The sequence below is a fragment of the Cygnus olor genome, chromosome 16 (genome assembly GCF_009769625.2).
Source record: "Cygnus olor isolate bCygOlo1 chromosome 16, bCygOlo1.pri.v2, whole genome shotgun sequence".
NCBI lineage: Eukaryota > Metazoa > Chordata > Aves > Anseriformes > Anatidae > Cygnus > Cygnus olor.
The window spans coordinates 9,934,571-10,006,438 of record NC_049184.1 but is presented as its reverse complement, the minus strand read 5'-3'; the positions used below and the strand labels follow the sequence as shown (position 1 = coordinate 10,006,438).

General features: G+C 45.0%; 1 protein-coding gene and 2 long non-coding RNA genes across 3 annotated transcripts in view; 1 reads left to right on the top strand and 2 right to left on the bottom strand.

The window, feature by feature from the left end:
* The window catches only part of LOC121078937, a 9,112-nt gene extending 5,966 nt beyond the window's left edge, over positions 1–3,146 (top strand). Inside the window, exons 2-3 of the long non-coding RNA XR_005824801.1 lie at positions 1,488–1,629; positions 2,083–3,146. This is a non-coding gene — a long non-coding RNA (uncharacterized LOC121078937). The remainder of the gene's footprint in view (positions 1–1,487; positions 1,630–2,082) is intronic.
* Positions 3,147–50,752: 47,606 nt separating this feature from the next.
* TFAP2C (transcription factor AP-2 gamma) lies at positions 50,753–60,411 on the bottom strand. The gene is made up of 7 exons (XM_040576038.1): positions 60,138–60,411; positions 58,537–59,013; positions 58,283–58,334; positions 56,890–57,112; positions 56,079–56,197; positions 54,574–54,715; positions 50,753–52,696 (listed from the first exon to the last, which is right to left on the bottom strand). The coding sequence occupies exons 1-7, from the start codon at positions 60,183–60,185 to the stop codon at positions 52,411–52,413; spliced, it is 1,347 nt and encodes a 448-aa protein (XP_040431972.1). The 5' UTR covers positions 60,186–60,411; the 3' UTR covers positions 50,753–52,410.
* A 3,265-nt stretch (positions 60,412–63,676) lies between these two features.
* On the bottom strand, positions 63,677–71,306 carry LOC121079190. Its single transcript, XR_005824925.1, has 3 exons — positions 69,548–71,306; positions 65,688–65,782; positions 63,677–65,514 (listed from the first exon to the last, which is right to left on the bottom strand). It is a non-coding gene; the product is annotated as an uncharacterized LOC121079190 (long non-coding RNA).
* Positions 71,307–71,868: the final 562 nt, after the last annotated feature.

Sequence of the window (71,868 nt, the reverse complement as noted above, 5' to 3'; positions counted from 1 at the left end):
GAACGGGACTGTCTTTGAATGAGATTTCTTTGTACTTCTGAAGACAGCACACACCCTTTTCCTGCTGCTTGATTAAACAGCACTTACCCAATGAATAGATCTTGATCAGGAATAGAAAATGCATGGAGCTGTCCTGGGGAAAATGTGCTCTGTCCTTTCCCAGACTCACCTGTGGGAAGCCACGTACAGCTGTGGTGAATGCACTGACCTTTCAGACCAGGACTCCAACAAACAGACCTCTGCCCCATCAAATATCTGTACCTTTAAAGTATTTCTTTTAGGCATTTGAGCATAATAAACCATTAGTTGTAGCAGAAGCCTCTCGCAGCAAAGCTGTACTATTACACTTGTCTTTGCCCTGTGTCTGTTCTGGAGGGCAAGCACAAATGGAGACATGCAGTGGTTTATAAGATATTGCAGTCTAAGATCTACCATTATAATCACAGCAGAAGGCTTGAAGTGCCTACATCACTCCTCTGTCTTGCAGAAGTGGATCCTCACTTGCTAAAAATAACCCTGGTTTTGCTGTGCAAACAATCACCCTTGGTCATGTTCCCACTCACCCATAAGAGCCCAAGTGAAAGAGCAGCTGAGTGCTGAGGAGGAGCTGATTTTCATATGTGAGGTGAATATTAGAGGCTTTTACACTTTGTTCAACGTTCTCTTTATCAGGAACTTCAGAAATATTAACTTCTACATTGAACTCATTGCAAATGCACTAAATTCTTGTGCTGCAAGCATAAACTCAATAGTGTAAATAGATTCCCATTAGAACTTAAGGCTAGAACTTCTAAAATAACTAATGATAACAGAAAACTCAAGTTCATCAAAAGCAAAAAGCATTGCTGCCCAGGACACACATCTGGGATTAACTCTGTTCACTGTCCCCATTTTCTTCTATGAACTCAGGCAAAGCACCTAATTCCCCCAGAAATGAACAAGAGCAGGGTGTCTACGCTGGGTTTGGGTATCTCAGCTCCCACTGATTTAAACTTTTCACTTTTTAAACACATTTGAAAGTTTCAGACTGTGTAAGCCTCAACTCTGTTGCTACAAAATGGAGCCAAGAGCATTTCCCTACCTCACAGTGACGAGGCTAAATACGTCAGCTGCAGAGCACTGGGGCACAGGAGCCAAGCACGTCTCTACGTACTGCACGGACAGGAGCTTGGCCAGGCTGGCCCCCATCTGCAGGGTTGACTCACTTCCAGAAGGTGCTTGCATTCATTTGGAAGGACAACAAGGCATGAGTCAATGGATCAAAGCAATTTATCAGTATTGAAATCAGCACCTAGTGTTAAATTCTGAACGCCTTTCCGTCAGTTCATTTACATATTAGAGCTTTCCATGGCTAGTATTAGCTGAAACCAGGCCCACTTGACAGGCAGAATAGTTAATGATGTAATTATGAATTTTCTGCTGTTGCTTCTAAACATTCCACCAAGATGGAAGCCACTTTTACAAGTGATTTCTTTTTTACTTTGTAGTGCATTTGTATTCTCTATTTTTGGAGTGCTTAAGGAGGTGATCTGGGGAGGACAGGAAGCACTCGTCCTTCACTTTCTGTCCAGCCAGGCACTCAGTTCCCTAGGGTGTAGAGGAAGATGGAAAGGTTGACCATGTTGTAAGGTAAAGGATTTTAACTAGCCCTAAAAATTTATATCTTGCTATATAAGCATCTGTCTGCCTCTCTGGATGGCAAATGGGGATCATTCTGTGAAAAGAATTCTTTACAGCACTTTATCCAGCTAGGCCCTTGTTTCGCAGTGCTTAGACAAACACTTTTCGGTTTATGTAAATAGTTGGTGGATCAAATTTCCCTAGCTGCCACACCCAGCCAGCCTGAATCACCAAGAGAAACATAAGGAGAGTCAACTTTTTTATACATTACTTTTTACCAAAGTACACAAGAGTTGCTACGTTACCCTCTTCCCACCAGCAAACAGATTTTTCATTCTGAAAGAATTTTTCTATCAGCCCCCTGCATAAAGCTCGTTAAAGCTTGATCTGATTAAGAGGAAGAGCAAAATGAATGCTCAAAGTGTGCCTTTACTTCTGGACTTCACGGTGCTTTTCCAACAGGGCCAAGCGCCGGGGCACCTGCTTTCTGCAGCCACCAGATGTGGCCCTGAGCACAGATGAGAAGACTACGACAGCTATTTGCATGTGCAAAAATGAAAGTCGTTATGAAAAATCTGTATAAATCCCATGAGCTCATCTGCACATACTTGCTGGCTGTCATGAGTTGGGCTTGCTTTCCTAGGAAGATCAATGCAATGCAAGGCCAACTTGGATCAATTGTAATTATACCCCTACATTGAAAAATTATGGAAGAGAAAGCGGCCCTTCTCTATCTGTGCTATTGCTAGCCTGCACTGCAAGCCTCCACACACCACTGTTATGGGGACTACGCAGAGTAACTTGCCTGGTGTTTGGCCACAATTCTACCCTATTTGCTTCCCTCCACCAGAACCAGGAGACCTGTCTTTCTCCCTCTTTTAAGCGAGAGGAAAATCCTGCCTGAGGATAACGGTCACTGCTGTAGCCCTGGTGGTGCGATGATACAAACGCAGCAAGGCTCAGGAGGAGATGCAGATCTTCTGTATTGCCAGCTGATGCTACGGGAACTCCAGAAAACTTCAAAAGCAAACACTTGTTTTCAGGCTCAAAGCAGAAAGTGGGGGGAGAGCTGATTTTAGATGCTTCTTTTTAGCATTGTGATGTCTCAGAAAGCCTCAATTCTAGTGTTAATAATTGCTCATTAGCCTCTGCACAGACTGCCATACTACTACTACTTTTAGCTGCTGACAAGCAAATCCATACTGAGACTAGACCAGTGTTCCCAGAGATCACCATTCTCCTGCCCGGTTCATCTGGACCCTTGCCCGCACCCCAACCATACCCTTAATCCTACCCCCAGCCCAGCCTCTGCTCAGCAGCTGCTGTCGGAATTGAAAGGCAGCCTGCAAAAACAAAGCACCAAGGTCTGATTTCTCTATGGAAACCTGAATGTCCCCCCCATTATGTCCGCAACTTACCTAAAGTTTCCAACCATCACATACAAAACACAAACAGCCAAACCCGACTACCAGGTTCATTGATGAAACAGAGGGAAATTTGACCTGATAAAGTTATTTTCCTGCCTATTGGCCACCAGAAATAAACTATTGTACGTAAATTACTTTGTAAAGGTTTGATTTATTGCATGTGAACAACTCTATTGTTGAGTCAGCTTATTTCATACCATAGCGTATATACTGAAATCTTTCCTGTTTGTTTAAACTCTTTATAGAAATTCTTACATAGTTTCAAATAGTTGTGGTTAAACAGTTGTAAATACATGTGAATTTCCAACTGTGTTATCATCGCTTTTCTACTGCTCCTCTAATGTTTTGGGTGACCCTTATATGATTTTTATTTTTTTTTTTTTTACATAAATATAAGAACTTGCCTTAAGACCTCTCTGATTTTTTTGGTTCATCTCTTCTATTGTTATACTGCAGAGACTGATTTTGACCCTATCACACTGCTCATAAGCATTGTGGAATATAAAATGTGTTATGTGCATCAAATCACTGCAATACACATTTAGTTTACACTGAAGGTGTAAACTACAGTTCAACTTGGCTCTTTCCACATGATTTCTAGGAAAGATCTTAGCACTATTATGCTTTAAAACATTGTGATACACAGAACAGAAGGCTTCTAAATCTCAACAAATTATGGGGGGGGGGGAAGAAACAAGGTGTTCTGTCTTCATCTTTCATTAGTGTAAAGGACCACCATCATTAAAGTTCCTCGATTTGTTTCACAAAGCAACAGCCATGCATAAAACATCCAGGAAACTTCCTTTATTTTTTTCTTTTTAACCTCCTTTATTTTTTTTTCTTTTTGCACTTTTAAGACATTGCTGTTATCTTAAGCATGCTAATATGCTTCAAAGACTGCTACTGGTGGCACCTAAATGCACTTACCAAATGTTTTTGAAATGGTCAACATACCTAGGGAAACAGCAGCACCATGAAATATCACATACTTTTCGAAACCCAAAAGCCACTGCAAGATCCATACTTAGGACAGCCAAAAAGTTGTGTTAGGGGAAAAGCCTTCCAGTTCCTGCCCTTTTTAGAGAGAGGCATGGATTCCTTCATTAAAAAAAAAAAAAAAAAAAAAAGACAGCGAAGACAACATCTCCAGGTAGATATTAGCCATAAAGCCTCTGGTGATCCATGTCCAGAATCGCATGGGCTTTGGGGAATGCTCTGTAGCTTTTTGCATAGGGGAAGGCTGACCCTCTCAAGGGTCATTCCTCAGTGCATGTTGGGAGATCACAGAATCATAAAGATCAATTAGAGTAATCAGGGAAAATGGTGAAGAGAGGGAAGGGGACAGCGGGGCTGGAGAGAGAATAAGAAATGTGTACGGAGAGAAGGCAGCATAGGGTGGGCAGGAGCCTGGACGAGAGCACACGCCTGCTGGGCAGCTCTTGGCGGAGGCTGCCGGTGCGGGGCATGCTACAGGAGTTGGCACAGGCTGTAAATTAACCAGTGTGATACATAAATCCCCAGCAAAACTGATTGCACACACCCAGCTGAAAAATGTAAGTAAACAATAATTCCTGTCCTTTTTATATCTATTACCTCAAGCTCAAGCATGCCTTAATCCTTCATTTTATTTGATATCATTTACCTTATCCAACATATATAAAAGGATATGTTCTCCTTCTTAGACCGTCTTTAACTTTCTATGAAACCAGCTTTAAGGAGTAGGCCAATATTTGTATAGCAGATAATACCTAAAAAGAGGCTCCCCTGTTTAGATAGGCAAAGAAAATTCCCATTTTAGGCCTTCACTATAGAATAAAACATTGTATGCTTAGAGACGCGTAGTCTGGTTTCAGCAATGTATTTGATATTCCTTGCATGTGTCCCTTGTGTCTGAAAACTAAGGACTATATGCCAAAAGTCATTCACTTCTCAGATGTGACATGTCTAGAAACGCCCCCATCTTTGAATGAAAACAATCAGGAGTATTGCACTCTTGTACAGCTTTCAAACAGTTGCAAGAAATACAGGGTTATAAAGTCCCCTGTACTTCAAAGAAGAATAGAGGGACTGACAGGGAACAGAAAAGACGTGGAAAATAGGAAAATCAGTTAAACAAAGGAGCCTGGAGAACAGGGTTCTGTGCCTGACTCCACCTCAGGTGCTTTGTTTTGCCTTTGGCAAGTTACTTATCTTTTCTGTCTGAGTACTTAAACATTAAGGAAACAGATACAGTGATGAGACACTTTCAGAAGTTAAATAGGGACCAGCACTGAGCATAGTAAAAGCATCTCTGGTTTACAGTTTAGAATAAAGTAAATTGGGGAACGGAATGATAAAGCTTGGATTGGCATTAAATGAGTGAAGTATCAACTCTTGCTTCTAGCATTTGATTTTGCTCCTGTATCGCAAAGTCATCAGGAGGAGCCTGTATTGCTTTGCCTCTAAGGTCCATATTTTATCTTCTCACCTGCTCCTCTTCTACCAGCACGTCTTCTAGTCTCACGAGCTTGCTTAACTGTGCATAGTTGCAATCGAAGTGTGACACTGCTGAACTGGCACCTCTGCCTCTCTATCCAGTTATCACCGTGTTATCTCAACATGTCCTCAGCTTTCTTCTTTTGCTTCCTGCAGGCTGAAGTGGGAGCGTGGACTGGATGTGTTGTGTTTCTCTCAACTTACTAGCTGAATGCTGTTATTCTAGAGAGCTTCATGCTGCATTTCAAGGTTCATTGTTGATTGGAATCTTTGTTAGCAATAGAATTATATATATATATTCAAATAAAATTTGCTTGTATAGCCATATGATGCACAGCAGATGTTTTAAGTACTTTACTTAATCCCTTAAATAAATTCATACTTCATAAATATTTTCATGCCCTAGAACAGATCCATAATATCTGGTTTCTTTCATCACAGCAGTATTCAAGTTGCTAAGTCACCTTGTTTCTTCGGTTTTTCTCTCTTATAAAAACACTAATACCCGGATATACCAGAAGAAATGGCTGTCCGTGGGATGGAAGCAGATTGCAGCCTTCAACCAGTCTACTTTAAGATGATCTAAAAATCCCAATGCAAATGACATTACAAAAATTTCCATTTTAATGAAAAAAGCTCTCTATGAATTAGTGTTGTGTACAGCTCGAAAACTACCTTGCCTACTGAGCACATATACTGGAGAAATAACTTTTAAGGTTAAATATTCCTGCAAAGGATCCCTTTCTCCATTTGATTAGGTTTTGGAGGTATTACTCTAACTTCTCAGCATCTACTTGGCCAATAATCCTGATCCAGTGATCAAGCAGAATTGCTAATATCTTTGGAGCATTTCTGGTGGAAGTAGCAAAGGGTGATTTGGAGTAAAAGAGGTCCTAATTCATGTTAAAGTGACATTTTCCATGGAAGAGTCACTTCTTGTAGCACCTTCAATGTAAGAGGATTGAACACAACGATCCACGATGCCCTTCCTATCCAACATGCAGATCTGACACAAAAGATACTGACTCATTACTAATTGCTCTAACTTACAGGCAGCAAATCCCAACACCATAGAAAAACAGAACTGTACCATCAGAAACCTGAAGACATAGCCAAGTTCTGTCTCCGCCTAAGCTAAGCCTCTTACATCAGCCTTGGACTTCCCAGTAACATCTAACTCCTTTTTCTCCTATTTACCCCAAGCGGTGGAGCACAGCTGGCAGTACATGCAAGAAATGACAATTAATGAAAACCAGGAAAAAGTGTCTTTTTGATGCGTAAAGCTCAGATTCTCATCAAAACTGCCTTCAAATGATCTAAACCCAACATTTTCTGAGATATCCCAAATGACACTTGTCTGGCTATCAAAAGTATGGGAGGCAGAAAGCAAAAGAAATACCTTTCTGAAGATGGAAGGTAACCAACAACCAAAAATTAAGTTCTAATACTTGGACTGGGTAGAAGCACAGTTGTCCAAACCAGTACCACAGCCCTGCACTTTTATAGCTATATCCAGTGCAAAGAATACACTAGCTTTTACAGACGAACAGAAAATTGTATAACCCTGGTGCGTACATAGGCAATATGACCCTGTTTTACAGCTCGAGCCTTTTCTTCCATCACCTACAGTGGAGCTAGGCACAGGTCTCAAGGCAGTGGGTCCGTGTTTGTGTTTAAAGAATAGGGCAGCTCGTGCACATTAAGAGCTTTTTCCATACAGCTTCCTGTATGGAAATGTGCAAAAAAAAGGGTATTTTCCACACAAACTTCTGCAAGTATTATATTGACATGGGGTGAAAAGTCTATCAGGTAGGAAAAAAAAAAAAAAAAAAAAAACTATCATCCAACGTTGGGCAGGGGAACTAGAATCAAATTGTGTTCATCTAATCAGCAGGAAGAGCAAACAATTTGATAAGGGAACACTTAATGCTGTCTAACAGCATGTGTGTGTGTCTGTATAAATAAAAAACACTTCATATTGCTGCTGAATGACTTCTTCCCCCCATTTGGGATAGTTCCAAAGACAGGATGGTAACTGCTCTTTGCTAGGCAACAAATATTAACTATTGCTACTTCATTAAAATCCTGCACCAATACATTTAACCAGTTCATCAGCCAGAAAGATGATATTTTCATATTTGCTAGCCTGGAGCTTCACTAAAATTAAGATCAACTGAGTACAGCTATAACAATTATCAATTTTCATTCTTGGATAACAGCTTAAAATTGCCTTCAGGAAAAAGGAGGGTCCTTTGCTTTGGATGCTAAAAAAAATTAGATATAAAATTAACTACTTTTTCTTCCTCGTGCTAAACATGTGGTTAAGCTCACTAAAATTATTCAACAAGTTTACAGGTTGCATCCCTATTTGCTTTAGCTTTTAGGTTCATAAATAAGGAAAAAAAATCTGTCAGGTATATTAAATTGCATTCTCAGCCTGGACATCTACCTATCCAATACTAAGTTACCTTCTGCAGCCTGCTGAAACTGTACCAAGAGGAGAAAATTTGAAATGCCTCTTGAAAAAATGCCTTAAAAACCCAGTGAGGTTGGTACATTTTGAGTCCCACCTAAAGCACACCATTGGTCAGACTGGAAGATCCTGCTCGACAATGCAGTTTGATGTCAACTGGAGAGACAGTTTTGTTAAACCCCGTGGAAAACGTGGAAAAATTAATATCCATTGATGAATGCTTGGTTATCACAGAAATTAAAAGTTTTGATCAAATGAAATCAGATCCCTACAAACTGTTCCCTACGAGTTTCTGGGCTCTGTTTCTTTCCATGGGCTTGTCACGAATATCAGGAAGATCTGGTGGCTCTAATCCTCAGACTTCTGGCTGGGTGTTTTCCTGATTCCTCAAGCAAGCGGAACAAAGCTTTTATGTAGTCTTTAAAAGAAAGCTCCCAAAGGGGAAGAAAATTAGCTGTGCAAGCAGACAAAATAATTTATGTCAAAATAGACGAGTAAAAAAAATTAGAGTTGTCGTCTTCTGTTTTGTTGTTGTTCCCTCTTCTTTCCTTTACCTATTTTTCTATTGGAAAATGCTAAAGGATTTAACTGGATTTTAAAAAGGGGGGTTCTCATGTCGTTGGAGAAAACACTTTTCATTAAAAATGATTTTTCCATTTGAAGATTTTCCACTGAACATACTTACCATTTTTTAGTAGATCCTACCAACCACAGTGAAGCAAACACACGCAACACAGTGCTGAAGTAATGTAATCTCTGGATTGCTTAAAACTGTACAGAGATTAAAGCACCCCAATTCTACCTTGCTCAATCCACAAGTCTGCAAACTCCTACTTCAAGGCACGTGTGGTGCTGCACCGCATGGGACTGCGTATCCCAGGAAAAGGTCAAAGGGACTGACATCCTGTTGAGCAACATTTTCTATGACTGAGACAAATGAAGCATCAGATCAAAAGGGAGTAGGCTGAGTAAAGGATCAACTTGCTATCAATTTGAAGACACAAGACAGACAAAGCAATTTCATAAAGAAAAATTAACCCACATAGATAAGAGATAAATAGTGAAACTGTTTCAAGATATATTGATAATATTATTCCACCAGAGTGGTAAATTGCCTATAAAATGAAATCTCTGAATTTGGACAACATTTTTCCCCCGCCGTGAAAACATTTCCACATGAAAGTGTACCACTTGTGACTTCCAGATGAAAACTTTTACAGCTTTTTGTTTTGTAACAGATTCCTTCTGAAGGTTTTTTGTGCTTGAAACAGTTGAAATTGAAACAACTTAAAGCGTTTTAGTTCTGTCAAAATAACTGCTTTCAGGGATTTTGGTTTTTAACAAATAGCATTTCTATTATTTTCCTACTTCTCCCCCAATTAAAAAAAAAAGGAAAAAAAACCACAACCTAACTTGTCCTCCACGGTCTGCACTAACGCACAGACATCGTAAGCATAAGCATCACTCTTTCACACCTCTGTGCCTGTGGAAGAGAGCAACGTGTACCGAGGGTTAGTGTGCAACACCTCTGCAACCGCATGAGCCAGTGCCCTGAGTTTTCAGCCTACTTGGCTGAAAAATGGAACTCTACATTTTGGAGGTTGTAGAGGACAAAGTCAGAAAAAACTCCAATTTTTTTGGATGCTAATGCTGGATACAGACAGCAACCTGAGGAGATGTCTAGAGCTACAAACTTAACAGCTTATTTACCTTGGCAGCTACACCCCAGCTAGTCTCAATGGCAGAGAGTTTTCTTCCCTGCAAGATGCCAAATGCATTTCTTGCTGATTAACCTGCACGGGTGAGGATAATTTCACCATGCTCAAACCGAAGAATGAGCGGCACCTTCGGGAAGATTATTCATAAGGGGAGCTGTTAAGCTGTAGCCCAGCAGGGCCCTCTCCCCCCAGCTCTAATCAGGAGTACAGGGCAGCAATTAGAGCCACTGTCAACAGCTGCTCCCATACCATTGAGAAACTTCCATCCTGCTTTCCATCCTGCTGGGGCTCTGAAACATGGCTTTTGGATCGCAATTAACACACCACTAACAGCTCTCTTCCAGATCGACAAGCTATGACCGCACTCAGAAAACGACACTGAACAGGTTCATTTCCACAGTCACGAAGATAACTTGTGGCAAGCCAAAACAATAGTGTATTTCACAAAGAACCCCTCAGGAATCTTTTTAAGGACAAGGATGCTTCCTCGGCCTTTGTGCATGCACCATGATGGTTCATAAATATCTCCCAGTAGTGACAACATTAAGGACCTGTCTGGATACAACTCTAGAAGTCGTTATGCTGGTGGTGGTGGTATACCTGACATGATAATAAGATGCTCAGATACTAAATTATCCATGATTCATTCATGGTCTGGGGGCACAGTTAGCTTACTCCGTGTATGGCATAGCAGGAGGTCCTGCACCCCCACTCACCGACGCCTTTTCTCTCGTCTCCGCTTCAATCAGGAATCAGCCAGCTGAATGCTCAGCGTCAGCGGACACTTTGACCACAGGAGACCAGGGCATAGCTGCAGCACAGTCTACAAAGGAGACTATTGCTATGACAGCAATTTCCCAGGAACTTTCAAATATTTATTTTGTCCTCAAGTCTTCTGTGTCTGGAAACACAGACACGCACAAGCTTTTGTAGATTAATGTAAACAGTGTATGAAATTGAGCGCAGCATTAGGATTCAGGCCCCTCTAGCTACCTGCAAGTGTAGAGGAAATTCAGGATTACCAGCACATAATTGTGGAGTTGGGGGAGCCAGCCCAGCACTTGACTTTTCCCTCGGTTCAGATTTCCCTGCATATAGAAAGAGTGGGTGGATATGGCAAGACACACAGTATTTATATATCAGCTGATGTCACATCTGAATGCAATTCTAGATTTACTATTACAACTCTTCCTTCATCTAGGCAATAACTACCTGCCTGCTAAAAGGCATCAGATTCTTTTATTGTTAAAATGAAACCGGACCTGGTACCCTGGGGCAACTGATTTCAATCTCCAAGTTCATATGGTTTTTCTTGCTGACAAGACTGGTTTGAAGGACAGCCAAAATGCCAGAGGCAGTTGCCCTTGCTAAGAAAAACCTTGAAAGACATTATGATGATTGCTAATAAAGTACGCACACACATGCACACAATTTTCTACAATAAACTGACAGATTATAACTGGTTCCCCCAATACTGCACATGGGGTTGATGTGAGGAGGATACAGGAGGCAGTTTTGTGTCCTATCATGAAGGAGATGGAAAACTTGCGCGTGCAGAAGTCAGAGCAGCTCCCTGGTGCCATACCGCACTGCAAACTGGCCGTCCCTCATACGCAAGAGGCACTTGTGCTTATGACTGATCATCTACACATGCAAATACTGGATTTTGATGTGGTATCAGGACTCTCTTCCACAAAAGCAAGGTATCTCCTTGCATTTTGCATGTATACGTACCATTGCCTGCCCGGTCTTTTGAATATCAGGCTTCATGTTTCAGAGGTAGACAGAAAAGTCACCAAATGTAACATAACTGAAAAGTTGGAAACTATGTTATTCAAGGTTTTCAGGCAATTTCAGAATGGGGTATCACACATTTGGTGTTCCTGTAGCTGTTTCCATGTAATTGTGGTGCATTGCCCCAAGATGCACTATAAAAACACACCACCTAACTCTGCTTTCCAGGACACGATTATAATTCTTCCAAGACAATATATTTGATCTGGGGCAGCACCTTGCTTAGATTGTCGTCTTTGGTCGCTTTGCATTTGATAAAATGATGCTCTCTACAGGTCCCCACAGTCTTCATAAACCATGTAACCATGCTCACCGTAAATTGAGCCTATGTTTGAGCTCTGGCTTCTCTTTTGAGAGGATGATAGTTATTAAAAAGCTCAATTTCTCTTGCTGTTCAATTGAATTTGCAGTGCTTGCTAGACAAGACTCGAGTCTTAGTATGGTAGGTCTATCTGCGCAAGGCAGGTGTTCTGAATAATTGCACTGCACTGTTCCAGTTTTTCTGGACCTGCTGCATTTTTCCACATTTTGCAAACACTTTAGAAAAAAAAAGGCAGTGGCAGCTAGTGAAACCCTTATGCTGCTGGGCAGCTCAAGGAGCTCCTGGCCCATGGAGCTCACCAGGGGCCTATTTGCCCATATGACCATCTCCATCTGTCCTAAAATGCTCCACCTGGTGCCCCCCTCAGCTGGGGACTCTCAGGTGCAACTTCGTTGGCCACCCACAGGCATTGCCACAAGGAGCTGAAAGCGATTTCAACAAGTTGGACTCCCAAACTACCCTCATGGAAACCTAAGCTAGGACAGCTCTGGTGGTTTTCACTCGCAGCTTCCGCTGCTTGGGCACACGCGTGCGGGTGCAGACTAGCTCTCCACCAGGCAGGGGACTCTGCCCGGACTAGCAGCAAGAGGCCAGCGCACCGCACACTGCCTGCGGCTCTCGTTGGCCCCCGGCCAGCACCGCAGGCCCGCAGCCCAGTGGGAACAGCAGGGTGAGCCACACAGGCTGAGCTCTACACCCTAGCTCCTGCTCGTAGGGTTGGGAACCCACAAGGACGGCGTCATGGTTGGGACTGGAATCGGCGTTCGGTGCATCTCCAGGATCTGCTTTTCCTCTGGGAGCAGAAGGCTGCAGGGACCTTCCTGGTGAAACAGTCCTGAGAGTTGTCTAGCGACTGAATGCAGTGAGAAGTTACCGTGCCTCATCCAGCTAACTGAACAGAAATCATGGCCCAAAGACTGTCATATATCCCATGGCATGCAAGCATATGCCTTGGAAGTCTTCATACCCACTTCCAGAACTTCAGTTCAAGACCCTATTTATTATTTTCACCTTTAATATACATGATCATTTTTGACACTGAAGATCTACAAGATCCCATCATTTGAACAACATACTAAACTAGCTGCTTAGGAGGGATGCAAAAGCAGAGACCAGATCAAAAGGCAGATCACCCTTAGCCCCAGCGTACCATGTCTGGGAAAAGACTTTATACATGATCGTTCCAGATTTTTTTTTTTGTTTTCGATTTTAACTTGTGACTGAGTAAATTTAGTTTCCCCAGCATTATTAAGCCATTAAACCACCACATAGGAGACATCTGACATTTGTTAGCAGTGCAGTTGAGATGGAGTGCATCTCACTTCTGACTTCTTTTGTTTTACTCTATTTTATTCGAGCACTTCCTAGGCAGGAAAATCAAGAGCCTTCCAGAAATTCTGTGCCAAGACAGACCCCAGACACGAAACAACATAACTACTGACAGTGGGCAGTAAGAGAGAAAGGCAGTGTTCACACACATGCCCTGCTCTTCGGGGTTTTTATGCATTTCTGGGTGATCAGGTTAAACATTTTGGTTGAATGCTGTTTCTTAGGCAGCCTTAATTTGTTAAGCAATCTTACAAGAACAAATATAGCTCTGGTGCTTATTCTTACTAGAATTCATACATCTTTTCACTCCATTGTTCTGTAAACAAAACAAAAAAGCAATTTGTTAGCTTCAGAGATTTAATGCGATCTACTCCAGCCCAGCACATGGTTCTCACCCTGGTAACCACATTTTCATAACAAACTCCCTCAGAGCTCCCAACCTCTGGAACATTTACCACCAAGTCAATACAAACCAGGGGTTTAGCCCTCCTAGCTCACCACAGAACCTCTTTTTACCTTTCACTGTGCAGATCTGGGAGGTGGAAAGAGCTGCTGAACAATGTGGGATTCTGATAGAAAAGACAATTGCTGTTACCAGAGTATTTTGTATCCGTATATATGTAAATAGCTGTTAATAGATCGCAGCAGATGGCTCTTAACTCAGCAACAGCATAAATATAACAAGTTTCATTTGATCTGATCTGAGGTGGTTGATGAAGCCATTTGTCTACTGGAGTATTTTTTTTAAAAGTAAGATCATCCACAGTGCCCAGAGTGTTGTCTGGGTGTTCTGTTATTATAGTTCATAAAACTCCAAATAAAAATAGGAGGCAAGCTGATCATTCTTTGGAGATTTGCCTGTGCAACAATACAGTTCGGGTTGCACCACTAAGTATTCAAAACAAAGTAAAAGAAATCAAAACATCAAGTTTTCACAGCTATGAGTTTGCAGTTGTGCACATACACACAGGAAGATTACACAGCTTGCACACGTTCTTACTTGTGCTGTTTGCAGAGTGTAGCTGAGGGTACGGTGACAAGCAGCCAGCTAGGAGGATCCACTGGGGACAAGCATTCTGCCTCTCAAGTATACTAAGAGTGTGTCCAAGTCAGTTTTGTACGGGCTGGCACCCTAGATGGCCTTACCTAGTCCATTCCTCTCAGCAGAACAGGATCGATAGTAAATAAGCAGTGAATTTGTAATAGAACATTTTTTAAAAAGAGGTGGATTAGCATGAGTTGATATCAAGGTCCCTTTCCTACAGTAATCCAAAACCATGCTGAATTTACTTGCAATTCTGACCTGCGTATTTCTCCCTCATTTCTCTGACCACTTGCTGCCTTTGTGGGAGTCATGCAGGAGCTCAGCCTCCCACGCTGTCACACACCAGCCCCATGTGCACAGGCGCAGTTGTTCTTCCACCAACAGTTGTCACTACCACCACACTGAGACGCTGCCCCAGGGCACAGTGTAACCTTCTTACCTCTAACAGATGCAGAGAGGGAACAACTCACGTACCCCCAGTACAAATGTGGTAAACGCAACACCCACAACAGGGTTTGTGGAGCAAAGGAAGAGGATGGAGAGTTAGTCTGGACTGCACTGGCATTCAGGTATTGGTATATTTGCTTATTGAGGAAAAATAAAACTGATGAAATGCAGCTACAGCAAAGGCAGACTTGTAAAAAAAAAAGCATTTCTTCCCTCCCATCTGCAATTTCTTAGGCAAGACGCTACTAATAGCATATACGTGCAGACAGCACAGGCACCCGACTCATAACAGCCAGTACTGAAGCCATCCTATGCGGTTAGCTTTGCAAGATAGGACTTTGCATGCACTAAAGACAATTGTGCAAGCAAATGAGGCCATCGAGTCACAGCAGCCGCAGACTGGGGAGTCTGGCTCCTTGGCCCTGCTGGTGTCCCGGGCAGGTGCGGCAGCACGGCTTCCCTCCCTCCATCGGTGGCACTGTGGGTGCAAAGCAGCCAGCAAGGCTCCCTCCCTTCCTCTACGCGCACATACTCCGAGAAACCAACTTGCTCATAATTTGTTAGTTTAGCATGTTGAAGGAACCAGGAACGACAATACTTTATAAGCACCCTTACATTTGAACAGTTTAGCAGCTGTCATGAAGATGCACCAGCCAAGAGGATCCCATCACTTTTCAAGTGATATCTGCTTCAAAACATTTCTGTAACCCATTTTTAGAGTTTGTTTCGACCTAAAACTCCACTTAACAAAGATTGCAGAGAGAAAAGATAAACCTGTAACTTTCCAATATGGGCAAGAACCAAATCCAAATATTCTCATTCTTCTGAGGAAGAGATTGCAGCAGGAATGCATTTGTGCTGCAGCATGGTCAGCTGATGGAGGCAGCTCTGCCAGGCTCCAGCAGCACATTTAGAAGACAAAAGCTTGCTGAAACAAATTCACTCCTTCCTTCAATTCTCTCTCAGCATCTTTAAAACTGTCATTTCAAGCATACAGGGTAGGTTGGTTAGTTGATAAGCCATATATACATTTGGGTTTTGGTCAAAGTGTTGAGTCTTGGTCTTTAAGTTACTGACTAGAATTTTTCAAAGAAGTTTTCTTTTGGAATAGTTTATTTTGAAAGGGGAAAACTCTTTCTGCTTCCTTTATTTCCTTTAAGGAAAAGATGATAAAGAGATAAACAAACAAAAAACACTTTCCACACGTTTCCCTCTATTTTCTTTTAGTTTTTTTTTTTTTTTTAAACCAAGCCAGAAAGTGGCATAAGAAGTTCTAAAGCAAACTGAAATGGCAATTTACTCTGTATCTTCAAAAACAAGATGACATTTATTTACATTTTTCCCCACAGAAAATGTTGTCTAGTGAAGTTCTGAAAACATTGTTCCTCATCAGTCTTCTTTACCACACCTGGGTGGGTGAGGGCAGGACAGGAGGGGCGTGCATCTGCCAGCTCACCTCTGGACGTACACCTGCTTTGCTTTCAGTTTGACTTCACACTGAAGCCAGGTTTGTAATTGCCTGAGGTGCGTGCAAACTGCCCTTGCTGTCTCAACAGAGTTTGAGTCTCTTGACCAAATTAAATTAACTCAGAGAAAAACGAAGTAAAATTTTACACTTCACAAGCTACCTGAAAATCAGTGAGGGAGAGAGACACCTGATAAGCGTGCAGCCACAAAATATCATCAACAGCAGCTTTCGCTTTCTCCAGCAACAAAGCTCATCAGCCACAGGACCAGCCCCTGCAGAGCCAGATGTTATTGCTGTCAAGGAGGTACTTGCTTTTAAAAAGAAAAAGTTCCTATCTGGCTCAAATACAGACTTACAGGAAAACATGAAGATTGAAGAAGGAAAACACTGAGCCTTCACGCCACACCCCTCCACAGTTTCAAAAAAGCATAGCAAAATATTTAACCTCTTAAGAAATTATTTTAAAAATTATTTTAAAAATTTTAATTAATTTAGTAGGAAATATTCATCCTCTTAAAGTTGGAAGCCACACACAAACCTAATCAACAATCATGCAGCATGCCATCTATCACAGTGATGAACTCAGGCCCATATACAGATGTCTCACCCTCAGTGCTGCAACCTTTTTTTCCCCCACCCACTTTTAAGTAAGTCCAGGCCACAGCTCCAGCTGCTCTCCCATCCACTGCTCTGCCCCTCAGTCCACATCTCTGCAGATTTCTCTTGGGAGCAGAGAACATCTTGGAGCCACCTTTCCCCTATTTCAGCCTTGCACTTTCCACAGGCAACACCAAAACAACTGCGTGCACCAGCATGCACTCTGCTCTGTTGGTGCTGTCTGTCCTTGGCTCGGTGACATTGAGAACTGCATTCAGATGCCAACAGGGACAGGTATCCTCCTACAGCTAGAGGAATTGGAAGTGGCACGCGGAGGATGATTGACACCGCATGTAAGTTCTTGTTCTGTCAAAGCTTTACAGCGTTGTTAGTTGTCTAACCCAACCACTCTGCCATTGCTTTGCCACAATCCTACATGATGCCCAGCGTCTATCAGACTTTTCATCCGATTGCCCCAATGTTCACCAATTCCATTCTGAGGGTTGTACAGATACCTTCTGCGTAGCCTGAAGTCAGGCAGTCTTGTACTAGTTCATTTGCTTTGTAGGGGATGCTGGAAAAATATTTTTGCTTGCAAGACTTGAGAGGAGGTTCTCTTAATTTGAGTGTTTAAAAAAAAGTTTGGACCAAAAGTGCTCATGCACTGCCAAACTGCATTTAACTAGTGAGACTGAAAAAAAAATCACTTAGTATTTGCTCCTTGACAAGATGCTCTAGGGAGGCATCTAGAAAGGGAACTTTCCTGCTCATTCATTTTTGTACCATGTTGTCAGGAAGCTATTTCAAACACTTTTAAGCAAGAGAGCTTTAAATTATCAGAAATTCATTTAGCTCAGTAAAAACATGGAGTGAGGCTCTTCAGAGCTTAGAATCTGCTCAGACAAATGCAGAACAACCAAAGAACCATATCCTTGTTACAAAAACCTCAGTAAGCCCCATACTGGAGTGGAAGAGCAGAGACAGCTCAGTGGAGCTTCAGTTCCTCCCTTGGAAGCAGCGTGCTTGCAGCTCCCACACCACGCACACTGTGCTGGGATGCTCCTCCCTGTTCTCACTCGGGCTCAGTTTCAGGGGGTTGATAGGCACAGAGTTTCTGAGCATTCCTCCAGCTCCAGCAGAGCATTCCATCAAAGAAGCAAGAATGATCTTTTTCTAGGAAAGTAAATGAAAGAAGCCAGGCCTTAAATGCTGTGCACTTGAGTTAGTGCCTCTTTTCATTACAATTTCAAAGCTGCTCTATGGTATATGTGAATCCATGGTTTTCCAACCAATTTCGCTGTAACTTTTAATACTTGTATAGTTATATACATGTGCAAACTACTGTATTGTTTAATTCTATATAAAGGGAAATCCAAAGAAAATAAAGCAAGACCCTCCCATGTTATTTCCCCTTAAGTACAACAAAGATCCTGAATGTTTTACTAAAAAAAAAAATAATTTCACCTTCAAGAAAAGAAGTCACCCTTAAAACATCTGTAGCTCCTTTATTTACCCTCAGACTTCTTTAGCAAGCTGAAAGTGCTTTGAATCTTGATGGATTCTTCTCAACAGAAGAGAAATATCAAGGCAATATACCCATAGTCAGACCTCACTTCAGCTCCCTGAAAGGGCCAATGGAAAGATTCACAGTCAAGAAGAGTCATCTGGATCCTCAACTGTTTTTCAGGTCTGCAAAGTTTAAAGAGTATTTCATACCCTAAGTGTCCTTTGCTCCTGCTTTTTTCCATGAAATTCATTTTAGTTTGGGGTAGGAGAAGGGAGGAAAAAGAGCCTTGGAGAGACAGTTGCCAATGGAGATCTCGTGTACTGAGTTTTGTCAGCTGGAATCAAATTGCACATCTAGCAAGGCTGTCACTCAAAGGTGACTCATTTGTATGACAGCACGAACTGAACCTATGCCTTTTCTGTGCTGCACAGTAAATGTTATGTAAACACTGAGGATGTCTTCATGCATGGATTAGGAGGAGGATTGCACAAGTTTTCAAGGTACTGCGTTGCTTAGTTTGGGAGAACTCATCAAGGCGCAGGGCAAGCTGCATGTGGTTACTGTCTTGCCAGTATGTGCTAAACTGCAAGTGGTATCACGGGGCTGTGGCACATATCCACACCCCCTTCACAACTGCACCCAACTGCTCCGAGTGGCAGCAAAGAAAAACAAACAAACCTGGGACATCCCATTATGTGGGCTGGAGAAGTGTGTTTCGACCAGTGAAGCAACTCCTAAAGGAGCACAAGGTATTTAGCAGATATTTCAAACTTGGGCAGCCTTTGCTGCCTTTGGAGAGGTTGATCACGAGACATTAACGCCGTAAAGCGCAGTGACATACCAGCTCAGGCAAGTACAAACAGTTCAGATACAGTCCGGCCACATTTTTCCCTGCAGAAAGGCTGGGCCGGACTGCTGCTGGGTCCAGTTAACGCAGCTGCACCTCTGCTGGGTGCTGCTTGCAGAAGGACAGGCAAACCTAGGGGTTTCCTGCCCCTGGGCTGGGAACCGCTCCATTGCAGCGGTTCAGCTCTACTTTTGCTTTTATTAATTATGGTAGTTATATTAAGAAGGATCAGAAGAACAAAAATAACCAAGTGAACACACAAGTCTTATCATTAAGAAAGTCTTTCATCAGAAAAAACACAAGTCAGGGCAGGAACTGCACCTTGCTTTGCGTTTGGAACACTCGTGCCTCCTCAGTACTACCACAGTGCAAATATTTAGTTACTCACCAGAAGAGGAAGAAAATTATGTTCTACAGTTGCATAATCAGGGCTCCAGAAGCTTGGGGATGCCTGAATTGACACGTTTTTTAATTTTAAGAAGCTTGAGTGAAGAAATTCATCCCACTACCACTTAAATATTGTTATTTTGTCCCCACAAGACCTCACTGCTCAGTTCAGGGGCAGACAGTGCTGGTGGAACAGGACCAGGACTCCTCTCCATGCCTGGGATGCCCCAAGCCTAATTTATTACCTGTCATCCAAAAAAAAAAAGGCAAAACAGAGCTGTTTTTTTCTAAGCTTTTAAATGGCCCTTATTGGTCCACCAGACTGTCTCCTAGACCTCAAGAATTTATCTTTACAAAACCTCAATAAGCTTTTGAAAGTATTTATATATTTATATATATGTATGTGGAAGAGGGTTGTTTTTGTTTGGTTGGTTGGTTTTTTAATAGCTGGAGTACAGAGAAAGACTAAAATCCTCAAGGATTAGCAGGTTTTGGATGCCCTTCTTGAAACATCCAAAACCTAGTTTAAGAGAATATTCAGTAATTTTATGGCATATAAAGTATCCAGTGAACAATCCTCCAAGCTTCACTCGGAGCTGTGGCTACACAATTCCCAAACGAGAAGCCAAGAGCTCCAAAGGAGGTGGTCAGAAGGTCAGAAACATGCTTACAGGTTGAACAAGGGCAGATACTTGTTATGGGAAATTCATCCTATTGGTTCACGCCTGCCAAAATTATGCACCATGGGATTTTCAGACAGCTTGCTTCTTAATTGTCACACAGCATCGCTAGAAACAGCGGATTAACTGCACCAAGGAAAGTATCTTAAAAACACGCCTCCCTAAAACACAAAGGAGGTACCACAAATCTATCAGTAGTGTCCAATTTATCACTTGCACTGATCTGCACCCATCTGCCTGCGGTGCTCTGTGCACCGAAGAACAACATCCAGATGATTTCCATGATACCCAGAACCATGCAAAAGGTAATCAGACTTTTCATCTAGCTGGTTCATTAGCAATGGCAAACAACATGATTCAGTCAAAGCTGTATTTCCCATGACCTGAGAATTTACTATTCCCAACACCTGTTAGCTGCAGCCCCAATTACTAAGCCTCTAAGCTAACAGGACCTGCATTTCTAATGAGGACAGATTCTCTCAAAGCAGCATTCTTCTCATTGTGCAATGAACACCAGTCACACAAACACCTGGATGCTGCCCACATCAATCGTAAGGACTTATAGCATCCCCAGTGGCTTTGTATACGTGATGTATTTAAACACCCCGAAAGTGAAGCACGAGAGCCTAAGGAGGAGAAAGGGGAAGGGAAGGAGCTATCTCCATCAACAGCTCCAGGCACCTAATTTCAGTGACATCAGAGTAACAGTTGGTGCAGAGAGGCTCCCCAGGAACGTAATTTATAGCCCCTAGCCCAGGTACCTAAGGGACATGACACGGGAGCCCCACCTGCAAGCAAAATGCCCCAGGTTACCCAGAGCGCGCGTGGCAGGGCAGGAAGCTGAACCCTGATTTCCCCACACTGTCAATTAGCATCCATCCTCCTCCTGGATGGGCCTTCCCTTACTGAACTATGTGTGGGGAATGCTTTTACAGACCAAGCAGGCATGGGTTTCAAGAACCCCACTTCACTGCAGTTCTCTCTTCCCTTCTTCTCCACCCAGCAATGCCATCCTGAACTAAAGTTAAAAGAAGATGTTGCAGGATTTGTTTAAGCAGGAAAATAATTCTCTTCAACGAGGGGGAGCAGGAGAGATTTTAAGAGTTCTATTTTGCTTTCAACTGAATTTTTTTTTGGGGGGGGGGGGAGGGGGGGGGGAAGCAGCTTTTTTTCCACTGCAGCTGTGTAGGCATCCTTTAGAATGTTTAAGAGGAAAAAAACGTGATGTTTTGTGCTTTAAAAAAATCAAGGAGAACTACAGAAGTTGCAGTTGGGCTGTGATATTGCATCAGTCAGTGACACAGAACATACTGAGATCCTCTTCGCTAATGTTTTCAGAAAAAGAAATCTGCATGTAGGGAAGCCTCCCTTGCAGTACCTGCCTGAAGTTGAAATCAGACAGTGCTCAGTCCTTCCTTGCCTCTCCAAAGAGAGGGCCAAATCCCAAACGTGCTGAACAATTAAAGACTCCACCAACGGCGGTGCAGGTGGAATCTCCCTTCAAGACACTAGCAGTTTGTTTGCTCTTGCTAAGAAGTACCACCGATATATCTTTTCCTGTTATCTGTGCATTTTCCCCTGGATCCTGACAGGTGAGCTACAGGAAATAGCACCTGCAAGGAAGGAAAATCCTAAAAAGCTCACTCCCATGTCACATCAGCATCTTTCTTCTCTTGGCCTGTTGGATAGCTTCAGGTTAAATTTCCTGCCAAAAGCAACAAGACCTAAAACTCAACGTTTTCCCTACGCTGTCCTCCATTTGTGGGAATTTTAACAATTTGCTGGTAAATCCAACTCTTTAGAGTTGTAGTGATGACTAATCACTAACAGACATGTAGTCACAGCTGCCTAGATATTTATTTCTTGTCTAAACCCAACTCTGAATAACTTAAGCACCTTAATAGAAGTGAAATAATAAATACAGTCCAAATATAGGCAGCAATCCAAGCCAACCATCACAGCTCTCTTAAATCCCCCATCTTTCAACAGCGCTCGCTGCAATACCTCTTACTATTGTATAACAAGAATGCAACAGGAGAGCAGATGAGGAGAGTGTGGCACAGTTACCGTATTTACCGCTTTCACTCAGTCCTTCATATATTTAAAAAAATGAGCACATTCAGGTTTGTCACAGATTCCTTCCCCATACAAAGCAATAACCTCGCTGTGTTTTAACAGACTTGGCAGTGATAAATCAAACCTGTGTCTGCTGGACAGGACAGGGGAAGGGAAATGCTGCTACTGATCTGGTCTTGGGTTTTTTTCTCACTTTGAACAGGAGGAGAATTCCAACCGTGGCTGCATTGCTCTGGGTAGAACATCCTCTCCACAGGTTTCCCAGGCAAGGCAGAGCTTAGCCAACACGCTCCCTGGGAGCAGGAGGCCTCTGCGTAAAGTCCTCACCCGAGGAACAGCCAGTACGAGCACCTGGGCTTCATCTCCCCAAGGGAATTGCAACAGAGCAAGTTTTAAGTAGTAGATATATCAGCAGTTACTCAGCTTTGGGTTAGCTGGCAGGGTGACTGCCTCATTAATGTCAACCCGTAGTGTCAAAAAAATAAATCTTGGTTGTGCACTCTGAGGATCCCATGGATATAGCCCATAGAAAAATGGAAAAAGGATATAATTTTAGCTACTTGTAGGGGGTTCTTCCAGGCGTTTTCTGCATACTTGGTCCATTTTTTTTCCCTGCACTTAGAATTTTTATTTACAACTTTTTTCCTTAGATAACCAAGTGATTCCAGCTTTCAAGATGAAAGTCTATAAAATATCAATCTCCCAGTAAAAGTCGAAGAAGTAGATACACTATTGATTTCATCTCACACATCACCAAGATTATTTTGTTTCAGTTGAGCACGCAAAGAAAGGACTCAACACAAACTACATTGTTTGGTCTCAATAGCAACACCTACGTAGCAACTTGAATGGCTATCACCACTCTCAAGTTTTCTTCCACAAGGTTACGGGTTCTCAAAATGCAGAGCAGCATTCAAGAGCTAAAAAGTTTATAAATGTCCATGTGTATAGTGATATGTGAGTATATTTTATATATGCGCACACACCATCTCAGTTCTGACTTCATTTAGAACTTAGGTATACGCTAAAAGTTTGTCTTTTAGGATTCTCCAACTCCCCAATTTACTCTAATAAATAAAATCCCTCATTCTTGACCTGGCCTCTGTCATAAAGGCTGGCTCTTTTCACTCAGACATACAGCGAAGGTAAATCCTGCTTCTACAGACCATCAAATAAGTTTCTGTCTCCTCTAACCTGTAATTGAGGTTGTAACAGATGGCTTTGCATTTTGCAAGACCAAAGGTTGTGCAACAGCAGCAGCTTCATTTAAAGGGAAAGATTTATCAGAGCCCAGAGCCAGGCAGGAATTGTTGGAAGATTAAAGAATTTCTCACTTTGAAGGAAGACTCAGTGGTACAGCATTTAAGAGCTCATCTGCCTGTCTTCTCCATTCTTGTCAGTGCTTTTAGGGGAAATAATAAAAACATCCGTGCATTCCTGTGTGAATAAGGACTTCCATCTTCTCCTGCAGCATTGCCAACATCTGTGTTGGCACTGCTATGGACTTTATCGTACTGAGGTCAGGTAGAAGAGCTACACAGCCACTCAAGGTGAGGGCTGCTCTGATACAGTCTCAAAATTTAGCCAGGAGCAGCAGCATTTTGTGGGTGACACTTCTGGCTTGTCTTACAAATTCTTTGTGCCCTCCCAAAGGTGGGGGCAGTATGCTCGGGGCAAGGTGACAAGGAGGCTCAGCAAGACCACCTCCAGCAAACACCACTCAGGCCCGTACGAAAACCCCTCTTTGGGATCAGAGCTCCTTCCAGCCAAAGGCAACCTGTGCTTCGCAAAGGGCTCACTGTTGTCAGTAGGCTCAAGGCCAACCACATCGGGATCACATCCAACAGTTTGTCTGGGGACAGCTTCCTGAACCTGTCACTTGCCAAGGCTTTGTTTGTAACAAGGACAGGAAGAGTCCCTTACAGGCCTAAGAGCAGTTATTTCAGGGCTGCACCTTGGCACATCTTGGAGCCGCTCTCCTGTATCGCTCACCCAGAGCGCTTCTCCCTGCTTTACATAGCGCCCGAGTTTTAAGCTTGTTAAGTGAGTCCAGCTCCCCAGGCACAAGGGTGGTACCTTCCAGCTTTCAGGCTTGCCATGGTCTGTTTATCAGATCTAATGAAGACATTTATGGGTTGATGGTCTGACAGATGCTCAATTTTCTGACTGGATGAGGAAGTCAAACTGTTATATAAGAAGCCAATAAGTACCATTCATTCCTAAAGCAATAAAACACTGCCACATTTCCAAGTTAATTGGCACAACCAAGCCAGTTTGCTGGGAGTGCATTTAATCAAACAATCTTCATTTAGGGGCTGCTGTAGCACCCTGCACTATGCTATCTCAGGATCTAGAACAATAATGATTACTATTACAATGCAGTTTCCCCTAGCTGTATCCAGGATCAAAATATTGCTAACGCAGCAAGACATTCCTGGAGACATTTATACCTTTCCCCATTTACATACATGTTGGGGGTTAGCACAGAGGTTTCCCGGCAAGCTAAAGTTCAGAAGGTTGTTCCTCTTTACCCAGAACACACTGGTATTCTTTCAAATTCTAAAGATATTTGAAGGTTTCCCTGTAAAAAAGAATTCATCCCCTAATAAAGTCTACACAGCACCGTCTGTCCCGGGTATTTACCTAGGCACCACTTTGCCATCCACCATACATTAAATCCAGGAGTGTTTTGTGCTGAAGCACTACAACTTGATGGGGCAGGTTTTATGGGTTTGTTACAGTGTGCCTCTGGAGTATTGCAAGGCATGAGACCAAAGGCTATGTCCCATTGGTTGCTTGAGTCATTTATTAATGGCCCCATTAAACACTCCCTCAAGCTTTCAACTGCTGTTATCCAACACCCCCCTACACACACACACTTCGGTTTCCACAGCTGAAGAGTGTCCTCGGGGAGTCCCAGCAGGGCACCCAGGTCAGGCATGTGAAAAGCCCCGAGCCCAGGGCCGTGTGGTGAGGTGCGACACCTCCGCTGTGGGGCTGGAGGCCTCCCGCCACGCGCTCTCCTGCCTTCCATCCCCAGGTGCGCTGCCACCAGAGGGGGGCAGAGGCTCACCCTGCCTTACGTAAAGGTGCTCTGTGGGTCAGGAGAGGGATGACTAGGCCAACGTCTTTCCACAACTCCAAACTCTCCTTCAAAAGCCACAGAGCCTCCTTTTCTCTTACTTTGCATCAACATTCACACTCCTGCACAGGAGGAATAAGGCATGGTTGTTGATTGTATGTATGGAAAATCCAGCTAAGGAGTAATTCACCTTTGTTACTGCCAGGAACCAGCGATGCTGTGAGATGCACAGCCAACAAGCCACGCAAAACCCAACACGTTGACCTTTGAGAGCACCATCCCCTTTGCCACTGGATTAAATGCATTCAGCATACAAGAATTAGTAGTAGCACTGAGCCTTGTGCTACCTCGGGATATAAACACCACTACTCAGAAGTGACAGAATCGGAGGGGAAGAGAGACCCCTGAATCATTCCCCCATCCTCGGCCCTGTTGCTGCTGCATTGGATGTTGCTGTATTAGATGTCAAGCTGCATCTTTGAGCAGACCCGTCTCTGGAGCAAGAGCACAGAAAGCTGGCAGTTGAGAAAGCAGAATGGATGACAGCTTTTGGCAGTGGTTTCAGCTGTCTTGTTGAGTTTTTCAGATTAATCAGCCCCTTTGGAACACTGAACAGATCATCAGGATGATCCCTCAGTCCAAGATCTTTTGCAGTGGAAAAAAAAGTCATCATAAACTGGGGCAGCACCAAAACAGAGACAGCCTTCTGAAAGGGACTCAGTTTTGGCTCTGAAAAAGGTCCCTTATCAAGACAGTGTCTAAAGCCAATGGCATGTCTGCACCGTCACCCTCCGCGTGTGCTCAAGCACTGCATTTTCAATGTGATTTTTCAGGAAGTCATGAACTGAAACAAAGCTTCTCTCCACGTTCCCCAAACCCACCGTCTCATGCCCTAGTAAATGCATCATGTTTCTGTCAGATGCCAAAAAAATGAGCGTTTTCTTTCAAGGAAAAGTCTTCCTTAATATTTAAGACTACATGCATATGCTCAACACATTGTTTGCAACATTCATTTTTACTTTATATAGAAAAAGAATCAACAACCCTGTATTCTTTTGGAAATCTCCCCACAATATCAAGTTTCCACAATCTTATTTTTCGCCCAAGAATTCTGAAGTCAAAGAAGATACTTACAGGGCTAAGCCTTCCCTCCCTCCTACCCCTCCCAAATCAACTGGTATTAGGAATTACTCTTCCTGTTTCACAGGAAATCTGTTTAAACACATTCCAGTTCTCCTCTCTCCTCAAAATGCAGTTTTATTTCAAACAACAAGGAATATGTTTTGGCCTTAGTCCTACTCTTCACTTGTGCAAGGAGCCCTTTGCACCTGGACGAGTACCTACCCAAGTCAGTGGGTGTTAAGGAGGGCTGCCTGTTCTAACCTGGATGCCAAACAAGGTCTACATTTTATGGATCAGAAAAAGTATGTGCAATTAATAACCACACAAGCTATTTATTAGGTCGTGCAACAGAATATTTTCTTATTGCCTGGCTGACAGGAAGAGACTTCTGTAGCATAAGAACAGTAGAATTTGTTACATGAATTTAACTGCTTGCTCATCTGGTATGGCTCTTTAGCACACTTCATAGTGTTGGAGTATTGGCCTACAATATTCAAAATTTAGGCAAAAATATAATAAAAGTATAATAGACAACTTTGCCACAGAGTTTCAGCCTTCCCCCATTACACAACAAGCTGACAATTAGCTGTTATGCAAGTTTCTGCTCACCATGAAGCGTGCACTGCTTTCAGTTTGCCTAAGATAGCAAGCACAGAGGATCCCAAACTGAAACGACATTAATTTCTTGTGCTCTTGACCTAAAGCTCCCAGTACTGATCAACATTGCTTTCGACAAGGATTTCATGTTAGCTGTGAAACTGCTGCATGTCCGAGGATAACGCTTCACTTTACCCCTGTGCTTGCATCCCACCAGCCTTCCCTTCTGCACAGCACCTGGGAAGCACCACACCACCCCGAGCAGGGATGGTCAGCGCTGAGCCATGACATCTCCAGCAGGCTCCATGGGCACCCTGGCCCATCCCGACCGCTCAGTGCGTCACCAGGATATGGGTGGTCGGGGCCATTCTCAAACCACACCAGCATGCCTCCTCTAGAGCTGATTACACCCCAAAAATGGATCCCTGAGCACAACTGGGTATTATTTATTCCAGTAGACAAAGAGGTATATTTCCAGTTGGAATGGGCATGACTGATTTAAGGGCCAGCCCAGGGAACCAGAACTACCAAACGATCTTTACGTGCTGTCAGACCCCCACGGGGTGGTTATAACTTCACTGCTCCCACCAGTTCCACCCAAACATGCCCTCCATGGAGCATTCCAAGCCCACCCAGCCCAGCAGCTCCCCAGCAGCAGGATGAGCCACATCAGTTCTCCCACCTCAGTACACCAAATGTGAGCTTGGCCTGCACGTAGTTCCTATCCTAAGCCATGGTGGTAGCTTAGCTCCTGCTTTTTCTCATTTGCTACATCCAGTTGCCCACCTGCAGCCTCTGGGATGAGCTGTGGCCATTGTCAGGTAGCTAGGTGACTCAAAAGGATGTTCCAGGGCTGCAGAACACATGACCAGAGAGAGGGTCTTATCGCAAGCAGTTTTTATAGAAATAGCCCTGAGAAATCCCATCACAGGAGAGATGACTCAGTTTTGTACAGACACTTTACACGTCCAGACATTCTTGCATATGAGAATCTACTGCATGTAAAAAGTGACCTCTGACTTTTTGTGCCTCTGCTCTACACTGTCATAAACAAGAATATCATTTCAAGAGATGCTGTCAACTTATATTTAGCCCAGTTTTCTATTTTGTTTAAAAATAAGAGTCTTCTGTAAAGCATAAGAAGAATAGAATTCAGAAAACAATTCCGTAAAACAAAACAAAAAATTGTACTGTTGCCTTTCAAACCCTTACCCCGTAGCACTGAAAACTTGGAATTGTCCACAAACGAATATGAGACTGACATGATATTTATTATCCAAGCTTAAAATAGCACAGAACAAACAGAATACAAATCATGGCAAGTAAAAATTAATTTAAAAAATTCAATTTAATAACCTAACAGTTTAGGGGCAATATGTGGTTTATATTGGCAGTGGCCTTTTAATCTTGCAAATCATATAATTAAGAAAGCTTAATTAGCAAAAGCAGTGTTTGAATATTAAAGCTGTGAAAATATCTCAGAAAAAAACTGCAAGTATTGGCTTGAACTTTTTTTTTAAGCCTCAGTTCTGTGTCTGCCTGCACTTCTGTTAATATAAATAAAAGGCAGGAATAAATAAATGGTAGGAACATTCAGGAAATTGTGAAGTTAGAATATTCTCAAAAACCAAAATTGTAACTGCTTACACAAGGGCCTGAGGCACACCTGAGCAAGGAGAAACAGCAGCACTGCATCCTGCTTCTCCCCAGTATCTCCCCATCGCAGCCAGGCCAGCAACGAGAACGGATGCGTCCCTGAGCGAGCACAGGCCTCCTCTCTCCCCTGTTCCCACCACCCCTCTCAAAAAGCATGCAAGCTACTCAGCCATGAAGAGAAACTAAATAAAATAAAGACAGCTGCCTGATTAAGAAAAGTTGCACGCATGTCTATTTGGAGAGAGCCCTAACTTGTTTCATACGCCCAAAGGAGAACAACTGAAAAAAAAGGCTTCTGGCAATTTTCAGTCTTAGAAACCCAAGTTAGCTTCAGACCTGCATCAGAGTTAAAAGGCACCAGCACGCCATCATGTCTCCCTCTCAGGAGTGATGCATGAGATTCCCATAAACTGCAAGTCCTCAGAGCTAAGACATTTATCTCCAGCCCAGCCAGCTTTTAAAAGTACAAAACTATTAAACTCACATTTCCTTTCTCAGCCAGGTAGTCAAGGAGAATCTATACAGGGAAACGCCAAAGACTTCATGCATGCAAATGATACAGGCACAGAAATAAAGGAATCCACAGGCAATATTCACACTATCCTTGCAGTTTTAGACAGAAGAAAAAAATCAGAATGCTGTTAAGTGCCAAAACATTCTCGTCTATAAAATCCAAGGGAGACACTTCTCTGCATGAGAAATCCAGAAGTCTGGTTCACTTACTACTGGGCCACTGTAAGACTGCAGAAAAGTTACAATTTGCAGCAAACCCTCTTAAACAGATAGAGGGCTTGGCTACATTTAAAGTTGCTTTTGCAATATTTGCTCAAGAGAGTTTTTATTGTTGTTGTTCTGCTTTGGGACATGTGCTATGTTTTTCTAAATAGATGATTTATCATTGCCTTCAAAAAAATAAAGAATCTGTGCTGTTATTCTTAAACTGATCTGATTACTTTGTTTCTGGAGGACAATTGAGTGATTTTTCGTCTGCTTTGTGGACAATCTCCAGTATGGGAAGTTATGAACCCAAAGCAGATCCAAGTTTTCTTCAGGAAGCCCCAGGACCTTCCAGCGTTTCAGCCCTCTCTTCTGACCTTCAAGCTGTGTCCTACTTAGCTTGCACAGAACAAGAGCCCTCAAAACCCACATGTAACCCAGGCCTTCATCCGCTGTATTTCCTTCCCCTTCAAGTTCTTTTTATCTTGCATCCTTTGATGGAACTCAGCACTCAGCAGTGACTAAAATGTATTGTTTACAAAAAGTAGACTTCGGAACAGTGTTCTTGGACACAGATTTTTGCTCTCATTCACTTCAGTTCCCATTTTCCTAAAACAGAGGTTATTCCAAGTAAAGGGAAGACAAACAGGCTTCTACTCCAAGTCATACCACTGGACTACTAATTGTAACAGAAATCAAGAGTGACAAATAGCATATTATGAGCCAAAGTCAAAGGTACTGTACAAGGGTCTCTGACACCAGCGGGAGGTACAAGTACGGCTGGTTGGACCAGCAGAAAAGTCCTTAGTTTGGCTGCTTGCTCAGCCCCCACCTCCCCACACAGCATGGGCATGTGTCAGGGCTTCCTTCCAGTCCTGCTTGCTGCTTTACAGAGACCGACACTTTGTTTTCCCATAAATCTGAAAACCCTCCTGCATAGGAGCTAACAGGCAGCAGTTATTCTGTATGGCAAACGTGCCGTTTCAACAAACCCATTCTTTTCTTGACTTGTAATCTGAAGAGCGTGGTAGTGCTTGGCAGTTGACATCCGGCCCAAAATAATGACACATTAAAGGGTTTTAATCTCCTGTAATTGGGAAGGGTTTCCAAAGAAAACAGAGGTGCACAAATAACACCTCCCCATCTTGACTGCGCATTACCCAAACAGATGTCACCAAGTTAATCCATGGGAGCCACTGCGTTCTCCAGCCAGAAAGCAGGGCAAAGTTGTCTGCATGGATTGTCAGAGCAGGGTCTGGCTGAGGAGCAGACATCTGTGCCAGAAGCGTACCCAGTTCATCTAATCTTTCTCTCCTCCTACAAGCACACATTTTACAAAACAAAGAACAAGGTCTAGGTAGTTTTTGGTATTCAATAAAGCTCCCCGAACCTCCACACACACCAAATGCCCTGGTATTAGCTGAAGGCTGAACACCGGGTATATTCACAAAGCTAGTAAGAACTAGCTGCGGATTTATTCTCTCAGCTGCAAAACTATCAGCACGCCAGGGAACACCAACAAAAGGAGAAACAAAGACCTGGTCCTTATTTGTACCTGTCAGAGGACCCAAGGAATGAGGCTGACCAACCAAGAAAATTAACATTTGTTTCTGACAGGGATCTATGCAAAGGAACAGGGTTTTAATTTAGGGCTCTTTTCATCAGAATGATAACAGCTGTCATCTACTGTGTGAGTGCAGTAATTACTGAATCTCGTATGTGGAAAATGAATACCTGATGTTTCATTTACACAATAATATCTCAATCTGCAGTGCCAGAGACAGCCAGCGACATTCCCACGGAACAACTAACGCGTACCCAACCTCCAAAATTCCTGCTATTTTACAGCCATTCCCCCCCGCCAAAAAAAAAAAAAAAGCCTTGAAAAGCCTTGAAGGTTTTCAGGTTCCTTCCAACAAAAAGTTAGTCTGTAACGATATTTATGATACTAAAGTTTCAAAATCCAGCCTCATTTATCCCACTCTCCCATGCTCCTTGAAATTAAGGAAGGTTTTTTGAAATTAAGGAAGGTTTTTTTTCGTTCGTTTTTTTATTTTTTGTTCATTCGTTTTAAGTGGCTTGAATATCCCATCTCACCTTAAATTTTAACCTATTATTTCTAGTCTTATCTACCACACACGGAAGAAAGATTATTGTTCTATTTGCCATTGCCACACTGGCACAAAACAATAAATAGGAAGCCACAGACTCAGGATTCAGACAGTCATTCTTTTTGTTTTAAATAAACATATATTCAATATATTTATCAACCAAGTTGTAATTGACCTCAAAAACAGAGCTTGATTATAGATCTAATTTCTCCCGAGTTGAGGAACATTTTTTTTTGTATAATTGTTTCTGATTCAGTTTCTTAATAAAAACAAAACTGGATTTTGAAAGCTAAGCAGCTTGACGAACGAACGCAAAGCTTACTAATACAACAGTCTAGCTAGTATCATTATGAGAATGAAACTAATTTAAAAAAAAAGTATTTCCATGAAAACACATGTAATTGTACAGTAGAGATCAGTTTAAAAGTATATGTTTCCTGATCATTAAAACAAGTGAAGTAAAATTATATGTTTTGCAAAACTGCCTGTACCAGCCTGGGCTGTATTATGAGGCAGGGGGCCAAGAGCTAAGCACTTCCAACCGCTGAAAAGTACCAGTAATTCCTGTATAGCTTCACACCTTGGAGAGCAAAGTGATTTCAGTGTATTGTGTTGTTTTTAATCAATCGAAGAGGATACGGAAAATAATTTTGGATTAGATAAATCACTTGGAAACCTCTTTCAATCAATCATTTCCCCCTTTCTAGCCATGCCCTGAAGATGTTTTGCCTACAACTGGTTTGCATTCAAATGAGTAAGCATGTATTCCTTTTGCATACACAAGCCATGCAGCAGCATGCTTGAATTTGACAAAAGGCACCTACCAGTTAAGACTGACTTCATACAACTGCTTTCCTGCTTAAAACTATCATGTAACAGTTTCTAATTTTAGAGTTGCATTAATTGTCAGCATAAAAGCAGGGAGTTGGGAACCTAAATAATTTTGTTTTGATCAAATCAAACGAGTTTCATGTTAGGCAGCATATAAATGTGAAATGCTTAATTTACCTAAATATTAGTTATCTAAATATTTGAAAACATGTGCTTAAATCCTATCAGTTCCAGCCAGCTTTTGACTGTCTTGATTAATGTATAGCTCGGGTTTACAGAGAAGCAAAGGAATCAGGGCATTCATATCCTCCAGAAATCAGATGAAGCCTAGATACATAGAGACAGCAGTTTCTGTGAAGAACAGCCAAAAATCAGCCTGAAGGAGATGTTTGAAATAGAGATGGCCAGAAACAGGGTGTGTGTGTGTTTGTTTTTTAAAGGGGGGGATCATTCTTTTTCTATATTAGCATAGTTCAAGATAATTTTTAAGCCCTCCTCTCCTCCCTAACAGTATGTTTTGTTATTTTTTAATTTTATCTTAAAAATATGCAACTTTCTAGAGGAGTTGGCAGGGAACTGACAAAGAACTTCTTGACCATATTTCATTTAAAGGAAGATGCTTCTTTAAAAGGAAAGCTTGGGATCCAGGACAGGAAAATTAAGCTGACAGGACTGCTTGAAGTAACGAATGATTTTTCAGAAGCTGAAGTTGCAACCCTTTACAATTATTTATTCTACCTCATGGTGTAAGAGTGCTTAGAGCAGTTAGAAAACAAAATCAATAGAAGAACACGGCTGGAACAGACCTCTGGCAATCCTCTAGCTCTTCCCTTTCTAATTCGAGTTTGCTGTTTTTCTATTTTTTTTTTTTTCCCCTTCAGATGAAAAGAAGCCTTTTCATTTGAAGCTCAGAATTTATTACAAATATCCTCTTACTGCTAAAAATTTTTTTCCTGATGTCTGCTTTATTTTCAAGAAACTGGTCCTTATGGATGCATGGATACAAAGAACAAATTCTCTTCCTTCTTTCTGAAGGTTTATAGTGCTTTCCTGGCCTTCCCTGTCTGCAAGCAAGGCAAACTCAAGTTCAATCTTTCTTTGTACTTTCCAAGTCCCAGATTTCTTATTTTTCCTTCCTCTCTAGAGGCTCGTCATCCGGTCCACACCTTTCCCTAAATGCAGGTTAATCTTAATCTGGTTAATCTTACTTCACTTTACCACTACCAAGCACAGAGAAAAATCATCTCTGATCTCTTCTGCATAGTTGTGTCAATTTACGATGTTTAGCTTTTTTGTTTGTTTGTTTTGGCAATAGCATAACATCAATTAATGTTCAGCAGGTGAGCCAGTGCAGCCACTGCATCTTTTCAGAACTCTGACACTCACAGATTTTCCTGCTGGGATTCCTTGAGAATAAGACTCATACTTTGGAGAACTTTGTCTTCAAAAATTAAGCTGAAAGTCTGACTGGATGGTGAACATCTTTACTAATAAATATAAGAATGTGCATCTGCACTTAGAAGATGGTTTCCAAATGCTCTGTAGGGATGCAATTTAGTTTGTTTTAAATCTAGCACAATTATTAACTTTTTTTCTTTATTACTCTGTAGTTGTTCACTTTAACTTGAGTAAAACTTGGTCAGAGTGCTACTAAGTCACTGCTGGTTGATCTAACTATTTGGCTCTCAAACTTAAGAAAGACTAATACAAGTAGGATACAATTTTCTAAATTAATTTGCAATGTTACAAACAGTATCTTTGCTATTACAAAACAGTGGTGTAAGCAACTAACTTCAGATCATCTATGTGCAAATTTGTCTCTGAAAACACACCTTACATACTCGTCATCCTTCAATTTGGAGACTTAAAGAACTGTTTCATCAGCAAATGGTTTTGTTAGGAGCACCACTGAGTAATTGCAGGGCCTTCGCGATGCTGTGCTGTGATACTTGTACACTGTCACGCAACTTACTGTCACAGCCAAGTGGTCTTTGAGACGGACATCTCAAAAACAGAGCCTTTAGCCTGTCTACAACTACAGCCAACACATCCATTCTTTCTCATTCTCTTGGGATTTAAGATTAAGACGACAGTATGGAGCGCAGAGTAAGCAGAACAAATAAGTATGCTTGTCAGCTGCATGAAGAGTTATATACTCCACTTGCTATTTTGAAACTCAAGACAAAGGGCATCCTGTATCCATGTTATGGAACTCCAAAGCTTACAGTTAAGTTTCAACAAAAAAAATAATGACTTAAGTCATATAAGTAAACATTAAGAGCAAGTAGCACGTGTTAGAGTTAGTCTCTCAGTTTCCTAAAACAGGGATTTTCATGAATGGGGATTCCTGAAGTTTCGAAAAATGACACAGCCCTGCTTTGACACCTGTCCTCCCACACCAAATGCAGCACAGCTCACAAGGGACATTCCCATGTCCTGTTGCCAAATCCACCACTGTCATCTACAAGCAAAGTAGACTTTAAAAATAAAACAGTGTATGACAGGCTGGTTCATTTGCTTAGGAAATGACAATTTTCCCATTTGACATACAGTTGAGAACTGATCCCATGTGGAAAGGGAAGGCAATTGCTCAACTGAGCACCCACTGTGGCAATTTTTGCATAATTAGCAGAATGCATTTAGTCTTAACCTTCTTCTGATGAATTCAGTCACACCTGTTTATGTGAAATCAATTAAGAGACCTTAATCTTCTTAGACAGTTTCCAACACTCCATCCACAGGTTCAGGCCTGTTTCTTGTATTGCAAAGTTTAAATTATATTAAAAAAAGAAACAATTATCCTATAAACATGAAGACCTAAATTACACCTTAATAATTAAAACCAGTTACACTTTTAGTCTGCAGCCTTTTTATGGCCAGACACATATCAAGCAGTGCTGTCCACTTCAACTTGGATGAGTGGAGGGGTGAGCAGAATAACCCCAAAGCAAGGTCAGCACGAACACATTTACATGCCCGCCCCATGCTGACTCGTGCCAGAACACACATTCCTGTGCCTGGATCTGCTTAGGACTCATGCAGTGATGTGAAGGTAACATCTGGTAACGGGGTCATCTGAGGAAAGGGAGCCAAGAATGCCTCCCCACAGCGTCCAAAATCCCTCTTCTTGCAGAATAATTTTGGGGAAAGGACTTAATTTCATTTTACTTCAGACACGTTTCTAGAATAGAGGGTGATGGGAGGTCAGACGAATCATACTTGAGAAGTGCCTGTATTTCTCCACTATGAATGGAAACTCCATAAGAAGCTAGGGGTGGACATCTAGGGTTTCAGGAGACAAATCCCACAGTTAGTGGACACACACAAACAGCACCAACATGTAGTGGAAGAACAAGGCGCATTTATATCCCTGATCACTTAAAGTCAGAAGCTACCTGATTAGTTGAGAGACAAAAAAAAACACTGTGTTACTAGTCTCCATTGGAGATAGTTTGTGGTTCAGAGCGTGAGGAGTCCTGGCAGTACTTTATGCCAAAGGAGAATTTAAATCTCACATCTGTGTTTGTTTCTTGGATCTACTATGCTGGCACATGAGTCATCTTAAACCTAAATTAGTGTTCATCATACATCAAACATTGCAAAGAGCACTGAATTTGTGTCCAGAAACTGTTCAGCTGAAACAGAAGTTTGTTCCTAGGACTCTCACAAGACTATCTAGTAGGACATGCATGAAATGTGCTTGGAGCATCTTGGAGATTTTGGAGCCAAACCTGTTTAACCTACAGAGCTGCACAAGAGGTGAAAAAAAATAATGAAAGTTGTTGGCTTTAACTGAGTAAACCCTGCCATTTAGTATGTATCGTGTGAAAACTGGCCTGCTCCAGTAGGCTTCCTTGGAAGCAGAGATAGATACTGCTCAGTGGAAACGAAGAGTTTCTCTTGCATTAGCATACATGCTCTTTCAAAAAGTGTTCTTTACACTGCTTTAGAAAAAGAGGGGAATTCTTCTTTTTCTCCTCTCACCCCCTTGAAAGGGAAAATATCAAGTAGCAACTGAAATCTGTTTGAGATCAACTTTTGCTTTATAAACTTCGGGTTTCATTCTAATTGTTAGGGAGACACATAATAGCTGGCTTTAGTATAATTTTCTTTGGACTATCTCCCCAAAGCCACAATTAATGTAAATATCAGTGTCTTGTTAGTAATTTCCTTTCATTGGTAAATGCTGAAATGCAATGATCTGACCACAAATCACAAAGCAAATAAGCTTGCAGTGCTGTTCAAGCTACGTTGTTATTACGCAGTTTGTACATGAGAGAGCTGATAAGGGAGATGTAACATGAACAGGAGAAATCTTTGACTACTTGGAAGAGTTTCATTATGTGAAAAAGCAGTGGCTCTCCTACCTTTCCAACAGCTTCTAGGCGAACTTACAGGCAAACCCACTTGAAGTGGCAAAAGTAGTCAGATCTCAGTCAGTCAAGAGAAACCTGGTGTAGATGTGGGACTGAAGACCAGACTACAGTCTCTTCTCTTCTCTACACAAGAGAAGAATTTACTCCCTCTCATGCATTTTCTTTAGCTGCTTTTGAGGGGCTTTCAGTGATGGATGACATACACCCACAGCATGAGATGACTACCAGCCTCCATCTTCTCCGTGCTAAGAAATGAATGGAGAACGAAGGACCCCTGGCATGCATGAACATCATGTTTTAGCATTTACTTCCTGGTACACAAAACCACAGGTATTTTAATGCCCTATTTGTTTACTTTATAGCTAGGTGTAGACTTAGCAGCCAAAAATACACATCTCCAGTCAAACAAAAGAGACTGAAGATCTAAATAACTGAAGCAGGTTTCAGTCCCCTGTCAGCCAGTATCTACCTTGCCAAATCACCTCTTCTCCTAACACTCAGTCACAAACTCCTCACTCATTAATAAACAAAAAACAAACGCACACAACTTCTGGGATCTCTCCAAGAGAGACTCCTTCCTGGGGAGGAGTAAAAGGCAGTGCAGAGGGCCACACATCATCACTGGTGCTGTTCTAGCACAGGAGAGAGAGAGAAAGAAGAAAAAGTGGTGGTAGGGAGGGGGGAAGAGAAAGAAAATCCTAAAATTCGCAGTAGTAAAAGATGCTTTCCAGAGGGGAAAAATCAACTCTTTTCTTGAAATACAATAGGCATACGTACAGCAAAACAAAACCCAACTCCACAACCAGAGTGCCATACTTGTTGTAGCAGGAATGTACACTGCAACATTTCTGATGACACCAAGAAATTTCTTGCCCACATACAACTGAAGTGGATGTCACTTTAATGACTAAATTCTTGTTTTCAATTTAGCATGTTATAAAGAGAACGGTTCCATCCCTGTTCTCCTGTGCCACTCTATTAATTTGCCTTCCAGTAGCGCTTACAGAGCCATCACTTACCAGCAGGGCAGAGCTGTCATTCTCCCAACTGGGCCTTATGAGTCCGTTCCCGGGCAGAAAGAGCTGTTGTTTATAGCTGTGAGGAAGATGAAGGAATAACAAAATTAATCCCTTCTTCTTTCTAAGCAACCTATGTAACATCCTTCCACATCTGAGCATTTTGTAGATCAACATGCACTGCTCTTCAGGGTAAGCACGCAAAATAGGCATGATACTTTGTTTTTCCTTATAAGAAGTGTACATGCCACGACGACAAATAATTTGGTTGTGGCCATCTAAGAAATTTGGACATGAGGAAACAGGGTGTACAGCTACATTGTAGGCTACCATTTTCTGCCAAGATTTTCTGCTTTCTTGACTCTCTAGCGTTGATCTCTGCATGGGTTAATTTACTCTGCTGGTGGAATGGAAATTAGCTTCCCATACCCCTAAGTGCAGAGCTAGGTTATTCTGCCAAAAACTAGTCATAACCAGCTCAGCTATCTCTGTGCTGCAGTACCATCGACAGCGTAGACATTCATCACATCTTCTCAGGTCAGAGATTAGCACCTAATCCTCTGGCCACGTTTCCCTGTAGGAACTTCACAGTATTAGGGCTTTGCTCATCTCTACAACCGATGGTTTTGCAAGGCCCAAGCTACTTTGCAAGGATTGCAAAACTTGTTAGAACTTGTACATTTTCCCAGTCACAAAGGGTTGCTCACCCATCCCCCAGTCCCACAGTAAGTTGGCATGAGGACTGGAAATTTAGCCAGAAGAGACTGCCTTGGAAATCAGTAATCTCTCAAAAACTGATCAGACATATGACTGTAGACACACAGAATGCAAATTTATCGTCCTCATGTATTCTTATGTTCCCTTTCCCTTTTTTCCCCTTCTAGACTAATTCCGTATCCCATCTCCCACTCTAATTTCTACTCTTGGCTTTCATTATGTTCCTGGTGTAAGAGCCATACATCCCTTTCTATCTTGTTCTTGCCAGGTAGTTAGAAGCGCATATAAATGATTTGCAAAGGCTCATGACCTCACTGCAGTACATTTCTCACCATTAAGCTCCTCCAGCTCCCTGTTGATCCCAATCACTCTGAATTTTATTACCCTCTTTTGTATTGCCTGACTCCCTGACCCTGTAGTTTATGGTTAGCCCAACCCTCGTGTTTCCATCAGAAGACACTTCTCAGCTAATATTAGAATCAAGCCTTTTAAGAGCTGCTGATACAAGGAAAAACCCCTAAGAAATCCTGAAGGGTGGAACTGGGGATACTAACAGCACAGGAGCAATAAGCTCGTTCCCTAGCAAACATGATTAAAATGATGGATCTTGCCAAAAGCATCAGTTGCCCAATTTTTGTTCTTACTGAAGCTATAGGGTTTCCTTCGCACCCTTTAATTACTCAAACCTTACTTAAGGAACGTGATTCAAACAAACAAACATAAAAAAAAGTTACAACAACGTAGCATGATCTTGACATACAAGATGTCAGAACCATTATAAACCCCTTTATTCCAGAATGATGTCTTTTGTGCTTAGAGCTATGCTTGCTATTCATAGATCTACTGCTCAGCTGTTCCAGTTTTTAGTTCTGCATAAATGCCCACTCATTATGTCCAGAGGGTTTTGCCTGTAGCTTTGTGTTTGTAGCCTTGAGGCAAATGTCTTGATGGCTTAGGGAACTCGTAGCGGAATGACCAAATAACATCGGATTTTCCACAGCAACGAAGCCATTATGGGACAGCATTTCTATGTAACAGCACCCTTCAGTGTGCAATCATTATAACTAAGGATTTAACCAGGCTCTAGGGACATAACAAAATCACTTTGAAGCCAAAAATCCACAGTGAAATCTTAAGCATTAGATTTCTGAAATGCCTCTCAGAACTGCTTGAGTCAAACAGCTTTGTCAGTTACAGTAAAAGCAAGCACTGGGAAGGGAGTTTTATGCACATCTTAAGAATGAATCCAAGTATTCAGACCTGTGCATGCAGAGCTGGGGGTGCAGTGTACATTAGCTGCAGTTTCTGCAGTTGCATATGAAGCCATTATAACCACAAACACAAGTCCTTAGTTAGCATTAGTATTTTTGCACACACGAATTTAGCTATTGAAAAATTTCTAATTATGTTGCTCATGGCTTTGAGGAAGTCTGTAGTGAGGCTGTAGGTTACAAAGGCTTGTGGCCTTTGTAGGCCTCATGGCCCAAAACCCCAATCCTGGCCATCTAAGCTGTGATATTCCCCAGTGACTGACTGAAAAATTGACCCACTGAGTTCCTGATGAATTGCAGGTCTGTGCAGATCAGGTCTACAGCAGAAGGGAAGTTTGTGATGAAAAGGATCAGGGACATATCATAAGCAATGGGTGAGAGCAGCACCACACCAAAGCATGGTGCACTGGCCTTGAGCGCAGCCCACCACTCGCCCAGCCGCTCTCTCACTCCCCCTCCCCAACAGGGCAGGGAGAAAAAAAAATGAAAAGCTCAGGGGTCAACATGAAGACAGGGAGATCTCTTACCAATTAGTACTGGGGGCTGAACAGGCCTGGTTTGGGGAAAACTAATGTATTGCCAATTAAAATAGATTTAGGTGGTGAGAAACCAAGGCTAAAGTCAAAACACTTTTCTCTCCTCCACCTTCTTCCCAGGCTCGACTTCACTGCTTCATTCCCAACTCCTCTACCTCCTGCCCACCACACCAGGGGCACAGGGAGAGCAGGCAACTCCTCTCTCCTCACACTTTTTGCCTGCTCCAGCATGGTTCCTTCCCACAAACCGCAGCTCCTTCAGGAAACATCCACCAGCTCTAGCATGGGGTCCTCCACTGGCTGTTTCCACTGGGAAACACCTGCTCCAGCACCCAGAACACCAGCTCTGTATCTCCTTCTCTGACCTTAGCCTTCACAGGGCTGTTTCTGACACTTTTTACCTCACACCTGGGCAGCACTTTGCCCTTTCCCACCTATGTTCTCACAGAGGTGCCCGCAGCACTACTGGCAGTGCCCTGCAGTGGGGCCATCGGAGCTGACTGGAGCCAGCCCAGGCCTCTCCTCACAGAGAGGCCTGTAGCCCCACTGCCAACACCCAGGCTTTTAAGCCAATAAAGCGAGTGAAAGATAGACTTTGAGAAGCTATAAAGGAAGCCAGGCTCTCTCCAGTAAGAAAATCTCTCAAACTGGAAGTGAAATATTGGTATATGAGAAGCTATTAAACCCACCACCCCCACCTCTTTTCTCTGAGTGTCAGGCTGCATGTACACACAGGTACATACACGTGGGCTTGCAATAGAAGAGTCCCTACATGCTCCCCTGAATGTCTTCTGATCTCAACACTGGATAGGCAGCTCATGCAGAAAGAGTGGCTGTTTTGATGCAGAGGGGGATGGAAATAATCATATGCAGAGCAATCTGTGCAAGGCAGCCTGCACCCCTTGTCCACAGATCTCATGGGGGGCTTTCGTTAATGAGCTCGCAGTCATGGCACATGGGAAACTCTACCCATGCTTCGAGGAGAGGAGGCAGGACACCTGCCTGCTGCACATATGGCCACTTTCTCTCAACAAAGACGGAGAATGAAATTTAGACCGGGACAGAGTGTGGAGCAGCATGTTTGAGAGAGCACAGCATCCTGGCTCCACTGGTGCTGGGGGAGCAAGAATGAGGCACAAGCTTACAACTGGGCCCTCATACCTCTTAACACAAAGCACCCCAAGAAAGTCAGCATTTTACCCAGTCTACATCTCTCAGGATGAGCAGCTGTGCTTTAGTAACACTGCAGAGATGCTAGGAGAAGGATAAGGGCTGCATTGATGAGGCAGGAAGTTGAAGCATGGATCAGAAATGCATGACTACATGGAAAAATCAGAGGTGTAATGAGACAAATGTCCCTCTTGTGTAATAAGGTGATGTGGTCCAGCACTGGACTGCAACAAAAAAGGGGCTCCCAGTCATATCCCTCTGCAGTTTCTAACCCTTGAACACAGGAGCTATCATATTATGACATGACTCAGAAAAGATAACTATAACATGGGGATTAATCTGGCTGCCCTTCTCACCTCAGATACAGCATGATTTTTACATCTCCAAGAAGACTGGATTAACAGCAGCAGCCAGCAACATCGCTGTCACAAGTTAGTGCTGCTAAAAGGGGTAACAGGAAAAATAACCTCTTATACTACACAGGCTTACAAAATGGTTCATCACAATGGCATCGCTAGGCAATATTTTAGCCCAGCAGTGACTCACCATAAATGTTCACATGCTCCTTGCATGCTAGAAAACACCGTGGAAAGTCTCCCCTCAGCAAGTCCTGCAATAGTCCCACTGGGGCTAGGCTGTGTTTGGCAGTCTGGAAAAACAGCTGTGCATTTTACCCTCAGCTTCTTCCCTCCTCAGTAATGCAATTTGCTACCTGTCCTCTTGACTCCAGACTTTAACCCTGATGGAAGAAAGCCTGGGTTTCACGTGTTGTATTCCCCCCCACACACACACTCCTTTTTTTTAAATACATATTTTTGAGAGGATGTCCATTCTTTGGTACCTTTCCCATGTATTGTGAAGGTCACCTAACACACGTCAAATGAAACACTCTCAGAGAGAAAGGTTTAGTTTTTTCCATTATTTGCCCATTTCAGACTTAATGAGTTCTCATGTTTCCTCCTCAAACTGCTTTTAGATAAACCGGGAATAAATTCTGTTATCTACAAAATACTTGGGATACAGTCCCAAAGTTGCCTGCATATAATGGTCTTTCAAGCCTCAGAAGTAATTGCAGGATACAAGAGTCATCTAAAAGATTTTTAGCAGCCAGGCATAAAATCATCATCTGCAGGACTCAGCTCTCATACCCAGCAGTAGCACAGACTGATTTATTTGACTCGTTATTATAAAACGAGTTATTATTAAACTCCCTAGAGAGGATATTCCACAACATCCCAGCTCCAGCACATCACTTAATAAAGCATTTCCGTATTTCCTCCAGAGCATAAGTTTGGTTGACACCCTCTAAAAACACACTGATGCAGACTGCATTTAGGGTTCAAAGAACTGCACGTAGGAACCACAAGAGGAGTCTACTTTTCTTGGATCTTTCTGACAACAGCAGCATGATCTTGGGATCTTTGCAGGGACACACTTTAAATGGCAGGGACAGAAACCCTTGGGAAGAAGGGGAGGAAGGAAGCAGAACAGTTTTGTGAATTAAGTGAGCCATATTAGCACAGATGCAGAGCTATTCCTCCACACAGACCTCTCTTCCAATATGTTTATTTCCTTACCCTTACCCCCATTTTTAAGTTTGCACACTGGTGCAAGACAGTAGGTTTCAATCACACACACACACTAGTAATTTTATGAGGCTCATTTCATAAGAGATGGGAAAGGGGAGGAAGGAGAAGAGACAAAAATTCCCCCCAAACCAGCACCAAAGTTAAAAGTTAGCATTGGGAATACTAAACTGGCAGTATTGATTTTCTATCCATGGCACTCTGCACCCTAGTACCATAGCTCTTGACCATTCATGCTCCTCAAAATTATCCTATGACAAGTAGCAATTCACCTGCTTAGACACATGCTTAAGACAGAAAAAAAAAACGTCTTCTTGATCTGCAAAGCACATAGATACTTCACTGCTATTTATTTTGGTAACTCTCAAGGGGACTAAGTATATGCTGGAGTTAACCATAGATAACTTGAGATGTAAATCATTGCAATAAGTTAAAAATTTACATCTCTTATGTCCAGTGCAAGCAGCTACCCCTGCCTTTTCCTCTGCACAAACAGATGAGTACACCCATGGACACCATTGTGAAGTCCTGGAGAAAAGCAGAAGACCACACCTTTGGGAGTCCTGCAGGAAGTGATTGAGTGAAGGATTAGTAGGCCAAATTCTGCTAAAACAAAGTATCTCAGCAAATCCAATACTGCCTCTCATTTGAGGCTCTTCATCACCTGCAAGTACAGGGCTGTGCTGGAAGCAGATTGGTTGGTTCAGTTAAACCAGCCATTAAAATCATAGACATTTCTTTAAGCAACAGCTGAAAAAACTTCCAGGGAACTCCACTGCCCATCCTGATTGTCTGTGTTCCCAAAGAAGAAGCTAGACACCAGCCCAGAAGTCCCACCTGCCCAAGTTTCACACTTTTAGGGGAGCTGATACTTTGATTTCCAAGCCTACATTTACTCCTGGCCAGGAGAGATGGTTTGAAGCACAGCTTTGCCTTCTGCCCTCCCCAAAGTGGTGAATTTCCCTGCTCTTCTTTTGGATACTACTGCTGTGGCTGATGAGGTCCATGGCCATAGCTACACTCTGGGATGTTTATGAAACTTTCACAAGCACCAGCCAGCATTTCCTGATGCACGTGACAATGCAGAAACAAGGTCCAAACGTCAAAGTTTTCTGGGAATTCTCACCCCTCACCTCAGGTATTTTTTTCCACCAAAGAACGCTTGCAGGATTAGCCCCTACATGAAGGAGTGAGCCCAGCACAGGAGGCACGTACAGCCAAGCAACAAGTCATCAACAGCCTGCTGCGTGTGGCAGCCTTTTGCATGAAATCCACTCACAGCGAGCCAGCACTGGCCAAGCTTGCAAGTAAGGTGCATTTCTGGAGATCACAGGCCATTTACTGACCTCTGCATTAGCATCCAAGTCACCCACAGCAATTAGGCAAAGTAAGAACGCCTTGGTTTTGTGACTCAACAAGCTTTGGCAACCCTCTCCACACCACAGCCCTGCTGCGGAAGGAGGGTTTTCTCCTACGTGCAGCATCCAACAGGTTAGGAGAAACAGCTCTTTCAAAGGGATGAGTTCTCAGGCCATTGGTCTGATACTTGCTGTATGTTTATGGTTCTACCTGAGTTTTTGTTTTGCCCAAAAACACGCACACCATGACAGATTTCCCGTTTAGATAGTCACCCTTGAAATCGTTTCAAACCCAGCTACCAATGCTGTCATTTTGGAAGCCCCAGGTCTCTGATAGCCCATTTTGTGGAGCTCTTTCACCTATTTTCTTCCCTTTTATGCAAAATGAAAAAAAGTTTCCTCAGTTTTAATCTTGTAAAACACATTATGCAAATTTATGGGCTTTATGTAAGATGATGGCCTGCGGCCATATCACCCCTGGCCCCGGCTGTGATCTCGTTAGATCTCCCAGCCCGAACAGGCCGGGGCCTGCTCAGCACTGGCTGCGAGACCTCCGGAGCGAGCCAGGTGCTGCCGAGGGCCGGGCGGTGCTTCAGTAGGTGGCCCCCACCGCTGTGAGTCAGCACCCACGGGGTGCCCGAGCACAGCCTGGCCGCTGCGCGGCAGCGCACTTGGGGACCAAGGTGAGCCCCACGTCTGCGCACAGAGCTCAGAGCATCCCCACGCATCGCAGGTCCAGGGGGAAAGCCTCGAGGTTTTTAGGAAAGTGACAAGGGAGAATATTCTCTGTGTCCTGAACCACCTGGGGAAACTGTGCTGTTTGAAGTGATCCAAACAGCTGATCACGGTTGTCTTTTTGTGCTCACATCTTGAGCTACCTGGGGAAAATGAATGGAAAGGAAATCTCATAGCTGATTTCACATGCTTCTCTCACCCTCACACCTACATTTTAACCAGCACCCAACAACTCATTTTCATCTCTGCCTTTCTGATGCAATTTATTACCCAATACCTTGCCAGAAAGTTAAAAATAATGATAATAAAAAAAATAATTTAAGCTGCAATGCTGTTGCTCTCTAACATCAGCATCAAGCACTCAAAAGTATCAGGCAGAGATCATTTTTACTCAAAACATTTGCAAAGTTCACTCTAATTTCTTTCCCTGGACTAGCACTTTTTTTCTGGAATGAATCCCTGGAAACACTCTGCAGTAAAGCTAACAAAGGCACCTCAAAACAGCCTTACCGGATCTTATCAACTTTTATCTTCCACCAGACAAAGCCACTAACTACAGCTGTTTATTTACCAGGGCAATACACAGATTTTGTACTATTGGAACTAAAAAACAGTACTTAAGGCTCTGAAAAGGAGACCCTACCACTTATCTAGAAGCATACATAATTTTCCTCCTCCTCCTCCACCATCACCCCAACGACCTCATACACATGCAGATGCACCCTGCCTACAGCCGCTGTACACTACACCCTGTTACCAGACACCCACAGCAGACTGAGGAGAAGCATTACCTTTGCTGAAGCAATGGTGCTGGTAAACCCTAAGGAAGGAGCTCAGCCCAAGAATGCACAGAAATAAACGTTTCAGGCTCTCAGCTGCAGCACTGCTGAAGTCAATAAGCCCCAAACCCATCTGATTCCCCTCATTTAATCAGATGACCTCATAGCCTAATTCCTAAATGTGCTTTAGCTGGGCTCCTCTCACATGTGAGGTCTGGAAAACTGTAATCTCTGCAGTAAGGCAAAACGGTAGCTCTAAGTAATGCCTCCATTCACATTACACCCTTGCCTGAGTCACGTTAACTGGTTACAGCCTAGTTAAAAGCTATAAATTTTTAACTTAATATAATAAGAACTTAACTGTGAAAGGGCTTTTTCCTCTTACGAGGGCAGGGCCAGAACCTGTCTGCACTGATGTTTTCAATAATATCCCCACTGGGGTTTCTTGCTCAAAGTTGTAAAGAACCAGAGCCTCCTTCAACATGCTTCTGTGTTAAGCCCAACACAAAGTTGGGTTTGAGTCCTAAAGGTTGCTTGATTTTGGATCTCCAATGCAAGATCCCCCTGCTAAGAGGTTTGGTGGCCATTACTTTCTGAAAAATGGGCCCTTATAAGACGCCCAAGGAGAGATGTCCGAATATTGGTCAGTGACTCCTCGCAGTTCAGGACCTGCCCTAGGTCTCACTGACGCATCGAGCCATCTGGCTTCCCTTGCACCTACGTGCACCTTGATCTCAGAAAACACACGTTTTCCTGGCATCTCCAGTTCTGAACACCCTCCAGCTTCTCTCATGTTTTCCCTGGGTTTCGCCACACCTTAGCCTTAAATATAAAGTACCATTTTGGGGTAATTAGAGATTCCTAATTAATTAGAGTTATAGATTTAAGGATTCAAAGCTTGACAAATGAGCTCAGGTAAATTTTGCAGCACGAGTTGGAGAAAATTACTGGCCCAAGCTACCTGCCCTGCCCCTGTGCTGGAGGTTAATTACCATTTCTCTTGTACAGCCAAAACCACGTGCGCCTCCATCCCAGCCTGCTCCAACTCACAGTCCAGCACCCAGCTCAGCTCCAGCACCATCCAGCCACCAGGCTGCACCAGGGCCTGGGCTGCGCTCTGCCCCTGCTCTTCTGTCTTCCAGCAGACAGAAGGGAGCCGTGGCTGAAGATGACCCTGTACCTGCAACCCGGGCAGCTGGGCCCATGGGTGCAGGTTTCTTCCTTCACCCCTTGTGGCTGTTTCAGGTCTGTAGTCTTCCAGCAGCAAGCAGAGGTACAAGAGCCTGGCACAATGTAAAGGGCATTTTATTACCTTACAACGGGCAAAATTTCCATTTCACTCAGTATGCCTCAAAGCCTGCATGGCTCATGTTTTGTTCTGGTTTCTTTTTTTGTTTGTTTTTTGTTTTGTTTATTTCCTTTCTTTGTCTTTGGAGTTGATGTGATGCACAGGAGAGAGGACAGGATGAGGACTGGGCAAAGGTGACTGCTCCCAGATAGGCACCCTCACACCAGAGAATTACAAACACAGTTTCCATCCTTTCTGTTTAGCATATTTGTCTATATCAAGGGTGCTGGCATCATATTAGACCACTTTCTGATGTTATTGAAGAACTCTTTAACTAGGAATCCAGTTCGGATTACAATGATCAGCTGAAGAACTACAACATTGAGCCCCACTTAGTATTCAGTGACAGTCCTGTCATGTATGGACACCTGAAGCTGCTTCTTTTCCCTTAGTTTTAGGCTATTTGACCTGGAAATACAAGCTCTAAAGTTCATCTAAAAGATTAATTCTGTTATCTCATTTATTGCAGATTTCTGAACTTTCTGAGCCATTAGTAAACAAGAATTTGAGTTTCATGGCAGACGGAGCAAGTGCCAGTATGATTATGTGGTTGGAATTTAAAATCATGGGCAAAAATATAGATCAAATGGAGTTCAGACAACATGTCACAGAGCAGTAGTAGCCTTGTGAGCAAGGCCTTCACAAAAGGGTTAAAAAGGGTTGTTTAGCTAAGAGAGAGGAAAAATAGAATATTTGTGGCCAGACCTTACACAATAACGGTCCATGGAAACCATCTGGAACATCCATGTAAGACATGCAAGAACATCCAATAAATGCAAAAATGGTATCAGAAACTGGGAGAAAGCTTATTTATACAACCCTCTGAAAGTGAAAATGAAAGGAGAAGGCAGCCAATGGTACAGAACAGGATTTAATAATTTAATTATATGGTTCCAGGATAGGCCCAGTGTAATTTCTGCAGAGATGGTTATCCATGCAGCTACGTGGATAGTGTGACGTTAGGTAATAGGCAGCAGCAATAGCCACGCACCATAGAAATGTTATAAGAGACCACAACTGGTTTGGATAATGCACAGATTTTGCAAAGACACGGTCTATCTGGCTGTGGCCAGGGTTTAGGAGCAAATTCTCATTTGCATGGCTCCATCTGCACTCCCTGTGGCTCACCACCAGGCCTTGGGTCACACTCCCAAAGGGACCCCAGAGTACTCGGCAAAATTGGCTCCAGGTTCCCCTTACAAAAACCTGTGACTGTCACTGACCAGAAACACGCTGTAGTTTGGAAATTTCAGAAGAAAGAAAGAAACGAAGAAAAAAGGGCTGCAACAAATATACAAAGCAGGCTCTCGCAGCGAGACCCATTTCAAGATGCCTTGCTGCATTTATTTGTGATGAAAAAGTCTGAGGGTGCAGAGGAACAGACAGCAGTAGGGCTGCAGCTGAAACAGGCAGGATGAGAAACTGTTTGCAAGTAGCAGTGAAATAAGTGAAGGGTAAAGCAAAAACTGAGTTGAAAATGAAGTTAACTAAGTCCGTAACTAAATTAAGCCAGGAGTTAAATCTTTTTCTTGTTTTCTTCTGTACCATTAGCTTTGCATCATTACTTCTCTCTGAAACCATGAAAACTAGAAAAAAATCTTAAAATGAAAGCAAGGCAGCTGTGAGGTCAAATGATTTCAGGAGCTGGGGCCATGTATAATCATATTTATAATTAATTATCAGCAACAGCGAGGCCGCCACAGGTGGAAGGAAGCAGCTCCAGCACTGCCTGGGCAGACCCCAACATCCAGCGGGTTCCCGGCTGCTGCTGCTGGACAGGCAAGAGCTAATTGATTTTTTTTTCCCACAAACATATTTTATATTGACATTAATTGAATTTATTTTCAAATAAAATACTTTTGCAGAAAGCTAGTACTTAAAATGGACCATTTTTACTTCATAATTTTTGTTTTTAAATTCTAATAGTTTAACATCATTTCCCCACATGAACACCAATTTAACCATCATTTCTCTGGGAGAAGGGCAAGGGACAAGATGGGGCATCAAAGTCATTTAGATATTCAATTTTCAAAGGAAATGAAAAGCTTAACTCAGAAGAGTGCTGCATTCAGCCTTTTTGTTTTAGCCAACTCAGGGACAATCTTGTAAAAGCAGTACCATGCATAGGGATTTGAAGATCAAGGGAGAACAAAACAAAACACTTTGTGTGTTCAGCTAACTACTTTTTAGCTTTCCCAGGAAGTTACTAACCTATTACACGTTCCTCAGATTAATCATTTCAGATGACAGACAAGTTCAGGTCAGAGTTTAGTGTGAATGGAGCAGAAGACATTGTCCTTTCATATTACTGGCATAGCATTTGAGGTAGTTGAGTCTCAAAATAATGTACCATCAAAAATATACAGTAGAGGAAAAGCATTAAGGTAATGGAAACTCAGTATTTCTAGTGTTCCAAACATATAAATAGAACCCAAGTCAGTACATTAGACAATTGACTGGCTTTGCTTGAATGCACGCAGGAATAAATGGAAACATCCTTATTTCCTATCCCAAGGGGCAATTATTTCAGAGCCTGGTTTTGTGCATTAATAAAAAAGCAAGATTCCATTGTCTGGTAGCTAAAATATCTTACTATATATGCAGTATAAGCAGTCCAATAGCAGAAACGGAAAAAAAAAAAAAAAAACACCTAGCATTGCATTGTCTAAACAACAATTGTCCTTTAGCTCTTATCATACCTAGCATATTTCTGTATATATCAATGAAATATAATTATATATTTGGGCTATATTTTTCAAGTTCTGTAAGCCATCATATGTCCTAGGTACACCTGTGGCTACAGATTGTCCAAAATGCTCTTTTCTCAAAAGGTACAATGGGCCTAGCAAATGCAGACTGGAATTTCACACTTCTCTAGAAGAGAACTGGATTGCAACTCAAACATTTTTTTTTTTCCCCCACAGCTCACCACTGATATAACAAATTCATTCATTTCTTTGAGCTTTCCTATCTTTTCTTCTTCCTGCATACCTTCATCAGTTTGCCTTTACCAATTAGAGTCAGAATATTGAGAATATGGAATTTATAAACAATGAATTTGAAAATTGTACATATTGCCCCTTCTCCACACCTGTGAAGAAAACGCTGCTGTGATCTGAACCAAAGTCTTACTCACAGTTACATCCAGTGGCACCATTTGTAGTGTTTGCCCTAGCCACGTGCCAGATGGATTGATCTGGTGTTGAAATGCCAAGGAGAGCATAAAGCCCAAGTTCAAGTTCCTCCTGTTCTAGAGGGAGAACACTGAAACGTTTCTAGTTGGGAAGGTTTGGCTGTTTTGCATCCGAGACAATGAATGCCACTGCAAGCCTTAGATCCTGCCTCACCACCACCACCACCACAGAGCATGTTGGGGATTTTCTGCAAAATGCTGTAAAATTCCTAACAGCAGTAACAGTGGGCTGAAACCAGATGGTAGATCTATCAAATTTCACATGCCAAGATTTTGCAAATATTTATCATTAGAGACAGATTATTCTAATAAAGTCAGATGCACTGGAAGACAAAGATGGTAAGATTGACTTTTATTTAGAGGAAGCCTTGCAGTTTGTGTTTAGATTTTAGTTTGTGTTTTATTTAAATAGGCAGCTAGCATGATAATGACATCTTAGGAAGAAAAAAAAATATTCTTGGAGATACATAGCATGTTTAATTGAAACCATTAGTTTTACTGGCAAACAGCTCTATATTTCTGTTCTGTTAATCTGAACAAAGTGCTGCAATTATGACTCAATACATTATGTCCTCTAGTGCTACTCACCCCACATTCCCAAAGTATAGAAAGAAAAAACCGTTTTCAGTTAATAAAACATTCCATGCTTCTATCCAGAATATTTTTATTATATGGTTATCATATACATCAGAATTATATTGGGAACATTTACAAATATGTAAAGATAGTTCAGAACCTCCATTATTCACATACACACTAACTCACACACTCATTTTGCATGTCTAGTCAGTTGTCAGGTGAATGATGCACAAAATTATTGCTTTGTGAACATACACCTCAGATTAGATTTAATCTTCAGTGGCAAGAATTGAGATATTTTTTAAAAAACAAATCTTAAATACCCTGTATAACATACCTGTGCATAAACCTAAAGATATGTTTAGCTTACCCATTACCTTTGAAATACTTACCAAAATTAAAATTTGAAACCCATTTATAAAAAAAAAGTATTAAAAAGTTCACCATTATTTACAAATCCGATTAAATTACACATAAATAAATATTTACATTCAACACACTGCTTCCCTTAGTACGCATAAAGCCTCCCTGGAAATATTTTTTGGCCTTAATAGGCAAAAAAAAAAGTTCAAAAAAAAAGTTATGTGCCTATTCTTTCAAGTTTCCCCCCCAATTTAAAAACAAGACAATATAAATATGTCAATAAAGCTGCAATATCCTTAAACACAGAAAGTGAATTTTCTAAAAGCATTTTCATTTTCAACTATTCCTTGTTAAAAAAATATCAAGATAATATCAACTGCAGCCAACATTACTGCAGTTTTTAAAAGCCTGAATATTTCCATAAAAATAAGCATGTCAAATGCCATCAGATAATTTTACATTTACCAGGGTTTTAGTACTCTCCTATGGTAATCTGCAAATAAAGGGGGAAAAAAGAAAGAAAAGAATAATCTTACTATTTTCAGGTGTTTATAAAAAAAAATTAATGTACATAAATCTATATACCATTATTTAATACTGCTTTATTGTTACTGTTGCGTTAAGAGAGAATAAAACCCTGATATTTTTATCTGATAACAAATTGACTTCCATCTAAAATCTGTATCTTAAAAGCTATACACGAAGCTGGTCACCTCTAGATACTTAGATGTGGAAAAGAAATCTAAATATATCTTTTTGCATATATCCATCCAAACCCTTATAGCACCACTTTTACAGCAAAGGATGTCAGTACACCTGTACCAAGTACTTATCTTCTGGTAATTGCTTCCACAGATAAGGGATACTGCAGCTTTTAGAAAGACTTGTCTCATGGATCCAGGAGGAGTGAAGATCCTGAATAAGATGATTTTTTTTCCTTGTTTTCCCTTTCTTATTTAAAAAAAAAAAAAAGTACCCAAATTTCTACGTTCCCCCGGCAAGAAGATCCCAGTCTGTGTTAAGGAGGAAGAGTTTAAAGTCTGGTTTCTCTCCTTTTATTTCCTGTGCTTATCCATTTTATCGATGGTTTTGTTGGTCTCTGCAGGGCTCTGGTCGCCAGCGTTCATGTATGTTTTGTCTGCTATTTTTAATGCTTCATTTAGGTAGTTCTGGACGGATGTCATGGCAGCACAGATGGCAGCACTCCCAAAGCCATGTGTGATCAGGCTAAAATGAGTCAAACAGCCCTGGATGCCAGGGTCCAAGATGGGACTAGGTCTCGTGTTTCCAAGAGGAGTTCTGTCCTGAGTGAGGAGGTCTGTGAATTCCTTACAAATCTGCCTGCAAGACACAAAGTGACCTCACTTTATACCACGGTAGGAATTTGTGCAAAAACAAATAAATAAAAATAATGGAGAAAAAAAACCACGTCAACTATTTGGCCGTTACGTGGGAATTTAAAGTTTTCAGATATTCATTACTCCATCAACAGCAAGACAGCAGTGTTCTCCACAGTCCAAAATTAAAGCTCATTTATTAGTATTGGCATCTGACAAACCTTCTGTTTTATCTGTGTCACACAAACACATACCCACGCTGCAGAATAATCTCTCCACCTCTGCTGTCTGGCTGGCTCGGCATCATTTGCTCTAGATTTTCAGGGAGGGCTGGGATGTAGGGCTAGTTTCTCTGAGAACTTCCACAGCTGTAGTTACGCGATTTAGAGAGACTAAAGCAGCTGAAGAGGAGATCCAATCTAGTTGTGCATGTTGTACGTACATCCCCTCTCTCATAGAGACCTAGGCCCTGATCCTGCAAACACGAACACATATGCCTGGCAAAACACGAATGGTTAATAACGCTCCAGCATATGTTGTTTGCTGCTTGTAAATCTGTCCCCTTGATGTGATTTCACTGGAGATGAGCAATCCTAACAGAATCATCACTTTATCAGAATTTCTCAAATCACAAACATCTTCCAAAAGATGCCTGCTATTAGGGTTAATAACAATACCAATAATAATTCTAAAGAGCCAAAGGGCTCATGTTCAATAAGCATAAGGTTTAAGCTATAAGAGAAACAATATATTTCTATGAAATATAGTCTTGGTAAAGGAGGTTTCTTTTTCAGGGAAAGATTGATGGATTAATTCAGCACCAGGAGGAATGTGGAACCCCTGCACGGGGCAGGATTTTGCTTGCCTAATACAAGCAAAGTCAAAACAACTCTTCTCATCAGTTTAACCAGGCTTTTCTCGGATCCTCTGCACAGTGACAGTGCTTTCAAAGCAAGAAATTGCACCAGCCCAAACCAGAAAACATCTCAGACCAGGATGGATCATAATCTATGGGCTTTGGTTAAACGTCAGTGTGGGAAGGGGACAGTGAGCTCTCTAGCCACTGGTGTAAGATAAGCACAGCTAAACACAGGTATTTCCTACCAGGGACCTGTTCAGTAAATGCTCTATTTACAGATACAAGTGTCTGCAGAACAGCTCTAACAAAGCTTCTCCTTTACCCTTCCCCTGTTCACCAGGATTTATAGTACGAACTTAGTTAAGAACAGGGACTTCTCACATCTGCTAAATGTTGCCTTTCACTGAACTAAAGATCTTCAGCTTTGATACCAAAATGGGACTACCCACACTTTGATCCCTAGAGTCCCGCGGGGGAATGCTGTTGCCAAAAACAGCAGCTACAAGGACACAGTGGCCGAGCTTGCCTTGCACCCGGTGTGCCCACCAGTAACTCGCCGCGGAGGTGCACATGTCTCTGCCTCTCTGGGCTGCACGCACGCAGGCAGGGCAACCACCAGCTCCCAGTCCCGTCCCAGTTCAAGTTCCTCTGCCACACCTGCCCCCCAGGTCCTCAGCCCTGTCTCACCTAGGGACATCTTTTTCCTAGAGATACAGCTACCCTGGTTAAAGACTTGGATTTTTTTTTTTTTTTACTACTGTTTAAAAGAAACAAACAACAACAACAAAAAGTGGTCCAAACTGCTTTAGAATTACCATACAGGGTTATTATTATTATTGGTTCAGACTAAAATAACTGCTGTCATAGTTGAATTCAAACCAAAACCAAGCAAGAATTGTTTCCTCTCCCTGATTACAATTACACATGAAAATGTAGCAAACTGTCCACAACCACAGATACTCATGGTCAGACAAAACCACCTTTAAAAAAGAGGGAAAATAATGCAAAGCCAGAAAACTTACTTTGCAGCAAGAAGCATATTCTTCCTGTTCGCCATTTCGTTGCGGCCCATGTGTGGTCTAGTTAAATATTCGGCCACTGCTTTGGAAGGAAACTCTGTCTCGCATACATAACCGAAGTCACGGGCAAGATGTACAGCTTCACCTGGCGTGGGCAGAAGGGAATAGTTATTAAATGTTGAAGTGTTTATTTATTATAAGGAGATCGGGGAAATTAAGCAAAGCAGGGGAATAGATTTCAAGAATTTACTCTTTTAGAAAGGGACACATCTATTTTTCACCACACCATTCATTACCATTTTCTAATCAATAGATCAGTGTTCCTTGGTAAATTTGCATCATGAAAAAAAAAAACAACAACACTATGTGATGACAGCTATGAAAAAGAATTCCCTTCCCTTTACTGGAAAAAGCTTTTCTTTTGTTTCAATGCAGATTCACTGCTTAGCAAAGACTAGAATTTAGCCTATAACAAATTTCCCACTGATATTTAAAAAAACTTGCAACTAAATTCCACCGATGTAACGATTTTTTAGTACATTTTCTAGCTCCTTTATAATAACAATGTTCATATAAAAATAAAATTGGAAGGTTTATAACTACACAGCTTTTTTCATTAAGGCAATTCCATCATGCACAAAAACACTGGGCTGACATCATCAGGCTGTACCTGTAACACACACGTGTGCATGCACACGCACATAGCCTCTCGGGCAGCTCTTAAATCCAACTTCCAAAATAAGGTTTTAAATGGAAGTTGCCGTATTATTTCAGCTCATGCAGAAATGAAATAGCAGCAAGGTATTGTTGGATCATTTGTCATGTTTCAACTGCTGCTTCTGCTCCTATTAAGTTGTACCACTACCAGGAGCTGCTTTCAACAGCAGCACAAAACATAACCCCACACAGACACGTAAATACACCCTGCCGTCAGCTTAACTGAGAGGGTCCACATAGCATGTTACAGATTAAAGGGGCTCCAGTTTCCCATCAGGAAGTCAAAAGCTATAAATCTCACTTTATATGCTTGTTTATGAGAAAAGCTTCTGAGGATACCGCAGAGGTAAGGCCAGGCATTGCAGGCAGCTGCCGCGGACTTCAGGTTTCCCAGTAGGGAACCAAACCCTGCGATGTGCCGGGTTTCACCCCTTTCGCCTTCCCTTAACAAAACCCCAAACAACCTCAGAAAACAGACTGGACAACCCAGGCGTTTCGCAGAGCCTGGTGCCCACGAGGGAGGGATGCCATCCTGGCCCGCGGCTGGTGCTCGGCACAGCGGGGCTGGGAGACCCGACTGACAGCAGGGGGGCGAGGAGCCCCCCAAAGGCACCTCAGCAGGTACCTGCTGCCCCGTCCCCAGCACGCTCACTGTCAACTATAAACACGTGGAACCCCCCCCCCCATCTATTGAGTTCATCAACTTCCCAGCCCTTCCACGCTTTGCCTGGAGGATAAAAGCTGTACACAAGGGAAAGGAAGTTTATTTTTAAGACACGTTCAAGACTGACCTTCCACCAAAGATGTCAATAGTGTCACATTTGCAGCTTTCCTTCTACCAGCTGGAAGGTTCAAGCCAATTTTATCCAGTTTTTCCCTTAATGATCTGCCGCCATTTTTAGATTTGGCTCTGTAATTAGGGGGGAAAAAAAAGGCTTTATTTATCTTCAGGGGACTTTTTTGTTTTGTTTAAAAAAAAAAAAAGATGAGAAATTCCAGTTACTGACATTCAATAAGGTTCTACTGGGGGTAAGATAAAAAACAGGCTCTCTTTTCAAGTGACCTACTTTTAAAATGCTTTACTACAAACCAGCCAGGATGAAACACAGCAGAGGTCAAAATCAAAATGTTTCAGACTGCACCACTGAAACCAGCAGCTGTAGAATGATCACAAACCAAATTAAAAGTGTGTGCAAAAAAAGGACACACGAAGTCTCCTTGTAACGATGCAACAAGATCACGAGATTTAATCCAAAAATCATTCCATGGGGAGACAGTTCGTCACAGGAAGAAGAAAGCTCCACGAGCAGTTTTAAGAGACAAAAATCCGATTTTCAACAGCGAATGAGAATTGCTGTCAGAGCTGTTAATAGCACTTCTCTCCGAGAAGTGGCAGAAGTGCAAAGAAGTTTTATTTCCAAAGCCAATTAGGATTCAGCGTTGTTGGGCTTCTGAAAAATCTGAAGTTTGATAAAAGGCTTTCTTAGCTCGTCATTGTGCTAATCTGGCCGCAACCACACACACCAGGCGCAGGGGGGGGAAAAAAAAAAGGATCGCAAACAGCCCCAGTGCGGACGGCTGGGAGCAGGGGTCGCAGCCTACCTTCTGAGTACTCCTCCTAGCAGAGAGGCATTGAGGCACTCCGGGGGCGAGAGCCGTCTCTGAACCTCTGCTACTGTCACTTTGTATTTGGACGTGGAGCTCAGGAGGGAGAGCCTCCCCGGAACCGAACAGAACACTTCGTTGGGGTTTATGACCACTCCGATTAATCCATCCTTTTGGCAGGGGAGACTCAGAGCACTGTTTTTCGTTAAGGAAATGGGACCTGCAGGAGGGAAAGCAGGTATTTTAGGAAAGGGAAAAATAAATACGGAGTGGCAAGTGAATATTCTTTGTACGAGGACAGACCAGGAGATGGGATTTCGTTTGGCACTAAACGCTCCCCACGACCCAGTCCCCGAACACCAGCGGTCTCCTCCACGCTCCAGTTCAAGGAGCTGCCGAACGCAACTAAATATCCTTCTTAAAACAAAACCGAAAAAAAAAATACACAAGGCACCCCCCAAAAACAATACTGAAAAAATGTGGTATTTAAGTTAGCAGATCCAGTCCTATAAAGAGCCCGATAGAGGCAACAAATCCGCATCCCTCGGCTGCTGGCAGCAACCCGGGGCGGGAGAAGCCTCCCAGCTACTGCCGGGCTCCCCTTCCACCGGGAATTTAATCCCGGCAAATTCATACCAGACAGCACAACAGGGCTGCCGAACTGAAAGTAAAGCCCCGCTGGGGAACGGCTTCGGCGGCTGGGTGCGCAGGGCCGGCAGAGGCTTGGCAGGGGCACAGCCCGCAGCCAGCCCGCTCCTCCGTCGCCCACCCGCTGAGCCCCAGCCGGGGGCTGCTGGCGCCGCTCGGAAAGGGTTAAAAAGAGCCGAGGTCTGCCTTGGTCCCTGGAGGGGGCAAGGGCTTTGGTGCCGCATCTGACAGCGGAATAATTCTCCCATGAGCTAAACGCAGCAATCAGCGCTCTGCCAAACACTTCTGCTTTTCCTCAGTTAGGTATTTGTTTGAAGTCTTCTGGAGGAAACTTCCACTGATTTTTTTTTTTTTTTTTCAAAGCACAAATTTGTTTAAAAACAAAAGCAGAAAAAAAAAAAAAAGGCAACCCAACCCTACACGACCGTCCGCCTAAATTGAGTCAATACGCCCTTCCTCCTCAGGACCCCGGCCACAAAACCGCTCCGGTTACGGTCTATCCGAGCAGGCTCATGCCGACCGAGTCCCTTTCCGAGGCTGGGGAAGAAGTTAAAGGGGGAAAAAAAAAAAAAAAAACAAGGAGCCCCCCGGGTGCTGCTCTCCCCCGGCCCACGGGCACGCTGCGGTGGCCACGGCAGAGGGGCCGGGACCCCCCCCGGGGGCTGCCCCAAGCCTCGGCCGCCCCGATCCCCACGGGGACCCCCCCATAACCCGGGGGGCGGCGCAGGGCCCCCTCACTGACCTTTCCTAATGACCGTCTGGTCATGCATTAACAAGTGTTGGTCCTCCACGTTCTGCAAAGAGAAAGGGGAGAAAGTTGCACTCACCTCGAGAGCTGCGGGGGGGGGGGGGGGGGGAGCACGGCCTTTGGGGCCGGACAGGCAGAGGCGGGCTTCGCCCCAAGGTGCGGGGCAAGAATTTGGGGTGAGCAGGAGGACGGGGGGGAGGCTCCGGCAGCCGGGGGACAGGGAAAGGCGGGGGGGGGCCGAGGCTTACCTGCACCTCCTCCATCTGGTGGGCCATGTCGTGGAGGCCCAGGTTGTCGGCCAGGGCGGAGGCGTCGAGGCCGTGGCCGTGGGGCAGCAGCAGCTCGGAGCGGCGGTACGTTTCCCGACGGCCTCCGGCCGAGCCGCTCTCCAGGGCCGAGAGGTGCGGGACGAGGCCGGGGCGGCCGTGGGGGGCGAGGCCGGCCGGCTCCTGGCCCTGCCGGGGGGGCCAAGCGCCCTGCTGCTGGCTGGGGGGCGGCGGCGGCGGCTGGTGCAGGGGGTTGATGGAGAAGGGGTCCCCGAGGTGGGAGTAGGGGTCGCTGGACTGCGAGTAAGGCAGAGGCTGGTAGGGCGGGGGGAAGTAGGGGGGCTGGAAATCGGAGGCTCCCGAGTGGGAGAGCGGCGGGGCCGGGCTGTACAGGTGCTGGCTGACCGCCGAGAGGTGCGGGAGCCGCGGGTTGCCGTTGCTGCTGCCATCGTGGCGGTCCTGGAAGGCAGACGGGGGGGGGGGGGGGGGGGGGGAGAAGGGAGGCGGCGGTCAGTGGGGGGCACCGGGCGGCAGCCGGGGACATTTTCTGGCACCGGGGGGCAGAGGGAAAGCCGCCCCAATCCAAAACCGGGCGCTCTCCCCCCCCCCCTTTTTTTTTTTTTTTTCCCCCGGCACTTCGCGCAGGAAATGAGCCCGGCTCGCAGGGAAGGGGTTAGGAACCAGTTCCCACCGCTGTCCTCACCACGAGGCTCTCAACTTCTCCAAAGAATCATTTAAAAAAATAATAATCCCAGTCACCGGCGGGGCCCGATTTACCCAGCCCCACGCTGCCCCCATGGGGTGGCGGCTCCGAGCCCCGGGCAGGGCCCCCCCACGCCCGACGGCTGCCGGCCCCGCTCCTCCCTTCGCCCCAAACCCCGGCAGGCACAGATTAACGTCCACATGGACCCGATCCTGGGCGCCAGCGACTTCTGGCCCCACGGTCGGTAAAATACCATCGCCGGGTAATGAGAAGTGATCGGGGTCCCAGCGGGGCGTGAACCGGGACCCACAGCTCGTCTGCCGGAGCCGGGGGAGGGCACGGCCGTGTCGGAGCCCAAAACCCGGGAGCAAACCCTGCGGGGGGTGAGAGCCGCTCCCACCGGGGATGGAAGCGTGGGGAGGGCGGTTCGGGACGGCTGCAGCCCTGCCGCGGCTCCTACCTGCCCCTGCCGCCCCGAGGGGGCTCCCCGATCCAGCCGGGGCTCCCCCCTTCTGCTGGGGCTCCCCCCTTTTGCATGGGCACCCCCACTTCTGCCCGAGGCTCCCCACTTCCCCAACTTTTACTTTTCCGACTTGCTCCACGGGGCGCAGCCCTGCGCCTGCAGGCACTAATACGTGCGGGGGGGTACAGACTCCTTTCTCCCGGCTGGGGATGCCGGGTTTTTTTCCCTTTTTCCCCAGGATTTGAGGGGGGAAAATGGTTTGAAAAAAAAAAAAAAAAAAAAGCAAAAAGGAAAGGCTCGGGGAATGGAGGAATCCCGGCTGGAGGCGAGCAGGGGGAGCACAACGGCCGGGGGGCTCGGGGCTGCCCCCACGGCCCCCCCCCGTTCCCCACCCGCCCCCCTTCCCGCTCTTCTCACCTCGCAATCCTCTTCGTACTTGACATTATCTGCTAGTTTCCACAACATGGCGTCCAGCCTCCAACCCAGGTGTGCGGTGCCGAAAAAAAAAAAAAAAAAAAAAAAAAAAAAGCAGCCGAGAAGCTCAGCCCCCCCCCACGGGCGGTAAATCCACGTCGGCGCTGGGGAAGAGGAGCTGCCCCCCGGACGGAGCTCAGTTGTTGGCAGGCATGGAGGCTGCTGTCGGACTAACCCGCCGCTCTAATGGTCACTCGGGTTTTTTTCCCTGCCCAGACGCCCTTAATGGCAATAGGATTATCATAACTCCTCCCCAGGGATGGCTCGGCACCCGCGGCCGCCAGCCACTCAGGAGGGAGCGCGCAGCCCCCGGCCCCTCCTTCCGCGCCGCGCTGCGCCCCCGCGGGGGACGCGCGGGGCTGGGGGCACGCGTGGGCACCCCCCGCAGCAGCGGGGCCGCCCCCCGAAGTGCCCCCACGCTTCTTTTTTTTTTTTTTTTAGTATTTTTTATTCTTATTTATTTTGGGGGAAGGTGTAATGGGTGTGGAAGGATTTTTTTTTTTTCCACGCACACGCGTGGAAGGAATTTGTTGCAATCCACGCGGGGAGCTGCAGCGCCCGTACCCCAGAAGTGCCACGGGGCCGGCGGCTTCTGGGCGAAATAAATCGGGAAAAGTTCCTCGCCGGAGCGTCCGAGCGCCAGTCGGAGCGCAATTTGCATAATTGTCAAGAGTTTTGACTTACTGATTACAACTTGTAAGCTACCGATGTTTAAGGTATAATTTCCTTAATTAGCCGGCGAGATTATTGCAGCTGCCTCGGATCCCTCGTAGGTAAAGCAGCCCTGATTCAGCGTCCCCGATGCGAGGCGGTGCGAATCGCGGCGCTGCTCTCCCCTCGTTGTTATTTCAGCCCTTAACGAAAACCTCCCTGCCCGAACTTCTCGGCACAACTCGGGGCTGGGGAGCCAGGTGGGAGGCGAGCCGCGTTTTGGGGAGCTGGAAGCACACTTTCATCTGAGCTCCCGAAATGCTGCCCTGCCAAATTGCCACCTCTCTGCAGCCATTTGATCTGCGCGCTTCTGTGTGTCAGACAAAATGAACATCGTTTGCAAAAGCAACGACTTCTCCCAGTGTTTTAAGGTGCATCCGGATCGCTGCTCATTTACATGAGAGGAGCAAGTGTTTGTTTATTGTGACAGGGACAAAGGATGACCCTGGCCGGGGCTGGCTGCGGAGATGTCGGCTATCTGTGTGCCCGGGGAGCTGCTGGTAAAGGCCCGAGCAGAGCCACGGCTCGCCCCTTAAACTACATCACCCCCCCTCCTTTTTTTTTCCTGAGCACCGCAGAAAAAAATAATAATAACAATAATATTAAAAAAAAAAAAAAAAAAAAACCACCTACCCACCTCCCTCCGACTAAATGAACGATCTAAAAATAAAGCGAGGAGGACGGGGGTGCTGCAAGTAACTGTTGGAGGTGTTATCTGCCTTATCTAGCACGCAGGTGCTGATTTGCAGCACTCGCATTAAGCCCATCATCAGCAGGGACTCCGCATTATCATTTTTGGTGGAGTCTCTATTTATTTTTTTTAACGACGGTGTTTTTCTTCCAGGGATGTTTCTTTGAAATGCAGTTCGCGACGATTATTAGCGAGTGTGCTCGCGCTGCTCCTGGCGTCATTAAGACTAGGAATCTAAATAATAAAAGACAGGGGGAGCTTAAAGTTCATTTGTATTAAAGGGACAAGATGGATTTAAACAGAAACGAAGAAGGGAGCCGTCGAGCTTCCCAGGTTTGGGAAGATCAGCTCTCCTCCTCCCAGAGCCGTCCCGCACTGTGTGTAACAACGTCGGAGATTTTTGTCGGAACCTCGGATTTTCTTTCTGCTCAGAAACGTCACGCTGATTTTCTCATTCTTGAGCATTTTCAAGGTCTGAACACCTCCGTTTTGTTTATTTTGGTGGCCAGGACCGCGCCGATGAATCCAGTTTCTCCTTATTTGTTTACACACATATATCAAATACATATAAAGAGAGGAGTGGAAGAGGATGAGGGGGGTAGAAGAAATTATCTAAACAAGGCGCCCGAAATAACCACTTGGCTTCCTCGAAAACAAACCAAGAAAGCAGACGAGGAGCTAAAAGCGGGGAAGGGCTCTACAAACTTTCCCAGACATCACTCCCTCCTCCGGCTCCCCTCACAGCGCCCGGGCCGCGGGGGCTCCCCCTGCGCCCCCCGGTGCCGCCGTCGAGGGATGCTCTGCGGGAACGCCAGCGCAAACGGCCCCCGGCCGGGCAGCTCCGGCCCTTTTTTGGGGGAGAGGGGGAGAAATGATGCTTTTTGAGCGCCCCCTCCCCGAAATGAATCCCCTGCGGTGCTGCTGAGCCCGAGGTTGCGGCGGCCTCCCCGGGCACTGAGACCCGAGGAGCAGCCAGGGAGGTGGCTCCTGGCAGGTGGCGGCTCAAAAAAATACAAATAAATTAAAATAAGTGCCCGTATTTTGCGGGCATCGCCTATTTCCAAGAAGAAGGGGCTTCTTGCTTCCCGGAGGCTGCCTGCTCCCGCACACCTCTCCTTTTACGAGGCTGCACGGTCCCGTGGGGGCCCACAAAGCACCCCAGGTGTGAACTCGCTCTCGGGAGGGGAGCCAGAGCCCGCTGCTGAGCCCCTGTCGCTTTCAGTAGTTTTCCTATTTGGCAGCAATTACAAGAGAGCGTGGGGATGCTAATTAGCTCCATCCCTCTTCCTCTAAAAAAATTATTTAAACGCATGCATATCTGGAGCCCTAATGAGGCCGCAGCAACCTGTCCGGATTGTCGCCTCGGCTCCTGCAGAGCTTTACAAAGGGAGCCGCTGCCCCGGCCCCCGGAGACTTTCCTGTACCTTCCACGCCGGGTCCTGGGGGGGCGGCAAGAAAGTGTCGCGTGTCGTGTGTCCTATGTCGTGTGTGTGTGCCCCTCTTTCCACCCCCTCACCCCGCGGAGCCTGCGGGGCTGCCAGGGGCAGGACCCCACCGCCCAAAGCCCCCCCGGAGGGGGGGGAGCGGAGCCGCCCCCAGCCCCGGGGGGATTTTTTTGGGGGTCCCCCCCATCTCCCCGTATCCGCGGTCCCCGCCCCGCAGGACGGCTCCCCCCGGGCCGCGCCGCCGCCGGGATACTTTGGGGCGGTTTTGCAGCGCTCCGCCGTTTCCCCTCCCCTCCCACCGCCCCGGGGGGAGGAGGGGGGGGGGAAGAGGGGGGCATCCCCCGTGGGAGCTTCCCTGGCCGGCGGCGGCCTCTTCCTCGCCCTTTGCCCCCCCCGGGGGAGGGCAGCGGCCGCCCGAAAGCTCCGGGCTCCACCGCCCGGTCCCAGCGGTGCCCCGGGGCCCCCCCGGGAGGTGGCAGCGGTTTTAACCCCCCCCCCCCCCCCTTCCACCCCAGTCCCTCCCCCGGGTGTGCAGCGTGGCTCTGGGCACCCGCCCCCAGCATCACACGGGCAGCCGGAGCCCCCCCGGGGACCGGGAGCATCCCTCGCTCCCCGCCGTTTGCCCCCGGCGACAACAAAAAGCAGCCGGGGGGGGACGGGGACGAGCCGTCGGGTGCCCTCGGCCTGCCCCCGCTTGTGCAGGAGGCGAGGAGAAAATGTGCCCACGGCGGGGCTGCTGCCTTCCCTGGGCATTCCTCTGCACCTCGGGCTCCTCATCCTCACCGGGAGGGGAAGAGGTAACGGTCCCTCGCCAGACTCTGCCAGGGAAAAGGGGGGGGATCAGCCCCAGGACCCCTGCATCTCTGCCCAGTGGTCCTGAAGGACCTCCTGGAGCTGTGACATTTTGCCTGCAGTGGTGTGATCGCTCCACGCTGGAGGGATATTCTGATTTAATTTCTTTTTTTTCATTCCCTCCATTTTCCATCCAGCGGGAGCAGCAGTGGCATCGGCTCCGTTGCTGTTAGCCAGAGCGCTGCTCCGAAGGAAGTTGTTGCTAGACCGTGTGTGTAATTGGGCTCAGGTCGTTAGAGCAGGAAGCAGACTCCACGTTAAAAAATAAAATCAGGACACCACAATGCTGAATGTGAAATCAGAATACATATATTGAGTTATGCCCTTTTCTGAAAAGCAGGAAGAGAAACAGCTTTTGGCACGATGCGCATCATTCATACTTTAAAAACTAAAGCTGTGATGGATCGTACATTCCTACAGCTAATTGCTTATACTACAAGAAGAATAAAAGCTCCAGTACCACAAAAAGAAAGAATCCCATAGGCAAAAACAGCAGAAAAGCAAATATTTCAAATACAGGCACAGAAATGAGCTGAAAACACATTGCTCAGCGCAATTCAGGCTGCAGCTAACACAATTCCTTCAACACAAGCCTGCCATTCCTTTTGCCCTTTCGGGAAAAGGAGCAGGCATTGTCACTGAGCTACATTTGCACTGTAAAAACATGTCATTAGATGCTCTCTTTACCCTTTCCTCTGCTTTCAGGGCATATGCAGACTATACGATACCTTAAACGATGCGCCACCTTTTAAGGAAACAACTGCTGAGGTGATGGTTTGGGGAAGGTTTCTCCACTGATAGAGATGGGCACCAGTACGAGGGGTCTTTTCTGTCTCATCTTGGAGGGTTCTGCAGCTCGTGCAGCCCGTGCTCCTTCAGGGTACTTGGCAAGGGTGTTTTTTAAATTATCCACCCCTCCATACACCTATATATACACACACATCAGGTTTAAAACCCGAACAGATACACCAATTAAGCTTTAAAAGTTGGTTTTGAAGACATACCAAAGGAGTTTAGAAGAGATGCAGCCAGTACGTGCACATAAGAAAGGAATTTACAGAACAGCTCACCTTTTTTCTACTTACCTTTCACTCTCCAGTCATCTTACAGGGATGATGAAATCAGAAAACTGACCTCGATGTCAAGAAAATGGGTCACGTGGGTTGAAGCTGAAGATTTTCCCCGTGGGCAATTTAAATAAGCAAAGAAAACAAATTCACTTACTCTTTTACTTCTGTAGTCTAGATTCTTGAAAACCTCTAATCCCTCTAAATAGCCAGCCTTCCTCAGAGTCCTCCACCCAAACCTGGCTGCACAAAATCTGAAATGTATTGCACACAGGGGAAAAGCATGGAGGGAAAAAAATAAACTTTTAGGGACAAATACAAAGAGTCCAAACCCTTTGACTTTTTTTTTATCATTTAGCAGCAAAGAAGATCACAAGGCCACTGTTTTCCCTTGCATGTCCCCGCTAATAGATTACCCCAAGTGTTTGCTTAATTGTGATGCACTGGAAAATACAGAGGTTTTGCTGGCACCATGTTTCCTCCTTTGTGGCGTTTGCCCATTGCTGATAGCTGGTGAGCTGCAGCACTGCTGCATGGCAAGGGGAAGCAGAGCTCTGTGGGAAAAAAAAAACAAAAAACACAAAACTGCTGGCAAAAATTACATCAGTCAAAACTCTACACCTAATGCACTCTGTCATTTATAATCACACTAATAAGGCATCAGTGAAAGGCTGTCAGCATTACAAAATATCAGGTGCCAGCAAAAGAACTCCAAATTCTTGCAAACCTGCTCCAAGCTGCATTCTCAAGGACTGGATTTTGCAGGTGTAGCTGCAGAGACAGGAGTCCGCGATGACGTTGCATGGTAACTGTAGCAAACATCTGCAGGAGAAGATTTTTTAATAGCTCTGTTTTTTCCAGGCAAAATTATTTGCAAAACTTCATGCAGTACTGTTGCTGCAAAGGCACAAAGGAGATACTGCAAGGTGTAAGCATTCACGCCGCTTAGCAGCCTCTTATCCATGTTCCCCTAATTGCATGCAGGTATGATTGCAGAGGGACACAGATTTGGGATGTCCCTTTCACTAAAAACCTCCTTGCTATTCAGTGATACAATGGAGGCAACACTATGTGGGTGCTTCAGTTCAAATCCAAATCAGGCAGCATTTCAGGCATCTTTAGTTTTGGATTTCTCATTTTTTCTGTCATCCCCTTTCCTGCACACATGGACTCGTGCTCCAAGATGTGCCATCACTGCTGTCGCTACCCGAGTTTTGCACGGGAGCAGCGCTGCGATCAGGCAGCTGTGGCTCTCGTGCCCGATTCCCAGCTCTCTCTTTTCCTACGCTAAATGTCTGCCTGCTGGAGTAAAGTGCCCAGCACGCACCAGTCCTGAGAAGCCTAAATGCGGTAAAAAAGGTGTTTTCTGGATTTCCAATCTCTGCCAAAAGTGTTTCAGGGAAGAGCCGAGTGTTCCTGTCCCGGTGGGTTTAGGAGCCCCTGTCCTGATGCCACCCAGCAGTACAGTTCAAGCAGCTTTGTATCGTTTACCACTAGTACAAAAATCTGTCACTGCAAAGCACGCGGCTAGCACAAATTCACTTTCCCAGTACAAACGTATTAAAAAAGATGTGGACATTAACTTGGTACCGGCAGCTTTATGCCGCATGAGATGTCTTTCGCCCACATCACTGCATCCAGATGTGGTCCACCACGTTGTCACCAAAACAAACTCCCCAAAACAGTGATACCAACGCTGCCTGGAAGCATGTGCATCGGCTAACTCAGCAGGAAGGCAGCCATGAGGAGTGCCTGGTCCGGATGAAACTTGTGCTGTTAGACGACAGGGTGGTCCAGAGCGCCGAGATTAACAGCCCCGGGAGCACGGCCTTGGACTGCAGCTGCAGGAAGGTGAGGAGGGGACACGAGAGGAGCAGCTCCCTCCCTCTGGGCACAGGGGAGCCATGGGGCAAGAGCCCATCGAGGAACGAGAGGGAACTTTGAGGGCAGGGAAGAGTTCTCGCAATCCCGAGTCGCGCTGGTGCAAGGCGGCCGGCTGCCTCGGAGTGCCAGCCCTGGTGCTGAGAGGCGAGGAGCACGGCCACCACTTCCTTGTCCTCGGCTGCATTAGAATTGAAAACAATCACGGCAGCGAAACAAAACCAGCTCAGCTGAACAGATGCAAATCCAGCGGCAGACATGGGCTCAAACCAGGTCAAGCTGCACCCATGCAAATTACGGGTTACCCCGGAGCGCGCCGTGTCCGCACCGAGGGCGGTGCTGGGGCGCTGCCAGGCTGACCCAGCCGCATCCCGCAGCGCCGGGCAGCGCCTGCCCCGGGCAGCAGCCTGGCAAAGAGCCCGTGCAGGCACCACCGTGCTCTCGCAGCCCCTCAAATGCATCTCTCCTCGGAGGCTCTGCCGGTGCAGCCACCCAGCGAAGCTGCAGAGAGAAGACAAACTAGCCCGAGGGGAGATTTGCTAGTATAGCTAGACCGATAAAGCACTCCTCTTGTGTAAACACAGAATACACCAGCTAAAGTGCTCTTCTGTCAGCATAGCTTATCCCAGCATAGTTTTGCCAAAGGAATCCTTGCTTGTGTTTCAGCGAGACTGTAAATCTGTTGGAGCGTGGTTAGGAGCTGCTCGGAGCAACAGCACCACGAGCAGCACAGATCTCCGCACCGGGTCAAGTTTGCTCCCAGGTTTCCAGGGCACAGTGCTGTTCTGGCAGGGCAGGTGTCGTCTGCCCATTCCCAGCCAGCACATAAAGCCACTGGAGGCCAGGGAAATGTGGCCAGGAGGCCAGAGCCCCATGGAGCCCCCAGCGTGCTGGGAGCACCCAGAGCCTGTCCATGCCCAGGGCACCAGCTGCCAGTTATGCCTGTGGCTTCTTCCAGCAAAGAGAGCCAAACCTCATCAAACCCACTGTGCCTCCTGGAGCCTAAACCTGGCCCTGCTTAATGGCGGTGGCACGTAAATAGTCACAGGGAGGCTTTGCAATGAGTGGGACGGAGGGATGGGTTCGCGCTGCTGCTGCACAGCTGGTTGCCAGTGCTGCCTTCCCAGGGGACCGGGTCAAAGAGCCGCAGTGCATTGACTTGTCCGTATCAAACTGCCTGCACTAACTGCGGAGGGGAAGGCTCCGCGTACTTACTCTTTTAAACCTTGAGCCCTCCCTTCCTAAAAGTCATGCCCTGTCTTCTCTGGATAACGTGTTGTGCCCGCAAGCCTGGTCAGTAGTGAGGATGAGGATGTGCCTGCACGCAGGCAGAGAACGTCAGGTGCCGTCTCAGACCGGCTGAACGTCTGCCACACTCTGTTGGTCTTCACCAGCGCTGCACTACCCACACATGTAAGCAACATGCCGTCTTCCTGTCCCAAAAGTTTGGGGATGCACTATTTCCTTGTTTATAGTCAGGCAGCAGGAAACACGGAAATGTAAAGCATATCTACAAGCTACAAACACCTCCAGCTCGCCCTGCCCCTGCCCCAAGCTGGCCAGATGTGATCTGGGAGCTCCCGGAGCCCTCGCAGCGCTTGAGACACCAATTCCCGACCGGAGCAGGCTCACTGGCTCCGGCAGAGCAATGACTGGCGGCCTCCCAAACTAGCTGACACATCGAGCCAGTTCAGAGCAGGAACAGAGAAAGCTCCGGTCTCTGCAGACATGCCCCTAAGGGTCTTGCTCAACACAGGAAGTCTGTGATGGCGAAGAGGTGATGCCGGGTCTGCCGAGAGCCGGGCTGCCACCACCACCTCATCTCGTCCCTCTCTCCATCAGCTGCCCATCACACATGGCAGGGCCCGACCAGAGGCTGCTGGCACCATCGCCCCACTGAAGCTGCAGGTGCGCAGTGGCACGCGGCTCAGCACGCACGCACCCCGTTGGCAGGCTTGGACCATGCCAGAGACCTCTAGGCTCCAGTCTCAGGACAGCCTACGTGAAGCATGCAATTGATGCTCCTTGTAATTTCACTGTAGCTGGTGCCATTGCAAATGCCATTCTTATCTACCTAAGTACAGATCCTCTCTTGAATTGTTAACAACCTAATGTAGCAATTTGTTACATAAGCTCATTAGGTTTTATAATGCATCTATGTTAATAGCAACATAAATATGGAAATCTTTATTCCAAACCTGTTTCTGAAAGCATTAGCTGAGAAACTGGTCTGAGAAAAAGCAAACATGACCCAGGAATACCCAGGCACTTTTATTCAGAGCTCAAATAGCACCATGATGGACAGACCAGGAACAGGGGGGTCAGGATGCCCGAGGTACTCTCCATTGGTCATCTTTTAAATGGATGCTCTCGACAACAACAAAAAATCAGTTACTTTGTACTGTTCTTCCTGTCCATAGACATGCAACAGTCACAGGCTTTTCTTTCTATTATTTTTCCCTTATTGCAGATGGTTAACACAAATAAGAGCGCTCAGGTTATCCAAAGGAAACAGTGACATTGACCGCAGCCCAATACACACAACGAACAAACTAAAATCACAAAACGCATTAAAACTGGGTTCAGCTCTATTGCATCCATATGCATTTCAGCATCATTAATAGCAGTTCATGCTCTTTCAGATGTATTCATGTTTGGCTTGACCCTTTTGCTCTGGTGGTGTAACATGGCAGAACATTTACTCACCTGGTGATCCTCCCCCAGAAGAACCGGGTGGTTACAGGGCGCTCAGCCCAGTGGTTGCCCTGGTCCCTCCATAGCTCCATGAGGAGCAGCTCTATAAGCTGCTCTCATTATATTGACACATGGTACACATTTTTACTGTAAATACAGCACCGCAACTCTCAGTGCCTACAGATGGAAGTTAAAAACCTATGAAATTTACTACACTCTGTATTAAACCTCTGTATAAAGGTGTGTTGCCAGAAGATGCAAAATCCATTCTGAAGGCTTCTGGGTGCCACATGAGCAATTCCATGTTCACATATGCAAATCCCCTCTGTTGGTTCAATTTTATTACATTTTCTAATGGGTGAATTGGCTGGGGCACTGGCAAAATCTCTGGTGGGGCAGGACAAAGCAGTGTGCTGGGGTGCACACCACACCATGTGCTCCATCTCAGCAGACATAAATGTCCTTGCACTGCTGATGCTCAGCAGACGTGTGCTGCTGGACACTGTGGCAGGGCAGGGGTTCGCTTGTAATGATCATGGCTTCAGGCTGCTCTGCTGTGGGTAGCTGAACCAACTCTGCTCACCAGTGCCAAAAGACTAGGGGATTTCGTCTTTTGTCTCTTCTTTCTCCCCTTTTAGGCTCACAGAGGCAGGACCCAGTTCCAGGCATTTGCTGGACCCCTCCATGCGTTGCTTTTCTGCCAGATTAGGGCCTTAAAGCAGCCCACGGAGGTCACCCCGACACCCAGTTACTAGCTCTGGCCTTCATGCCCACTCGCCCCGCAGCAGTTCCTGCGTTACTTCCCCCTGCCAGCCACCCAGGGCATTCCCTCTGCTGTTACCTTCCTCCTCACCTAGAGGGAGGCCGTTTCCCAAACCCCACTCTCCTAACACCCCCTTCGACGTGCCACAAAAACTATGAAACCCCTTGGAATGGGATTATCCCTCGCAATATTATGTATAGGGACCACATCATTGGCAACCCCCTGGGGCTGACAGTCCTGGATGGCGGCTGGAGGTGAGGAAGGCCCAGCCATAGCTCCCACTCTCAAGGCCACCAGCACGCCATGGCTCGGGCCAGCCCAGTGTTGATTCAAGCCAAGAATTCATCGTCTGAGGGAGAGAAGGGGCTGCTAAGGCCTGCCTCCTCATTCCTGGCTTTTATAAGCCCTTTCTGGCACCGTGGCAGTGGTTGGAAATACCTGGCCTTAAAGCCAGTCATTCCTAGCCATTGTATTTGTGAAAACTTTCTTCGGAGGGTGAGCGAGACTGGAAGCACCACTCCCGGGTGAGCAAGAGCTGAGGCATGCACTCAGCCCTCTGCATCTCACTGGGGGCTTTTAAATGCAAATGCTGCCAAGTGCTCCGCAGCCCCCACCCTCGAAATGGCCATCTTGTGTCGTTGAGATTTATTGTGAAATATTTCAAGTTGTTAATTAGGCAATAATGACCAATGGGAAGGGCATTTCCTGGCTGTTAACCGGAGGCTCCTGACCTCAAGGTCAGTTTCAGTCACCCAGGAATTATTAAAACACGGAGGAGGAGGAAGAGGAGAGAGAGGAGAGAATTGGGCCCAGGCAGCAAACCCCTCATGTCTGGAGGCGGCCATGTTGTGCGCCTTGCAGGCCGCGGCTGCCTCGGGTTCCTCAGTTGCTTCATTCCCCAATTAATCTTGGTGGCCATGAAGAAATGGCACAGTGAATATTCAAGGATTACTTTTTATTATTATTATTATTTTAAAATAAAGTTACACGTGAACACACAACTAGCAATAAACCAGACTGCTACTGGGCTTGTACGTCCTAATCCCTCCCCACTTCTGAAGAGACTGACCACTAGTCTCCGCTTTAAAACTGGGGCCTCTCCCCTGTACAGCCGTGGTGCTTGCTCCACTCTCCCTTACAGGTGGCCGTATTTCACTACAGTGGCTTCCAGGGGTAAATTAAACCAATAGGAATTACTGCATTTCCTAAGGGATGACCACACAAAATTCTGTGTTGGGTGTTCCCTCCGGAGAAACGCAAAGGGCAGGCCCCTCCATGCTGCCCGTGGGCTGCAGCTTGCAGGCTACGTCTGAAGGATGAGCAGTAACAAAAATTAACATCCCTGTGCCCTCCTTAGCCACACCGAACTGGGCAAATAAACACTCCAAATATACTTTAAAAGTGAACAAAGAGCCAGAAGGGAGCGAGGAACCAGTCAGACAGAAACGGGGTGGCAACCCCCCTCTTTTCCTTGCAGGGAGGTTGCTATTGCTGTCTGGGTGGTGGCACAGTCACTTTTACTGACACCTGAGTCACCAGCTCCATCAGCAGCAAAGGCCCAGAAGCCCGA

Coding starts and splice junctions, on each gene's coding strand:
- TFAP2C (XM_040576038.1), bottom strand. CDS start 60,185: ATGTTGTGGAAACTAGCAGATAATGTCAAGTACGAAGAGGATTGCGAG. Junction 59,014..60,137: donor AGTACGAAGAGGATTGCGAG/GTGAGAAGAGCG, acceptor TCTGCCTTCCAG/GACCGCCACGATGGCAGCAG. Junction 52,697..54,573: donor AATATGCTTCTTGCTGCAAA/GTAAGTTTTCTG, acceptor TGTGTCTTGCAG/GCAGATTTGTAAGGAATTCA.